Here is a 72,089-nt window from a genome sequence, read left to right on the forward strand (position 1 = left end):
GCATAGCTGAGCACTTTAAATTTAACAGGATGCATAACACAGTCGGCTGAATACTACGAACTTATCCATACCTCTCTCTCTTTGCAAGACTGGTAGGGACGGTTCACCTGAACCCTAGCTTCCCCCCAGGAGCAACTGACCATCGTTGCTGCGTCTCTGTGTTGAATTCAATACTTCACACTCTCGGGCTTGATGACATTAGGCAATAAAATACCCAATTAACTGCTCTTGCTTTATTCCCATGTTGACTGTGAAATCATATAATTATAATTTAACTTGCCTATAGGGAAGGAAAATGCTGATCAGTAAATAGAAGTATTCAGTCCTCTTGATAGCTATATGTTTTATTTAATAATAATTAGGTCTCACTTGGTTGTCTTGTAAATTAGTCTGGTGCCTGGTTAGTCTGACTGTATCCCCTGGAGACTGACTGACTGATTCAGGGTGTGCAACCACATTCCTAAAAATCTGCATATCATGCCCTGCAAATGGGATCCCTGTCAAGTGAAGAGCTCTTAAGGGAAGCCACCTTTTCCTTCCCCTCTCAAATACGTTTTTTGAAATTTGCAGGGATGAGTTAAATTTTGTTTTATTTGGGCCCATAAGAGACACCAGATTCCCAACTACATTTATAACCACCTACATCAAACTGAGCCCACTGTACACATTAAGCGTTAAAAGATTTGCTCACCATGTAGATTTAACCAAGACTTTATGTGTCTTAAATATTATGGGGAGCTATACCACCATTCCACTTCATAGGAAAAATAAAATGTGACTGAGGAGTGAATTGCCCATTGATCTCCATAAAAACACTTTTAGTCTGTTTGGGCATTAAGTGTTCTTAGAAGCTTATTGAACTTTTGAGCTATAACTTGAGCTTTTATACTAACTCTGCACAGCCGTGGTTTCACCCAGAGAGATGAATGTTTTAAATTGCGTGTCCAAGAAAACCGTTAACCTTTTCAGGTCAAGTTGTGTTATTTTCCTTACAACTCTGACTTATATAACTAAAAATAATGCTGTGTATACGGATGAAGGTTGTTAGCTGGGGCTCCCCCTAAAAGATGTGCAGAGTTCTGTTTTCTGGGATGATGGATTGGCGCTGATGGTATCATCCTCTCCACAGAGTTGCCCCAAGCATAGGCCTCTGTGGTTCGCCATGTTTCATTGAGAGGGCTGTGGTTCCTGTCAGCCCGCGTTAGCCAAATAAAAGCAAAAACCCTGAGGCTCATTTAACCACTGTCCCTTCATACAGCCAGCAGCATGTGGTACATAGTACATTTTCTTCTCTAAAGCATTTATTTTGTCTATTTTGCTCCTGGACCCGTGGATGAACTGGATCCAGTGTGTTAAGCAGAACTCTCATGCGTCCCTGAGGATAATTCCATTCTACCCCTCATCTCCACCCCACTTGGTCTCTTGGAAGCAACAGAGCCCATACTTAGAACAATTAGGCATAGGTCAAGTATATATTTTGCAATTGTTCAACAGTTTATTCACCGCATACTAAAAAATTTTAATATCTATTGTTCACTCAAGAACAAAATAATTATCCTGGAAGATTTTGGCCTGAGATGATCTGAATATAAATGGGCTGGTAGAGAAGAATTTTCTATATGAAAATAAAATAACAGTGAAATAATTTTTGCCCTCACACATTTTCCTGTGGTTTTTGCCTATAAGAAATGTTAAGAATTTATCAGGCAGAAAAATTGTAAAAGAGATGTGTCTTGTCACTATTAAGAATGTCAGGGCTTTGCAGCTTTTCCACAGCTATGGATAACATGTTGAGGAAGGAAGAGCCCTTCAGACAATTCTCTCAGAGGGACCAAGAAAAAGCCACATTGCTTGCAAAGGCTGGAGAGAATTCAAGTCAAATTGAACTAAACATAGAAATGTAAGGATCAGAATATTTCTCTCAGCAATGGCACAGATCACATGAACTGTAGAAACACTTCTTGCTCTCTCTATTTTCTGCTCCAGGCCATCTGTCCAATGACAAGCATTAGCTATGGAAGTCAAAAGGAATTTAAGGGTCTGATCTTTGGTAGGTGCATTTGTTGCAGTAGGACTTTAGTAATTGGCAGTAGTATTGAAAACATTTCCTCATTTTAGATTTACCTGCATCAATAGTCATGCTATATATGAGGTATACATACTGATATTCATATATGAACATTAAAATACCTGTAATGTTTTCTAATTAAAAAAAAATCTCAATATGATTAAATGGAAGACAGTTTATCTATCTATCAATCTAAATGTATACATAGAAATTCAGCCTCCTTCTGGAATAAAATAAAATAAATTTTATATCTCTATCGTAGGTAGTTTAATCATAAATTTTGATTAGTTCTTTCACTAGATCCTATATTGAGTGCACAAATAGCAAGAAACAAAAGAAATTTGCTTTGAAATTGTTATAAAAAATATTAATTATTCAGATTATAAGATTTTTCAATATTCAAAATATTTATTAAACAAGTGTTTATTTAACATCAACTATATGCCAGGTAATAGGTTAAGTAAAGAGAACACAACAGACAGAATTAATCTTAGCCTTTGAAACTCACTGTTGCCAGTTACAATAAAGTATTAACTGTTAGAAAACAAGATATTTGGGTAAGACAAGAATCTTTTCTTCTGCAAGATGAATGTCATAAATATTACATGAAACATTTACCTCCGTGTAACTCTTCAGTTGTGGAAACTCACTTCTGGGCGCTGATTTTGTTCAAGTAACTTGCCTTCTGGGAGATCTTGTAGTTTGGTACCAAGTTCAAGACCTCATGGTGTGTCTGATTTGCCCATGTCCAAATGTCTGTCATGACAATGTCTTTCTTTATCTTTTATACCAAATGGATTCAATCTCCTTGGTTGCCATAAAGAAGAGAGAGAATTTTCTACTGGTAGGCAGTCATAATGTTCAACCTTATTCAACTCCCGGAGCCTTGCAGAGGAACTGAACTATTCCATATTCCCATCTCAGAACCACGTCTAACTGAAATAACCAATAGGGAGAGAGAAGAAAACAACTTAAACTCCCCAACACTGAGTTTATTTTTTGATTCATTGATGGTTTCAGAAACTGGTCATTTCAAGGCGAGAGATGACTCGATCTTTCTCAAACTCACATCCTTTGATTTACATAATTTATACATAACATCAACCTACTCCATCTTTGTTCTCTTTGTTTGGCTGAGTCTGTATTTTTATCGCCTACTTCTGTTGATTTTGCTTGTTGCATCTAAAGAATCAGCATCTCCTTTTCTATATGCAAATTTGTCTTATTTATCTACTTTAAATTGTCATGCCAATAATAAAGGAGTGCTTTAGGATCCCAGGCTACCTTGTTCGTTTCATGGCAAGTGTTTCCCAATGATAATGCTGCTGCTTAGTGAATTTTATCTAAATTGGAGTAAACCATAGGCTGCTTCTGCATTGACTATTATGCAAAAGTTCAGATGCTCATTTTCTGTTATATTGTATAGAAAACAGATGGTTTTAAACTGGCACGTCTATTTTTCTACTGTCTTTATAGTTTTGATTCTATTTTTGGTATAAACCTGTTCTTGTATTTTAAAGTGAATTTTACACACATTATTTCATGTTAAACATCTGTGGTTTTATTTATATATTTATTTATTTAATTTTTTCAGTGTTCCAAGATTCATTGTTTATACACCACACAGTGCTCCATGCAATACATGCCCTCCTTCATACCACCACCAGGCTCACCCGTACCCCCACTCACCTTCCCTCTCAAACCCTCAGTTTTTTTCTCAGAATCCACAGTCTCTCATGGTTCGTCTCCCCCTCTGATTTCCCCCAATTCACTTTTCCTTTCCTTCTCCCAATGTCCTCTGTGTTATTCCTTATATTCCACAAGTAAGTGAAGCCATACGATTATTGACGCTCTCTGCTTGACTTATTTCACTCAGCATAATCTCCTCCAGTCCCATCCATGTTGATACAAAAGTTGGGTATTCATCCTTTCTGATGGCTGCATAATATTCCATTCTTGGTGTAATTTTTAAACTGGACATTTTGACAATAAAGTAAACAATTAAATAAAAATCAAATTGACTATAAAGAGACAGTATATAGGGGTGCCTGGGTGGCTCAGTGGGTTAAGCTGCTGCCTTCGGCTCAGGTCATGATCTCAGGGTCCTGGGATTGAGTCCCGCATCGGGCTCTCTGCTCAGCAGGGAGCCTGTTTCCCTCTCTCTCTCTGCCTGCCTCTCCATCTACTTGTGATATCTCTCTGTCAAAGAAATAAAATCTTTAAAAAAAAAAGAAACAATATATAATAGTCAAGTTTATTAAGTTACTGATTTGTTTGATTATTTATTGTCATCTTAGCATGGTTAGAAACTTTGAAGGACTAAGTTTGACAATTTGGTGACAAAGATATCTGTGGAAGGGGTATGTGGATGAGTGAATGTGTAGAAAGTGTGAGACTATATGAATGCTATGTGAATGCCTCCGGTCCTACTGAAACTTACTGGTCAAAGTATTTTGTATAGAAACATTAGATGTTTACAACTTTTAAGATTTCAGAGACTCCTTCAGTGTAGTTTCTATTTAATTGCTTCTAACATGATTTTTTGTTTATTTGGTATGAACCTTTAACTGAATATATATACCTAAATAGTACTAAAAAGTACATTAAAGGTAAGTATATAAATCAATAGATTTCCACAGTGGGAGAGCACCTATGTTACCAGAACTCATATTATTAAATGGAATATTAATTAGAAGCAACCTACTTAATTAGAAGGAACCTACTCTGGCCCTTTCCAGCAATTTCCCCTTCCAAGGGTGACCAGTATCCTGACTATAGATTAGTTTGTCTGCTTTTGAAATGTATATAATATAATGAAATGTATGTAAATAATAATTCATTATATTTTTGTCCATGTCAGACATCCATCAGTCTATATTGTAAGATCTATTCATGTTTGCTGTGTTAAGTTATAGTTCGAGATTCTCACTGCTGTATAGTATTCCGTTTTATCATATACCATGACTTCTTTATACATTCTTCTGTCCATAGAGGTATGGGGTGTCCTGATTATTACAAATAATGTTCCCATGAGTATTCACGTACTTATCTTTTGGTGAATATAGTACATCTTTTTTGTTGTTGTTATTGGGTATATACCTAGGAAAGCTGCTGGCTTAGAGTAGATGTATTGGTAGATACAGAAAAATAGTTTCAAAGTGGTTGCATCAATTTTTACTTGACATCACTATTAAGTACTGTCAAACATTTGTTTGACAGAAAGCTATTATTTCCTTAAATTTTTGCCCTAAACATTTCCCCTGCTACAACCTAGGCCTGACTTTGCCTTTTCTTAATGAATAATGAAGTTTCTTGATGAATAATTTATTCAGTGGTAATTTGGATATCCTCTTTTTTGAAGTGCATGTTCAGATGTTACACATTTTTTAATTGAATTGTCCTTTCCTTATCAAATTTTATGAATTCTTTATATACTCTGAATGTGTCTTTTGTCACATATATGTATAATGAATATTTTCTCCCACTCTTAACTTACCTTTTATTTCCTTAATGATGGCTTTGATGAATAGAGCTGTTCTTAATTTAAATGCAATATAATTTATCATCTCTCCCTCTGTGGGCTACTGTCCAGTCTGAGATATACTATATTTTTTACTAAAAATTTTATGTTTTACTTTTCTAATTTAGACCCCAAATCCATCTTCAAATAACTTTTGTGTACATTTTGGAGTAAAAGCCAAGATTTTTTTTTTTTCTATGTGAACAGTCACATTGTCCTTTATCGCTACTCTGCAGTCACCTTTGTCATAAATTAAATAATCATATACATGAGGACTAGAGTGACCAAGCTCTTCCATTAATCAATTTAACATTATCAAAATCATACTGACTTAACTAATATAGCTTTATTACAGATCTTCCTTTCTAGAATATGATTCGTCCAGCTTTTGTCTTCATCTTCTTTAAAATTCCCTTGACTATTGTAGATTGATTTTGTAATTTTCATTTACATATAACTTAGAATTTGTTAGTCAGTGCCTTCCACTCCTCATGACCCAAACCAAAACCCAAACTAAAAGACAAACAAACAAAAAACTTCAAGAGATTTTAAGGTATTGTATTGAGAGTACTGCCTACTTACAATTGGGAACATTGTTGGAGTGCCTTAATAGGGCACTGTCTTGTCATTTAGGCTACCACATTTTAAAAAGGAAAGCTATTTCCATTTACCATTTATGTAAGACTAGTAAAAATTTTGAATCCTTACAAAAAACAATCTAGAATAACCATAGTACAGTGATTTGTCACCCTTATTACATATACAGGTCAGTAGAGAAAAAAAATGATGTTATATAGTAATTGCCTAGTGTCTGCAGAACCTCCATGCCTTGAGTAAATTGATACTTTCTAGGCTTCTTCTCAAATGCATGACCAACTGATTGCTAGTGGCTTCCTGGGGCCACAGATGACCCCGGGGCCAAAGGATTTAAACATCAGCTAATGATATATACCGTCAGCATGGGAGATACCAGCAGTGAAGGGTGTAGATGGCATACATTTTCCACCCCACACCTAATTTATCATCTTCTGATCTAGACCAGGTTTTCAAAGCCTCTTAACTAAACTGTTTTGTTTTGTTTCCTTTATAGAATTTTTTTTTTCAAAATTTCAGGGTGATGTTGACATGGGAAACGAAGGCAGAAGAAAAATTATTAAATTTCCTTACTACCTACTGCCCACTGACAAGTCCTTGAAACAGGGAGAGTGACATTCTTCACTGTCTGACTCAATGTTAATACTTTGCTAAAGACAATCCTAGCCGGAACCCTACCCCCCACCTGTGAGTCTACTTTGGCTTATAAAAATTCCTTTAGAAATTTCCTTTATCTCCAAACCCCCCAAGATACGTGTTGGCAATAGTCCCCCAAGTATATGGCCCAATGATATACGTCTGAAGGATCTCAGGACTAAGGTTTTAATAGATAATATGAATGACCTTTTCCCAACAATAGCTAGCCCTCTCAAGGTCCTGGAAACCTTGCTTCTAAAATTCCTTAGAGACTTACACTGTCCCTAATCGCCTCCCAGCTTGGAAGTATGTAATGGGCCATTATGCATGACCCCAGTGCAGCTCTTTCTGCCCATGGGTCCTGTCTCTGTGCTTTAATAAAATTACCTTTTTGCACTAAAGACATCTCAAGAATTCTTTGTTGGCTGTCAGCTTCGAACGTTAACGTCTTTCCACATCAATGTTATGATATTGACCTATGTTAATAGAGACATCACTAAAAGTATTGTACATATTTTTACTCATCATAAAATGTTGAAATGTTATTAGTGGAATTATAGTGTTCTTCTTGTGATGACAAATAGGAAAAAAAATATTACATTCAGGTTTCCTACCTGAAAGAATTTAGTTTCTGAATCATCTTGTGTTTCTCTTATGAAGACCATGAATTATGTCATCCTCTTTAAGTTGGGATTAAAAAATTGAAATAAATTTATAAATTATCTATAGTATAAGGATAGGTTTTTTTTTCTCCCAGAACCAATTATTTGTCTTAACTTTATTCCTATCTTTATTTTTCTCATCTCTTTTTTCACCCGATTTTTCTCTCCACTTATTTTCTTTTATGTAATTTACTTTGTATTATTGTAACTTTTCCTATACTATTGCCAGGTTTAAAGTGGCTTTATTTTCCCCCTCTGGCAAATGATTAAGAATAAATGAATGAATAAATGAATGAATGAATCTGTTCATAGAAGATAGGTTACAGAGATTCATGGAAACACTGCATGAGAGAGAAAAGCTGAAGTGAGTTAAAAGGACTTTGTAAGCAAATATATTTAATAGCCTTTGATCATGGAATCTTAACAGAGTTTTAACTTGAAAATGATTTACGTAGAAAGGAGAACATTAAGAGGAGAAGAATGAAGACAGTGAGAAGCCGTGTCCGTGTCCGAGGAGATGATTCACTGAAAGGCAGCAAATGGTAGCTTGGTTATTTTCCAAAGCAAACCAGGAGGAGGCCTCAGGTAGGATAATGAGCTTTGCATGATAACGGAAGCAGTTTTATATATCCCGAGGCCATTTATAGGTTGGCTTCGTTCCTGTAGCACAGAGGTTTAAATTCAGCCAGAGTCCTATAGTAAAAGTTTCCTTGCAAAAGGTCAGGTTACACAGTTCTCAGCCCAGAATGGGAGAGCTCTGGTGATCTGGGCAGTCAGGCCCACCTGCTGTGTACTTGCCTCTGCTGATGCACACAAATCACGAATGGCAGAAAGACAGTATGGTGTGGGACTCGTGGGTGGCTCAGTTAAGTGTCTGACTTCAGCTAAGGTCATGATCCCAAAATCCTGGGATCGAGTTCCACAACCGGCTCCTTGCTCAGCGATGAGCCTGCTTCTCCCTCTGCCAGCTGCTTCCCCTGCGTGGGAGCTCTCTCTCTTTCTCTCTCTCTCTCTGACAAATAAATAAATAAAATCTTTAAAAATAAAAATTAAAAAAAGACAGTATGTACTGATAGTCATAAAAATTCTTACTCAAATTCTGCAATGTAGTTACTCAGGAATTGGGGACTTTCTTTCAGAAGCCAGGAAAATACACACACACACACACACACACACACACACACACACACACACAGGCACACAACTGAGACCATATAGGAAAGATCGCACTAAGAGAAAAATCTGCCTCATGACTTAGGACAGAGAATGATGGATGACGTTGGGCCCGCTCTAAGGACTGTGGACAAATGAACTGAAGATTCGCCTCCTAGTGAAGGGCTCCTCTGAGGCCTGGCTTGAAATTTCTAGCCTTGCCCATTCTGGTCAATGATGAGGGAGCAGAGGCTAGCCGAGGACAAAGCACAGGCTGACAGCCTGGTACCCTCCCCTCCCCCTACTCCTGGGTGGGACGCATGTGATATTCTTCCAGGAAGCCCCCACAGTCTTAATGTTAATGCCTTGCTAGAGGGAAAAACAACCTGAACTTGACAATGGCACAGTGCACTATCCTCTGACTCTTCTTTAACATATGAAAATCCTTTTGAAAACCTCCCTTTTCCTTAGTCCCTGACTCCAGAGTGTATTATCAGCCCCCTTCACAACCCCAGTGCAGTGGGGTCCTTGATCCCTCCCATGCTTTGATAAAACCACCTTTTGCACCAAAGATGTCTCAAGAATTCTTTCTTAACTGTTGGCTCCAGACCTCAACCCACAGAACCTCACCTATATTCCAAAACCACACTAGTTAATAGAAAGGCAGTAGGGATGAAAAGCAATGTGCCTAACTCATAAATATTAGCATCATTGAATAATCACAGTTTTAGTCACTGTTAATTCTGCTGAAATCTTTCTATGGAAATACTGGAAGGTAAAAAAAACAAACAAACGAAATACCCTTTAGATATAAAATGGTTTTCTGCTTTATGCGCCAACCACATTCATAAATGTCTTAAACTATTGAGAAACTTTAATGGATCCTAAATGTATAAGTAATTTTGGGGGAAATGCTGGCTTTTTCAACAAGTAATACATAGAATATTGTTAAGTTCATACCTTAACCTGTGTAACTTAAATTCTCTGAAAACTCAATTTCACATCAGTAGAATAGGAGTGTTGGATAAGATAATCACCAAGATGACTTCAGCCTCTCAAACTGTATAATGCTCTAATTACGTGTGACTCCTGGTGGTTGAGTTTTCTCACATTATCTCACTGACAACCACAGTGCCACACATTCTAGGAAGCTAAAAATGTTTAATGCATTAGTGGGTTTTAGCTTGCATTGCTTAGATTTAAATAAACTTAATGAAATATATATATACATCCAAAGAGTTATTTCCCACGAAATATCTTTAAAATATGTTCTCCTTATTCCAATTGTTCAAAGTGAAGATAAACTTCAATTTCTTTAACAACAATGATCAATAACAAAATCAAACTATTAATTAACACAGGGAAGATGGAACACTACACTAAAATGGCCTTAGCAATTACTTCTGTTTTGCTCAATAATGTTGCCAGCCTTGTGCCTTGTTTTCATATATAACAAATATTCAAGAGATAGCTGAACAAAGATCTCAGAGAGGCATGCAGTTCAACCAAAAGAGCCATGTGTGACTTATGATCCAAAAGGTGTTTAAAAATAAAAAGATGAGGGGTGCCTGGGTGGCTCAGTCAAATGATTTTGCCTTCATGTCAAATCATGACCCCAGCCAGGGTCCTGGGATTGAGCCTCACAATGGGCTCCCTGCTCAGTAGGAACCCTGCTTCTCCCTCTCCCGCTGCTGCTCCCCCTGCTTGTGTTCCTTCTCTCACTGAGTCTCTCTCTGTCAAAAAATAAATAAAATCTTAAATAAATAAATAAAAATAAAAAGATGAAAATAGTAAGGTGTTATACTGTCTAAAGGTTTGTGGTTAAGGAGAGGGGAATTCAACTGACTCAAAGCTTGCAAAAGTATAATCGAATTGCAAAGCTTATGGGTTTATAAATTCTTAAAACATTATCTCTGTTCAACATTGGAATTAGTGGTTGGCAAAAGCATACATAGACAGTTGGCTAGGATAATAAAACATAGAAAGGTTGAGGAAGGAAAAAAGAAAATATGTTTATGTTTCTGCATGGTCAGAACTTTCTGAGCAAATTTATAGGAACCTGGGTTAAGTGACAGGCTTGAGTATAAAAGATGAGTAAATGGACAGTGAGAACTTTGGAGATATTGAGGTGGCTCAGTTGTTAAGCATCTGCCTTTGGCTCCAGTCATGATCCCAGGGTCCTGGGGTTGAGCCCCACAATGGGCTCCCTGCTCAGCGGGAAGCCTGCTTCTCCCTTCCCACTCCCCCTGCTTGTGTTCCCTATCTTGCTGTGTCTCTCTGTCAGAAAAATAAATAAAATATTTAAAAAAAAAAAAAAAGAAAAAAAAAAACTTTGGAAAGACTGAACTTCCTAGGATGTGTTTTTACAGATCAAAATGGATTATAACTGAAGCCATGAAGACACAGAGAGGTTGAAAATCTGGAGACACTCCTTTGCCCCCCAGAGTCACCTGTTTATATTCCAAAAAAGTAGTACTTAGAGATTTCCCTTTCTCTTCCTGAGGAGAATTTATTTACAGTCAGTTGAGTTTCTTCCCCTCTCCTTAAGAGTGAGGCAACATGTATATGAGCTCCCGAGTTCATATTTTTTGGTTCCTTTATTGTGGCACAAGAATCCCTTTTTGTGCAAGTGCAGAGTCCATTGGGCTGTCCTGGTGTGAAAGAATAAAAGAGAAACACTGGGGCATGGAGAACCAATGCTGTTATTGCTCTAAGTAACAGTAACTCTGATCTCTGCTCCAGAAACTTTCTATTCAAGATATAAGTATAGATTTTAAAAATCTATCAGTCCCCAAACAAATGAGAGCTTTTTTATACAGTTTCCTCCAATTTCTTTGTACTCTATCACAAGGAAATCTTTTTGGTTATTACAACTTTTCTCAATTAGTAAGTTTTTTTCTTTTTTTCAAGATTTTATTTATTCATTTGACAGAGACAGAGAGAGCACAAGCAGGGGGAGCAGCAGGGAGAGGGAGAAGAAAGAAGCTTTCTGCTGAGCAGGGAGTCGGGTGCAGGGCTCAGTCCAAAGACCCTGGGATCATGACCTGAGCTCAAGGCAGATGCTTCACCCACTGAGCCTCCCAGGCACGCCAATTAGTAAGTTTATTAATTCATCTATCAATCAATTCCTTTCAATTTCAGCTGTGTCAAATACCTAATCGATTACAAAGACATGCAGAACCAAGCCTTGGCATGAAAAAAAAAAAAAAAAAAGCTGATCAAAACAGCAAAACTAGAAATAACCAAGCAACTAAGCAAACAAATGAAGCCTAATTCCCTTAACCACAAGATGCCCATGGAAGTGTGTTGTAAAAGATTTATGATTCACGCAGTCAAGAATAACAAGAGAACTTCATCAGAGTCTGAGACGGCATCTGTCTAAAATGTACAGGGACATTTACTTAGTGGAAGTCTTTGATGGACATCTTTCCCATTGAGAGAAAAGGGAAACAGTGTTTGTGTGAAAATATCTCCACTTTGAGAACCGGAGGCAACAAATAATAACTAATTACTCAAGGACATATTTTGCTTAACAATTTCCACTCATTATAATCAGGTCTTTTTTTTTTTTCTAGGAAGATCTTTTTCTATCATTTTTTTCTATAAATGTTATTCATATTTAAGCTTTACGTCATCTGGCACACCTTTCTTCATTCAATACAAAGAACTTGCATTTAATATGAATAATTCGGTCAACTCTTAGTAAAACAACAACAAAAGACCTTTAAAATAATAAAGAATTTTTTGGCTAATCATAACTAAAAGAAGATGATTCAGTTTTCTGAGGAGTAAGTTCAATTTATTTTTTCTTCTTGGAAAAATTGTGACATAACACAAAATTTACCACTTTGACCATTTTTAACATTCAGTTCTGAGACATTAAGCATACATGATTGTGCAACCATCATCTTGACCTATCTGCAGAATTTTTCATCTTTCCCAAGTAAAACCTCTTATCTATTAAACAGTAACTCCCTGGCCTGCCCTCTGTCTGCTCCTGATAATCACCATTCTACTTTCTGTCGATATGAATTTGACCCTGCTAGGAACTTCATAGAAGTGAAATCACACAATATTTGTTCTTTTGTGATTAACTTATTTCCCTTAGCCTAATGTCTTCAAGATTTGTTCTTTTTGTAGCATGTGCCAAAATGTCTTCCCTTTGTAAGGTTAGATAACCATTGTACATAGAGACTGCATTGTATGAATCTGTCTCTGAATGTTTGAGTCACTTCCATTCTTTGAGTAGTGTGACTAATACTGCCATAAACATGGGTGTGTCAATATCTATTTGAATTGCTGTTTTCAGGTTTGGGGGGTTCTACCCAGAAGTGAAACTGATGGATCTTATGTTAATTCAATGTTTGTTTTAGGAATCACCATACCATTTGTCACAGTGGTCACACTTTTTACATTCTCATCAGACTTATGCAGACTCACTATGGCTAAGAGGCACTCACATCTCCTCCAGGAGAGCAGAGAGGTGAACATCTGATTAGTCTCTCCTTTGGGGAGACATTCACCGTTGTGTGTCTTTGTGCTACCAATGCAAGGAGGAAACACACAAGGTGGGCAAGAGAGCCCCTGTTCATCATGGGCAGAAGCTCTTCAAAACCTACGTACGGTCTTAGACTTCATGCTCAAAAAGTCCCATAGTCATGAGTATGGGATCAAAATGTCTCCTGGAAAATTACACACATTAAGTGAACTGAAATGGCTCTACCTTTGGGGTCAACTGGTCCTCTGAGGGTACCCTAGACCTACCCACTGTCCAGGCCATTTACAGAGTTGTGGTTGGGACTCCTGGACACCCTGACCAATTCCCATATGTTGGCTTCAGATAGCCCAAACTCTGTCCCTGTGGGTCCAAGTCTACGGTAATAGGAAAGGCCAGAGTAGGATATTTGTAGCCCAAGTAAGAGAACCCAAAGGCTATAAGAAAGCAAAACCTGTTTGTCAGGGAGACCCAGAGACTGAGGACAATCTGTTTGTGCCCCTGCCATATGCCCTGAGTGCCCCACTATGAGACACCGATGTCCCACCTTCCGGATAGCCCATTGCCTTCAATGAGCCTACCTCAGCCTCTCCCAACAACGGCAAGCCCAGAGAGAATTCCGAGCCCGCCCTGATCCTGGAGCCCCAGCCCAAATCCTGTGAGCCAACATCTACACTCATCTCAGACTCCAGTACCCCAGCCGCAGCCCTCCAGATGCCCCTCTGTGAGATGGAAGGGCCACAACAGATAAACGCTGATAGCACCATCCAGGCTGGACACCCTGTTCTCATCTATCAGCCCTTTAGCACCACTCATCTTCTAAATTGGAAAAACCACATGCTGCCATATACAGAGAAGCCTCAGGCTATGACTGACCTCCTGTTCCAGACTCATCAGCCCACTTAGGATGATTGCTGCCAGATTATCCTGATGTACTTTAACACAGAAGAAGCCCAACTAATCCTCACCAAGGCATGACACTGGCTCCAAAGCCAGCTCCCATCTGGAACCCTAAACACAGAATCATGGGAACTGGAAGCAACATCCGACACTCGGCCCAGCTGGGATTTCCATATGGCTAAGGGACTAGCCACCCTAAGTCAATACTGCACAGCTCTTTTGCACAGACTCAGAGCAGGGGCAAAGAAGCCAACCAACATGTCCAAACTGTGACAGTCATCCAGAAACCAGGAGAATCACTGACTGACTTCTACAAGGGGCTATGTGAGGCCTTCCGAGTGTATACCCCCTTTGACCCAGAGGCCCTGGAAATCCAATGAGTGGTCAACTCAGCATTCTTGACTCAATCCTACATTGACATTTGCCTTCTCTGGCATGAATGCTACCCAGCTGATGGAAGTAAATAATCAAAGGCCTAGCCAAAACCTTAAAAATAAAATGGAAGCTCCATATAGCATACAAATCCCAGAGCTCAGGGAAATTAGAAAATAGGATCCAGGCCCTTAAAAAAAACTTAAGCTAAACTCTGCCAGGAAACTCAATTCCCCTGGGTAGAATTGTTACCGCTGGCCCTGCTCAGGGCGTACTGTAACCCAAGGCCTCTGGTTAATCACCCTTTGAGATTCTGTATGGCAGACCATCTCCTGTAACAAGCAGGCTTGGAGGAGACCTCAAACAGACTGGAGAATTAGAAATGTCCTGACACCTCCAAGCCCTAGGAAAAATTCTAAGGCATATCTCCCAAAAGGTTTTAGAAAGGACCCCAACCCCATGAGTAACTGGGCCCACCCCCACCAGCAAAAGATTGGGAGAAGGAACTGTTCCAACCCACTTGGAGGGACTCCCATCTAGTAAAGTTGCAGGTATAACTCCCTGGATCCATGATTTGTGAATAAAGAAGGCAACAGCCAACTCAGAGCCTGATGATTGAAACAGAGCCTGAGACCTGAATGACCTCCTCAAGTTAAAGATCCAGAAGACGAAACAGCAGCCCATAGCCACCAAGAGGGCCTCTGGCCCAACTTGATGCCCCACAGAAACTTGCAGGTCCCTCCCAACCCCCCACTGAGGAGTCCACAACCTTGCTCCAGCCACAAACCTGGAGGCCGACTGGTCAATGCACAGTGGAAGCTTGAGGAACTCAACTGGGGACATTTGGACACTAAAGTCTCAGTGCCACTCTATACCAGTAATAATATAGTAATCGTGACCCTAGAGTTCTCTGTGGGTTTAGCTGAGTCAGCTTCAGTTTTTGGAATTGGACACAGAAAAATTGCTCTAGCCATAGTCTGTAGAGGTATAATGAGTCTGCTGAGTGGAATCCACTGCTTCTTATAACTGTCCCCCCAGCTCTGAAATGAATCCCCTAATGCTAGCTCTGTGGCTGTCAGTTATAGGGCTAAGCTTGGGCTATCTAGATGATGACAAAACTGAGGACAGTCAATCCCACTAGCGATAGGTTATAAGGATGCTAGGAGGCACCATCCACCTGCCATGTATCTGCCAGCATTACCACCAACTGTCTTGGTCAAATATACTCAATACATGTGCTAGAGCCCACCTGACCCTCTGTCAACACGAGGGTCTTGTCAACGTGTCTGATGGCTGGAGGGATCGATGCCCCAACTGCTATGCGGCCTACTCCCTAGGGATTCCCCCACCTCCTTCATGACCTCTCACCACTCCTGTCCAGAAGGCCCCTGCCCAAATATTCACTTCCACTCTCACTCAGCTACAGCTATTTCCAACACAGGACAGGTACATGTACGTGGGTGCTTCTTATGCCCCAGGTAAATATAGTCCCCAGTAATCAAACCTTCCCATTTCCTTTTAGGCCATACATGGATCAAGGGGCCATCCAAGTCATCTCACTATTGGTTGGACTAGGCATAACAACAGCTTGGGCACAGAGATAGGAGGAATTGCTTCATCCTCCTGTTACTACAGGCAGCTACCAGAAAATCTCGCAGAAGATATGGAGCAGGTGGCTAGGTCTGTAATGACTACACAAGATCAGACAGACTCCCTAGCGGCAGTGGTATTGCAAAATCATGGGGGCTTAGACCTGCTCACTGCATGAGGGGGAACTCTGCCTCTTTCTAAATGAGGAATGTTGTTTCTACAAGGAATCAGTCGGGTTAGTCAGAGACATGGTTCAACAATGGTAAGATCGAATTGCACGCAGAAGACAAGAATTAACAAGCTCTTGGGGTAACTTGTTTAATGTCTGGGGATGAACTGCATGGCTCCTTCCCTTAGCCAGCCCTCTCCTCCTGATTCTACTGGCAGCCCGTTCAGTCCATATATTATTAATCTTATCAACAATTTCATCAGTTCTCGATGAAATCAATTAAATTGCAATTGCTGGTAAATCAATACAGACCTCTTCACCAGTGAAAAGCTCAGTGGTAATGGTAGATGTGCATTCTGAAATAGAAAAGGCATTGAAAAGGGAAAATGAAGAGGAAAATTACCCAGCCTAGGCCGGCAGGTCCCAGAAAATAGAAAGTTACTAGCAATACTAAGAGATACCCAGAAGCCTAGCTTGAGCACGAGATAACCAGCCATTCCTGATTCTGCAGACAGGTTCCCCCATACCCAACCCTGCAAGCTTCCCACAATGCCCTAACCTCTGCCCTAACTGCTGTTCCTGCCTAAAGCAACCCGTATCCCCAATTTAAACTCACCTACCAACAAGCAGCACAGCCTTTGTGATCTGACGCCTGCACTGCCCTATAAAAACTCTGTAACCTCCACTAGCTGGGGCCCAGAACTTTGAGTGAAAGCCAGCCTGGGTCCACCAGCATAAAATAAACCCAAGTTCGACTTCACTGAGTGTCGTTCTGTTTCTCACAGTACTGATTTTTTTCCATAACACTAATAGGTAGTAAGGTTATTTTTATTTGCTAGATATCAAGATGTCCTCACTATGTCACGTTTTACTAAGTCATGAGAATGAAGAGTAATTACATCTTACTCTAATTTTTGTGTTAAAGGAATTTGGTGGTAACCACTCTTTTTAATATCTGTGAAAAATAGCCTTCTGATTATTTCTGAATAGTAAATAATTCTTGTTTTATAATATATTATAAATAGCAAGATTTTAAAATGTCCAATTATAATCTGCTTTATAATTATACTTTAGAAATTGAGGGAATGCCTTTTTTTCTTAGCATTTTATAGCATAATTAAGAAAACTGCTAACAAAAAAAAAAAGAAAAGAAAACTGCTAACATGCTGACAGGAGACACAATTAATAAAGATCGATGGCTAACTATGGACTCAATGTATATATTTAATCAGTCTTCAGGCAAAATACATATCTAAGGAAATTAAATAGATATGATATAATTATTGTTAACATAGTCATGGTTTTAATTTCGCATTTCATAATACTCCTTCAAAGCACCAAAGAAAATCCCACCAAAATAGGCATGTTACATAAATCTACTAATTTTTTTCTTTAAACAGGTTATTTACTTTTAGCTCAAGAAACTTAATGAAAAATTTTATTTCAAAAGGCTGTAGAGCAAAGCAATATTTTTATAATCATAACATTTTACTGTATATAGTAATTAACACAAGAAAATAAAAATCTGGTTTGGTTTACACAATGAATGTGTAATCATATTAAAAATAACCAAGTTCAATTTGTATTTGAATGGAAAAAGTTTCTGTTGTTAACTCAATTTTTCCTAAGGAATGTGATTGTTGTCCACAGTTCATAATTTCCAACTATAGTGAATTAAAATTCATTTCTCTGCCTCTTACTCAGATTGGTAAATTCTACCGACTCCTTGTAATTTCCAGTAGATTGATTATCACAGGCTTGTATTTCTGCATCCCAGTAAGAATTTTTTTCCAATGTGTATGCCCAATTTTTCTAGTTCCATCTCCTTTTATGTTTTAATTTCAGCAATATTCTGCTGCTTCCTTACACTCTCTGTCCACCAAAAATTCTGAACTACTAACATGAGAAAATATCCTTTTGTTTTCTTACTTCCTTTGTCCTCTGACCAACGAAATTTTTATTTTTAAAAACTCATCTTATCTATTTGAACTCATGATATATTTTTAATGCTTCACTGATTTGGGGTTATTTTCATTGCTTTAGATCATTTTAGCAGAAAAAAAATTTTTTTTTATTAAAGATTTTATTTATTTGACAGAGAGAGACACGGCAAGAGAGGGAACACAGGCAGGGGGAGTGGGAGAGGGATACCCAGGCTTCCTGCTGAGCAGGGAAGCTGTTGTGGGACTTGAGCCCAGGATCATGACCTGAGCCAAAGGCAGACACTTAATGACTGAGCCACCCAGGCGCCCCTAGAAAAAAAATAATTTAAAAAAAAGAAACTATTTTCTAACTGACTTCCATTTTAATTTCTGTGTGTTTTTAGATACAGAATTCCTCTAGGGAAAAAAAAAAAAAACCCAGATAGTTAAAATGATTAAGATTGTGTTTAGGGGGGCGCCTAGATGGCTCAGTGGGTTAAAGCCTCTGCCTCTGGCTCAGGTCATGATCCCAGGGTCCTGGGATCGAGCCCCACATCGGGCTCTCTGCTCAGCGGGGAGCCTGCTTCCTCCTCTCCCTCTGCCTGCTTCTCTGCCTACTTGTGATCTCTCTCTGTCAAATAAATAAATAAAATCTTTAAAAAAAAAAAAAAGATTGTGTTTAGGTCTGTGATATATTAGAAATATAGCAGTGATGGTCTCTGGAAATATGTTTGGTACTATAAAACTTCCATTTTTTTCCCGAAGTTGTTTATTGGAAGAGGCAATGTACTGAAAAGCAGAACAATTGTGTCACAATTTTGGTTCTTCCATTTTCACATCTGTAATTTCCCCAAGGCAACTAACATATATTGCCTTCAGTTATTCATCATTGAAAAAAAAAAAGTTAGGTAAATAACTTCTATACGTTGAAAAGAAAAAACAAAAAAGAAAGATTAATTTTGAAACATAGGGAGAATTCTTGAACAGCCACTTCCCCTATAAGTATAATGAAATAATTGGGCGCCTGGGTGGCTCAGTTGGTTAAAGTCTCTGCCTTCGGCTCAGGTCATGATCCCAGGATCCTGGGATGGAGTACCACATTGTCATTGGGGGGAGGGGCGTCCCTGTTCAGCACGGAGTCTGTTTCTCCCTCTACCCCTGCCCCCTGCTCGCGTGATCTCTTTCTCACTTTCTCTTTCAAATAAATAAATAAAAATCTTTTTAAAAAAAGTATAATGAAATAATAAGTATATGAAAATGTATTCAGCATCATTAGTCATCAAGAAATGGTAATTTAAACCACATGATACATTATAAAAACAAACAAAACCCCAAAAGAACAACAATAACAAACACTGGCAAAAATGACAGCCACTAAAGTAACCACAATGTTGGTGGGAGTAAAAATTGTCACAAACACTAGTAAAAAACTGTTAGCAGTTTTAGTAAGGCTGAAGATATTTCTACCCTATGATCCAACAATTCCAACTCCCAGGTATAGCAAAGACAGATGAGTGTTTATGTCTAATAATAATAGTGTATGAGAATGTTTATATCAACTCTTGATGTGACAATGAAAAATTTCAAATAGCTAAAATGATCATAAAATGAAGAATGTATAAATAGTATACTGGTTTAAAATACACTATTATACAACAACAAGAAAGAAGGAATTATGCTACATAGAACAGCATGGATAATTACCAAAAATACTGTTGAGTAAAATAAAATTATGAAATTTGAAAACAGAGTAAAATAATCTAAGGTGATAGAATTCAGAATAAGGATTATATCTGGGGAAAGTTAATGACTCATGGGGGAATAGGAAGGATTCTGAGATGTTTGTAATGTTTCTGTCTTAATCTTAGCGACAATTACTCAGTTGTATATATGTATAAACATTCATCACATCTGCACCCTTTTTTTTTTTTAAGATTTTATTTATTTATTTGACAGAGAGAGATCACAAGTAGGCAGAGAGGCAGGCAGAGAGAGAGAGAGAGGGGGAAGCAGGCTCCCCGCTGAGCAGAGAGCCCGATGCGGGACTCGATTCCAGAACCCTGAGATCATGACCTGAGCCGAAGGCAGCGGCTTAACCCACTGAGCCACCCAGGCGCCCCACATCTGCACCCTTAAGTTATATTACTCTTATTGGATTATACTTCAATAAATGAGATAATAACAATAATGATGCAAAAATGTCACTGTGACCTCTCCCAAATTGAATATTCTATAATTCTGTGAATCCCCTAATCACTGTCCTATTCTTTCTATTTTCCTTGTCAATGTCTGCATAGTATTCCTTACTTCATGGACTTCCCCACGAATATAAATAATTCTCATGCCTCATAATTCACGAAAACTCAAATGAAGAATTTGACTCACAGTTTATGTCCTCAAAATTTCCACTGCTCCACTCTCAACTTTATCTTGACTTTTTACTTTTCTTCTCCCAATAAATCTTTATAATTAAGTGTTAAACAGACCGAGGTAGCAATGTCACACATCAATTGTAAACTGTTTTTCTACATTGGCTTGGGAGAAGAGCATTAGATGATATTAACCCTATATTGATGATGTGTTAGTAGTACACTTTTAAGTGACTTATGTTTATCAACTCTGATTCAATTTTTATCAGGTTCTATTGAGGTTTCAGCTTCACCATCTGAAAAAGTATTATTGGGGAATAGTATATTTCTTTAAATTGCAATTTATTTCAAGAAAAAAGAATCAAATCCATGTATTTAATTTCTTAATAAATCAAGAAGTGTCATCTGTGTATTTTCACATTTCACTATTTAAATGATGTTCTTAGAAATCAGTCCTTATTTGTTGGTATGTGTGAATTCTAAAAATAATGAGAATAAAAACCAAAGCTTTAAATTATAGGAAATTAGACACCTCTCAGTGATATAATAGAACACAGAGATTTTTTTTTTTTTTTCCCCAGGAATTTGTCAGGGCACTCATCTCAGATCAATCCTCACACACAAATGTGTGTTTTGAATCCCATGTTATTTGAAGAGAGCACCTTCTCCATAACAATGCGATAGCACATCTAAATTCTAGGGGATTTTATACCTCAGTAAACATCAATACAATGCAAATGATGATTTACTGGTTTTCTTTTATCTGTGATCTTTTATTCATTGCCTCATGTAGAGCAAATGTGAAACGTAGTCTTTGTTCCTCAAATACAGAGAGAGGGTGCAGAATTTTTGGATTAGCGATCCTTCATTTTAAAAAAAAAAAAATGAGAAAGCAGGCTTTCAACATTTTTGCAGTTTATTTTATGATAAGACATTTCCAGCCTTTTAAAAAAAAATTCTAAAAGCAATGATTTGTCCTGAAGAAAATAAATCTGGTTTTGGTTTTTAAGTGTTATGATCAAATATTTTTCTTATTCAAAAAAGGATTTTGATGATATAAAAATTAAAAAGTGTCATTTTATTCCACTCAAATAGGCAGAGCTGACATCCTCAAACCTGCTTGAAATTTTCTCCACTTGAGCTGAGCTGGCCTGAGTGGGGAGGCGGAGCCTATAGACCCGCACGCAGGGGTGCCTTCTATGAGAGGAGATGGCCCTTAAAGGTTCGTAGTGTTTAGTATTTCATTTCCAAACATAACATGTGCTGGGGCTCACATAGTCTCACAGTTCAAGAGCACCTGAATCCTCATCAAAACAAAGCGATTTCTAATGAAGCAAACTCCTCTATAGAAATTCCTGCAGCAGTTCCCAGATCTCAAGGGGTGTAGTAACAAGCTGCCCCTTCCCCCTCTTACCAGGGTCACGTTGCTTTTGGAGGCTGTTGTTTTGTCTCATTCTTTGTTTTCATGTTGAGACCTAACGGCTTACCTGCGCTTTCTGCCGTCAGTCCTTTAGAAGTTCTGCCTTCCTGGGGCACCGAGACCTGTAATGGCGCACCACACAGAAAGGGCACACAGACCCCTCTCCTGACCTTTCCGAGTCTGTGGCCTCAAGGTGATCATCATCCTCATACCTAAACCATTTTTTTTCTTTCAACACCCTTCCTCCCTCCCTCCATCCTTTCTCTTATTTCTCTTTCCTTTTCTTCTTGTTTTCAATCAGAATTTAACCAGGATCTACTATGTAAAACAAACATCATAGTTGTCATTGGGGCTCTACAGGTAAATGCCATAGAGACATTGTCTTCCAAGAACAGTAGTAAACTATCTGGTGTCGGCTAAGTAAATGATCACAATTCGTTAAAACAAGGGTTATAACAGAAAGAAACATGTACATCATGACTGCATTCAATCCTGACAATAATACTCTAGAGATGGGTATTCTGCTGTTCATTTTTCTAATTATAAAGGTAATATATGCCTATTGTAGAAAATTATATACATGTGATGACAATAACAGTTATCATTGTTGTTTTCATTACTGTGAACTTCTGTTATGCATTTGCTTTGTGTCAGGCAATTTACTCAGCAGTGTGCATTTGTTATCAAAGTTAAAATTCACAATAAAACTTTGTTGTATTTCCTATTGTTATCTTCAATTTCAGGTGTAAGATGTGAGGTAAAAAGAGGTTTCACACTTTGAAATTGGTAATTCTTCCTTTGAGTGATGGTCGTTTGATTTAGGAATCTGCACTTCTACAATGTGAATTTCAAACATGAATGTCATTCAAAAGTGTTAATGGACATGTTCTGGTTTTGGCCTTCCTGCAGCCATTTTTCCTTTCCTTTGGCCATGGCACCCTGATATTTGACTCACATGTTCACCCAACCTTGGAGCTTGCTCTGTTTCTTACAACACTAGGTGTGGGCCTTAAAGCAGCCAGTGATGGCTTTCTCCCCTGAACATGTGAATGGTTTGTAGATGACCATGATACCCAAATCCAGCCAATGTGATCTTGGGTGAAAGCTTCTGAGAAGAAAAATTCCTTTCTTTTGCAGAAGCCACCTGAAAAAACATAAGTACTCTTAAGGTGAACAAGGAAGCCCTCTGAAGCTGGTGAAAGTCAGGTCTATGTTGGGAAAATCTAGGTTATGTATTTTAGAGGCAAAACATTAACAAAATTGGTAAACTGTGCTACAGGGTCATTCTTTATCTAAACTATTCAGACGCACATGCTAAAAATGTCCTTTTACTCTCCAGCCTGTTTGGATTGGATTTCTGTTATTTGAAAACATATATTCTAACCTGATACAGGTCAATAAACAAGGTCTGCTTAAATAGCCCATAGTATGGATACATACATACATACAAAACTGTGCTTTGTATTGTCCCTTCCAAATCTTCTCAAACTACAGTCTTATGGACTTGCTTGATCTTGACATGGAACTCGGCCATTTCTCTTCCAAAGTTCATATTGGTAGTGTTAAGAGTTATTAAAATAAAATAGGAACGAGAATCGTCTTTAAGAGACTCGTGTAATGAACTGTGCCATTAAGTTTAAAGACTGGGATGAGATGAGTTCTATCCATTTATATATTTATTCAGTTATATTCACTAAGCACTTTCTGTGTATCTGCCCTGGGGATGGAAATTTGAACACAAAGATATAATCTCCATGCTCACAGAATTTACTGTTTTGTTCTCTTGCAACGCACACATAGTCTTTAATGACACTAAATGCAGTTACTGTGATCAAGCAATTTAGAGGTTAGTGGGAAATAAGTGTAAAACAACGCAACATGAATTTTTCCAGTAACACAGTCAACCTAGAATACCGAGTGACCTGAATGTTCAGGTTTAACAAATGCCCTTCAACTGCATAGACATGAAATGATCGATAATTAGAAAAATGTCACAATGGTTCCATGTTGTTCCTTTAGGAACCTTTGCTACACAGAAGACGTGACATACATTCTACTGTTTTGACATGATGAAGTGTCAAGGGAGTGACATTTCTGAGGTAATGCAAGGCTGAATTATGCTGACTAAAAATACAGGTTTCCACTACCTGAGCTTGAAGGAATATATGTATAACATTTGTGACTATAAACGATAATTAATTTAACAGAATTCGATTCTTTTTGAATAATGTGAGAAAAAAACTTCTAAATTAGAGGGGAAATGCCAACCCAAAGACCAGGTAATATTGTTTTGGAAATTGAACTCATTGCATTTTTTTTTCTCATTTTCATACTATTATTTTTGAATCTTGTTGAAAATAGATTTTTTTTTTAATACTGGATCAATGTTAAATAGACCATTATAAGTCAGATATTTCTAATTAGCCTTGCCTTATTTCAGTGGTCATGGTGACTATTATTGGTTCAATATTATTAACTGTCATTTTGTTTGCTTAAATTTTAGATATATTTCAAAATAAAACGTGCAAAATATTTTTTTCTATTGTATTTTAAGAGAAACAATATTTTCTTATATTTTATTCGATAGAAAACTTGATTTATAAAGAATGTGTTATCAGTATCTACTCATTTATTTATTTATTTATTTGAGAGAGAGAGAGAGAGCATGAGTGGAGGTGGAGGGGCAGAGGGAGAAGAGGGACAAGCTGACTCCTTGCTGCATGGGGAGTCTGACGTAGGGCTCCAACCCGGAACGCTGACAACATTACTTGAGCCGAAGTCAGATGCGTAACTGCCTGAGCCACCCAGACACCCACCCCAATCTATTCATAATTTTTAAAAATTTTATTGTAGAGTTGAAAACCTACAAAATCTATAATTTCCAGTTCTCTGAATTTTTTAGCTTGTGTTTATGAAAAGAGTCGATCATTTCACACTTTTTTTCATAATAGGTTGTGAAGTTATTTAATTAGGCAAGAATCAGTTAAATTTGTCAGTAACTTCTTTAAAAATAATATAAAAAATGGGCTTTTGATTTTTAAAAACTTGTTTAAGTATAATAGCTTCTAATTACTATTTGGAGGAACTTCTTTAAATTACTACTGATGATAATATGGAGTGTTTTCAGCCTAGATAATATATTTAAGTGTTCTACAGACTTAATTGTCTATTCCCATCTCTCCAGATTTGTATGTTGAAGCCCTTATATCCAGTGACTGTTTTTGGAGATAGGGCCTGTAAGAAGAAAATTAAGGGTAAATGAAGTCATAAGGGTGGGGCCTTTAAAAGATTAATGTCCTTAAAATTAAAGAGATGCTAGATAGTTCCTCTCCCCACCATGGGTGGACAGAGCCAGAACTCAACCATTCTGGGACTCTGATCTCAGAACTCCAGAACTATGAGAAAGTAAATTTTTGTTGTTTAAGCCAGTCAGTCTATGGTAATTCGTTATGAAAACCTGAGCTGACTGACAGAAAGGGACATTTAAAATGGGCACCTAAGACTACAGCAGAAGAGAAAAGAAATAATGAGAATAGTTGCAAGAGTCCTTTCTCTTTATTCCTTAATTCCTTTCTTCGGCAAATATTCTTTACATACCTGCTATTAGTGAGAAAATAGCAGTAAATAAGGCTATGATCCTGGCTCAGAAAAGTGTGTATTTTAATAGGAGGGGTAACAGTAGATTTATAAGATCAGGTAGCTTTAAGTGCTACAGAAAAAAAAAATATTATATATATATATATATATATAGAGAGAGAGAGAGAGAGTAATGTATTGGCTTAACATATGACAAGACTGCTATTTTTAAAAAGATTTATCTGCTTATTTTTAGAGAGAGAGAGAGCTGCTGTGGAGTGGGGAGAGGCAGAAGGAGAGGAGAGAGAATCCTCAAACAAATTCCCCACTAAGCTTGGAGTCCAACACGGGACTCAATCTACAAGACAACTATTTTAGATATAATGACATAGCTGTCACAGACCTGAAAGAAATGGGGGTAGATGTTGGAGGAGAATCATACAAATACTCTGAAGAAAGGCATTCTGTGTAAATCAAAAAAGCAAGTGCAAAAATCTTGAGACACAGCGGTAGCGTACATGTATATCCTTACGAATATCAAGGAGTTGCTATGGAGGAACATATGTGATGTGTGTGGATAATGGAAGGAAATAAGGATTGGACAGGACAGACCTCATGTTGGCCCATGTAGGCCATGATAAAAGACTTCGGAATTTATTCCAAAAGTTGTGGTGCAATAGTTTAAATTGGACATATATTTTAATTTGCAACAGTATAGAATTTGCAAAGAAAACTGAAGGACATACAATTGATTTTAAAAATCTGATTTTTATTAATAATAAAGAAATTCACAGAGACAATGAAAAAATAATGACCCGTAATTTCTTGTGTTTTTTTGTTTGTTTGTTTGTTTTTGTTTTGTTTTGTTTTGGCCTTTTAATGTGATGAGACATTTGTGTGCAGTGAATGAGGTCTTCCTCCAATTATCTGATCTAAAAGGCTCTTACCTACAAAAATCTTTTTCTGCTTTAACTTTTCTTCATGGTACTTACTGTTTCTCCACAAAAAGCTGTCCTGGAATCTATATATTTATTTCTTTATTGTTTAGTTTCATCTATTTTACCATTAAAATGTAAGCTTCGTGAGGGAAGGATTTTGTGTCTCTTCTTCAGCATTATATTCCAAATGGCTAGATTAGTGCTTATTAAATGTTGAGTGGCTAAATTAATGAATCTCAGCAGCTGAAATGCAATTTTGGTATGTCGATGACAGAAATTTCATAGATAAAGTGGAAGCTCTAATCTAATGGAATATTTGTCTATTTGCACTGAAAGATTTCAATTCCTAAAGGCCTGATTGGATCTGTTTTATTTATGTACAAAGCACCTAGTCAGTACAGCACTTTAAAATAAAAAAAGGGACCTGATGTAGATAACCTAAAAAAAGAAAAAAAATTAGAGTTCACAGAAACATGCCACAAATCAACTTAATTTTTTTAAGTGGGGGAGGGGCAGAAGGAAGAAGAAGAGATGTGGGTCTTCATCTCACAACCCTGATCATGAGTCAAAATCAAGAGTCCGAAACAACAGATTGAGCCACCCAGGTGCTCTAACACAAAATATTTTTTGAACTCAAAGGAAAAATAATTTTAAGGACAAAAGAAATTGAGAAGATAACTGGTTGAGGAAACATGCTGCTGTATAGATAACGGGAAATTGAATGGAAGGAGTAAAAAGTCAACTAAGAATACAAGATAAAAAGAGTAAATGCGGGGTGCCTGGGTGTAGCAATGACACTTGGTTTTGGCTCAGGTCGTGATATCAGGGTCATGAGATCAAGTCCCATGTCCGGCTCCACACTCAGTGCAGAGTCTACTTGAGGTTCTCTCTCCCTCTCCTGGCCCTCCCACTCCTGCTTGCTCTCCTCTTAAATAAATAGATAAATCTTTAAAAAAAAAAAAGAAGAGTAAATGAAATTGGGGAAATGGGAGAGTCTACCTTTACTTGGTATTATCAAGTCCTCTTTAAGTTATTTTTACTAACATATTTATCAATATAAAATAAAGTTGCATATGATCCCATTAAGTTCTAGTCTACTTTGAGAGAATATCAACAATAATACTTACAGTACTGTTTCTTTGTTGCTATTGTAACTATTTCTATAAATTAATGTTTTTAAACTTTTTTCATATTTAATATAGATCACCTAGCACATTTTCTATATTTTCATATTATTTAATTTTGAGCAAGTTAAAATGAACTGTCATATTTAAAATGTGTCTGCTAGGTAACTATGAATCCCAACTTGAGCAAAATCTTTATTGCTAATTTTGAGAATAAAATTTTTCTTTGTATTATTTGAACTAGCCAAGATTTCAGTGTCACTGGGGAATTAATGCTGGGATGATCTTGGGATTTGCATAGTAATTGGTTTGACACATATGCCATACTGTACAAACCTATGGACACAGATGGTAATAAATATACCAGTCATGTTCCCTGAGATCAGTATAAAAAATGTGATGAAATTGATTTTTTTTTTCATTCTTTGAGGTTTATAAGTAACCATGCTGGCTAATGAGCTAATTTAGATAAGCTTTAAACAAGAATATAATCATATTAATGGTAATTATTGGAAAGCAGCATGAAATGAAGCTTTTTAGTTTCTATTCCAAGTTTTAATTAGCAATTAAATGAGAAGTTACTTGAACTATGATTAACTTTCAATGTGTTTTTAAAGTTTATATATACGTAAAGTAATTTTGGAAGTGTTGTTCTACATAACAATGTCTCTAAAGGAAATATTACTAAATATGCTTTCAGTAATGAATATTCTAAAAAATTTATTTAAACTAAATAGTAGAAATGTAGCATAGTTATGAATACTCTTATATATAAATTACACTTTAATAAGTGGAATCAGAAAAAGTTGTATATGAAAGTAACATCTAAATTAATGTCAGTTCTTAAAGAATTAAATAATTTCTGAGTGACATATTTGCTTTTCCATAACTAGGAAATTGTCTGATGGATGGTGTGCTATAATGATAGTCATTTGTTAATATGGAAAATACTCAGTATTGACAAATAAATCAATAAAAAAATTAAAATACTTTCTCAAACACCTTATTATTTGTGATTTCAGTCATAAATTTATATAACAAAATACTTAAGTCCAATGTTATGATGTTATTGTAGATCATATATGAAATATTAGAAAAGGACAAACAAAATATCTTAACTGTAGAGTTATATCATAGGTTTCAATATTCTTAATAATTGTTAAGATTTGAGTGGAACAAATCTACAATACAGGAAAAGGATATTTAATTGAGAACTATTCTGAAGGTTATTTAAGATCAACTATTTTCAAACAGATTTAATTCATCAGCAAAAATTTTTAAAGTAGCACTGCAGCTTAATAGTTCACAATTTTTTGTATGCCTTATGGATGTTCTTGAGTTCTTTTCATATTTTATTCTAAATGTGTATCTCCTTGCTAGCACTTTCCCTTACCAGCAATCCAGAGATTAGAGTATTGTTCTTGTGAGACAAAGTCTGACTTATTTGTCTTTAAAACCTGTTATTATTAGCTCCTAGTACATAAAGGGTGCTCAATAAATGTTTGCTGAATGCAAACATTTGCATTCAGCAAATGCAGCTTATCTACTATTATCTATAAGGGGAAACTTTTCAAGATAATAACTAGGGGTATTCATAGCTTTAAAAACTCAGATGTTAGAAATTCCACCAGTAATTACACAAATTACATAGAATTTGCAAATATCTTTCAAAATACTATTAACCACAAAGTTTTACCAAATATCCTTCCAAGAACTTCCACATACAATGACTTAATAACATAATGTGATCTTAATAATACATAATACTGGAAAATATTTACATCTCATGGCACCAAGTTAAGTACTAAAATGCTAGCCTAAAGGGGGAAAAAAAAGGATCACTTGCACTCTATGATTCCCTCCATCTTCAACAGAGAAAACAGAATATAATTTAATGCTTTCTTGATGACTTGGGGTCATTATCATGAACCTCAGTTATGTGACATTTTATTCTGTTACAAAGACAATAAGACTACAGATGTTGATGGCATGAATCCTGTTATCAAGTTTTAATAGTCTCATGTAATTAGGTGTAAGATACATCACAAAGCAGCAATTATTTTGTCTTTTTCCATATTTTAGTCACTCTCTTTTGTTGTCATTATTTGCTAAGTCTCCATAATTAGCTAAGGAAGAAGCTCAGGGCCAGAGTTTGAGTGTTTTGATTGAACCACAAGCTATTTGGGGCTGTGGAAGAAGAGGGAAAACAAAACAAGCCAGGAAGCAAGCTGTATTCAAAAAAGAAATCCTGAGGAAAATACATATCGTACTTAAAATTTTCCATAAGCTTGGTTTTATATGTTACACAGTACTTACGATGACCTCTAAAACAGTAGAAATTTCCCCAAACACTGGCAGCTGCACATGGTGCCAGATGTTTTATTTAACAGATTTGAAACTAAAAATCAATTTGGTTGTCATTTATAGTCCTTTTGAGGATTTAACCATAAAATGAATCAATAAAAAGGAGAAGAGTGAGACAAACGAGAATCTCTATTTTACATTAAATGTAAAAGGGAATTTTTCTGTAACATCAATCTATAATTATAATAGAATTTTCTACATAGATAGTCTACAGGTAGGCATACATATTCACAAACTCATAATAAATCTACTTACAGAGATACTTGGTGTGAAAAAAAAAAAACCCATATAATAGAAATGATATAGTCAAACATTTTTTAAAAGGGTTACCAAACATTTTAATGTGAGCCTTTGAAATCATTTGGCTTCTTTTACCTTTAAGTTTTCAAGATGGCGAAACATTTACAAATTGAGAGAATGGCTCATTATTTCTAGAGCAACATTTTTTTTTTTGTAATACCCATAGCCAAGCAAATATTATTTAAGGTGAGCAGAGCACCTAACTTTGCAGTTTGCCTGTTATTTTTCCTGTTACTAATGTTGTTAGCTGATCTAACCCTTTTATAGACTTACCCCTTGGGCATTTATGTCAATGTCATCTCTAGTCCTTCTATATCATTCTTATGTAGTAAATAACTCTATGTTGACCTTTACTCTCGCTGCCTCCCCATGAAAGGGCATCTTGCAATCTATAGACACAACTGAAGGGACTAAGGAAGTTAAGATGTGCTGTCATATACAGGGGAATGTCATCAGGTAGAAGGTGCCCCAAGGAGAATGCTGATCCTCCCTCTTTCTGTGGCCAAGCATCTCAGTGATACTCTGCTCCTAAGTGTTGGCAACTGAGAAGAAATAGGAGCTGTGAGACACGAGAGAGGAAGAGATATTTGTAAACTACTTTTTTCCCTGGGTCTTTCCTCAAAAACATATGCCTCTAGTTCTTAAGTACTTCTTATGTGTTCCTCTATGTTTTCTGTAATCTTTTTTTCATGCTGGAATCCAGAATTGAGCACAGTTTACTGATAAACCTGTAGTTTATGAGGGTGTCTATAAAGGAAGAGAGTTACAGGTTCCTACAAGTTGTTTCTATAATTTCTACAATTGTTTCTATAATTTCTATAATTGTTTCTATAATTATTGCATCTCACTAGTTTTTTTTTCCTTAATATCATGGTTAAATAATTATTTATTTATATATATTTATATTAATTTACATATATTTATATATAAATAAGCATATTTATATATATAAATATGAATATATTTAAAAATAAATAATGGTTAAATAATTAATTTTAATTATAATTCTCACAGTTTGTTGTGATGAGGCTGTGATGCCATGAGGACGAACCACCACACAAATCAAGAAAGGAAAACCTGATAAGTTACCAAGTACATAGGTGCTGGCCTGACCTGGCAGTGGCTTGAATGGACCATCTAAATGGTTGGACTTTCACGTTAATCTGCCAAATTCTCTTACAGGCCTTCGGGTTATAAAAATTTTAATTCCCAGAAGAGATCATGAAACACTGCATCTACTTTCCTCAAATATGTTCTTCCATAGCTTCAGGCACTTACTGATGTCTCTTCCATCTGGAATTCATTTTTCTTCACATTTTGGGAAGAGCCTAAACTGCTTCTTCCTTCAGGACTTACAAGGAAGCACTTCTAGAATCCTGAATTAAATACCTCCCTAGATTTCAGGCTTCTGTAATAAATCTGTTGCTCCTGCTCCATCAGATTTTTCACCAAACCAAAGGGCACTTGCTTTTTTTTTGTGGTCAGTGATGATGGTAGGACTTCTCCCACCTACTGCCTAGATTGGTCCAACATTGTTCATATAGTCATTCTGTGCGCACGCGCGTCTGTGTATGTGTGTATGTGTGTGTGTGTGTGTGTGTGTAAACACTACTTCCTGACCCTTTCCCTGGGATGTGCCATTGTGAGATAATAGAAAATATATATATCGTCTTTGCCCCTGTTCTTGGCATAGGACTCCTAAAACCCTTGTGGATATCTAAGTGATGCAAACACTTTTGTTCTAATATTTGGTCTTAGACCCCAGTTCCTGACAGAGTTCCTAAATTCTTTGGAATTTCTGAGTAATAGTGTCTTTTGTTCTTTTTCTTTCTAATAGTCAAAAATATTTTACTATTATTATTTTAATTTAATTTTTTATTTTATTTTATTTTATTTTTTTCTTTAAGAACATTTTATTTCATCATGAGCAGTGTACTCATTAATTTCTTTCAACCTCCCACCCCTCTCCCCTCTGCTAACCAAACACTTTGTTCTCTATGTTTAAAGGTCTGTTTCTTTGCTTGCCTCTTTTTTTTCCTTTGTTCTTCAGTTCTGTTTCTTAAATTCCACATATAAGAGAGATCATATGGTATTTCTCTTTCTCTGACTGACTTATTCCATTTAGCATTATACTCTCTAGCTCCATTCATGTTGTTGGAAATGACAAGATTTCAATTCTTTTTTGTGGCTAATAATATTTCATCACATGTGTACACCACATCTTCTTTACCCATTCGTCTATTGAATAGCTTGGCTATTGTAGATAATGTTGCAATAAACATAAGGACTCATGCATCCCTTTCAGTTAGTGTTTTTGTATTTTGGTAAAATGCCCAGTAGTGTGACTACTGGTTTGTAGGGTGGATCAAGTTTTCATTTTTTGAGGAATCTTCATTCTGTTTTCCACAGCAGCTGCACCAGCTTGCCCTCCCACCAACAGTGTATGAGGCTTCCTTTCTCTTCACATTCTCCCAACATCTCTTTCTTCTTCTATTTGTTCAGCTACTCATTCTTTTTTTTTTTTTTAAAGATTTTATTTATTTATTTGACAGAGATCACAAGTAGGCAGAGAGGCAGGCAGAGAGAGAGAGGAGGAAGCAGGTTCCCCGCTGAGCAGAGAGCCTGATGCAGGGCTCGATCCCAGGACCTTGAGATCATGACCTGAGCCGAAGACAAAGGCTCATTCTTTAATCATTATGTATCTTCTGTGGTTTTAGCTTTTCTTCCCAAATATAATATGCTAAATATATAAGAAGTACATTTGGACCATATTCCTCCAATATTACAAAACTAGTTAAATCCATATAGAGATTAATATAGATTAAATTCATATAGATTAATATAGAGGTAATATAGATTAAATTAATATTAGAGGTACTCTTCTACTGAAGTTTGTTCTATCACTTGATTTTTTAGTTGTAGTGCTGGTTTCAGGATCTTGCAACAGAAACACGAGGCTCTCTGCAATCTCAGAAAAAACCCTAGTGTTTTTCCCAGTCCTGACTTCCTGACCCCAGTTAGACTTAAGATAACAGTATTACCTGGCAGAGAGAAGTCACCATAAATATAAAAACAATGAAGTTTTCATGAGCTAAATCAATGTTAATAAAGAGTAATTAAGATTATTTTATCACTAAATTTGTAAGTTAATATTGTCTTTTCATTAAAAAAATAATTGATGGAGAAAAAAGATAGTAGTGTTCTAAGGGTTTTTATTTGGAAAAATAAAGTGAATTAATATTGATCAAAAACATAGCCACCATCTTTGGGTCCATCCCATTTTTATTATTGTTGGTGTTAAAATATTACCAGCCTCCAGACCAGACTCTGATAAGGGCTTTTCTAGAGCAAGTGCTGGCTACTGTTCTTGGAGATGAATCTTTGTGGCTCTAATCACAGAAAATGCATCTAAACTGCTCAGAAGTAAATCTCAGAGTGATAAATGCATGGAATTGACTAGAAAATAATGCTTTTCATGTAGTCTTGTGCTGCTTAGAATTATAATATGGATCTTGTTTTCCAGAGAAAATAGCATTATCTTTTCAGTTCAAAATGAGTAATTTGTGGCCTTAAGGCTCATGTGAGACAAGCTTGCATTCCAGCACTGTTCCTTGACTGAGGCCTCATACGCCTACCAGGAGGTTTCCTGGCATTTGCATTAGACCCCTTACACGTTGCAGCTACTCAGGAGCTTAGTGAAAGAAAAGACACTAATTATATGTTGGAAGAATAATGAAGTCATGTAAAAAAAAGGAAAATTCCTCCATAGATCACGATAGCAAAAGAACATAAAATCCCTTTGAGATATTAGTTAACAAATTTAAGCCTTATCCCACTAACAGCCTTGTTTTGCATCATTAACTTTTTGCAACTAAAATTGTTTATCCTTTTTAACTAAAGGTTTCTTTAATCATAATTTAGAACAAGGAATCCTTATATTTCACGGTACAGAAGAGCAGTATGTTGACTAAGACCCTTTGAGAGGAAATTGGAAGATATCTTTGAGTTAGCCTCACCTACTGTATCCGAAAATTCACATATTTATTTTTAATCATTGTGCATCTTGTGACTTGTTTTCTTTTCAAATAAAATATACTGAGTATATTACAAATGCAAAATAATTGTATTCTTCAAATGTTATAAAAATGAGTTACATTTTTATGTAGTATTTTTAGTTGTTGTACATAATGAATTATTTCAGTTGCCTTAACAGATACCTTTAAAAGTATGAAATCACTGTTATCACTTTAGTGGTGTGAGTTGAACAGGGAAAACTATGAAGAAAACCATTGCCATTTAATATGTAATAAGATTTTTAAAGCATTCTAAAAAAGATAGTCAAGGCAATGTGTTTAAAATACACAAACTAAACTCCTAGTTTAGACCCACTGCTTTTCTTAATTAGGTGTTAGACAAAAACAATGCAAAAATCTTTTTCTAGGATTAAAAATATATATATATGCCTGGTATCTCTAACAATAAGCATTGGTTAAGTGATTAGAAAATGATTTTTTTTAAACCTTCAAAATATTAGTACTGTTATCATTCTAACATTATAACTGACCTGTTCCACATCAGCTTTGATAAATCTGTTCTTTAATAAGTCATCCTGCGATATGTGTGCTTTGCTCTGAGGCTGTGGCATCTGTTCAAGTCTCCCTAGCTTCGTTTACAGCTCACAATCTCGCTCTTTTTCTGCCTCTGTCATCCCCAATCAAAGCGATTATTATAGCGTTGCTTCTTCAATTTTCTGTGTCTGGGTTTCCTGCTATCACTCTCCTATAGCAGAAACTAAAGCGGAGAGCAGAAAAGGGCTCAAGATAGATTTTCACCCTATGAAAACCATTTCCTCTTATCAAAAACAGCCTCCTTTTCCCTCTGCCTTTCCCTGAGAGTCTTCATTCCACGACTGAGGTGGATTACAGTCAGACAGTTATTTAAATGCAAAAGGTTTTCTGCAATTTCTTCAGACTCCTAAGGGCAACCCACGATTTCTCTCACCTCAAGATTTTTTTAAGTTAACTCTGTGAATGGTGCTTTGTGAGTTATATAGTCTTTTGTCAACCCCCTCAAGGGGCTAACAGTCTAGGAAAAGTAGAAAATGAATTTTAGTAAAAACCATTTAAACATGATTTAATAAAAATAGAGAAGTAAAAAGAAATTAAGGACAGGTTTTTTGTTGTTGTTGTTGTTTTTTAATTAAGGGGATTTTGTCCACCGACACAAAAGAATTTACTTCAACCATACCACTGGTAAGATGTTTTTGTATTAGTGGAGTATTTTTTGTTTTTTGTTTTTTTTTTCTTTTTTTCCCTCTCAAACTTTAATGCATATAGAATCACCCAGGAATGTTGATAAACTGCTGAGTCTGATTTGGTAGATTTTGCAAAGGTGAGACCTAAGATGCTGTATTCTTACACACACTCTAAGCTGTCAGGTGATGCTGAAATTATTGGTCTAGAATCACACTAAGAAAGATAATAAATCCTTGAAAAAAAGAGGCATAGGTAGGAATTGTATTAAGAAAGGAATCTTTGGGCGGGGTTTAAAAAAGAAGACCAGATTTTTGGAGATTTTGCTGCCTCACGAAGCAGGAAGGAAGCTTTTTAAAAGATACCAACAACAGAAAACAGAAAAGAACAACAGAAGAGAATGAATCCTGCCAAGACAAAATAAACACAAGAGGTAGACACTAACACTAAGTATAAGTCACACAGAACTACCAGAATCTTGGAAGGAAGACAAAATATCCTCATAATCAGTATAGCATAGTAACCCTGCAAAGTTACTTCACTGAAAATGTCTGCATACAAAAACAGGGCCAAACCTAACTTGCAAATACGTGGCAGCAAATTACAGGGGAGTGACATCTGTGAACCAAAAATACGAGGGGATAATGCAAGCGCAGTGTCCCACTACCACATTTACACCGCCGAGTTTCCCACATTTGCATCTGAACTGCAATGGAGAAATCTAGCCCGGGGAAAATCATCCTCATGATTATGGTATCTCTTTCTTAGGTAAGTATCCTGTTTTTTTTTTTTCTTTTTTAATGAAATGTTGTTTTGATTAAAGCGTTCCTTAATCAGAGTTGATGTTTCATGTTATATAAAGGGCATCGATAACAATGCAATTGAGCAATGAAATAGAGAAGCCTCAATATGGTGTCCTTGCTCAGACCTCAATTTGGGGCTTGACCAGATTATTCATTATACTCAATGAAAATTCTGATTCCAAAATAGGCTGATTGTTCTTCTCTCACAGAGGTGTGGTCTGCTTTAATAAGCAGGGCAAAGCAAAAGGAAAATTAAAAAAAGCAATTAATGGTTTCCCCTAGATGTTGAAATAGAGAAATTCTGTTTAAACAAAACAAAACCCTAGGATATGAACATAAAATTGTAGTGGAAATGAATAATCAGTAAATTCTTTTTTACGTTCTATTATCCTTAAGAAACAGATCTTTTGCCCTTTGGAAAATATTTTGCTTTGGAAAAAGTAACTTTTAGGAAATCTATCAGTTGTTTCACCCGTTCTTTTATTCATTCACAGCACAAATATTTGGGTTCCATTGTGCTAACTGTGGGTAAGATTCAGGACCTAGCCTTAAGCAGATTACAGTGTTGTTTACTCAAATGTAAGACATTAAAGAGTATATTAGGATTTACATGTGACTGCCAACTGATGCCTGCTCTGTAATACACTACTTACTGAAATTAGTTTTGAAACTCCTCAGAAACCTTATATGTAAAGCAGAGGAGAATGGAATTATGTTTTACTAAGGCAGGGTCCCGGAATCATATGCTCCCATATTTCCATTAGATATCTGGCGCAAGCTTTTGAATCATTTGAGGAGTATTTAACAAAAAGATGAGAATTTTTCAAAAGGATGAGAAGAATAGGGTAAGGGGAAACAAAAAGAAAATCCATTTCGTTGGGACTGTTCCCTCCCTGGGCCGGGTGTTCTCAGGGAGGAAACAGCTATTCAGACCAAAATGGACGAGTATGCATGGGCCCCTTGGTGGAGGGTCAACAGCAGCCCCAAATGACCCTGTAGTAGGGGTGCCTAGCGATAGATACATTTTTTTTTTTTTTTTTTTCTATTCTTGAAGGCGAAGAATAAGTTTCTGGTTCTCTGGAAGATCTGGTATTATCGTTACTGAACCTTTTTCCTGCCTTCTTCAATTTCTTCGTGTCATAAAGCAACACTCGATTTTAGCCTAAGCATCTCTTCATTCTTTGAGAGTTGACAATTGTGTTTTTATTTTCATGAGCTTAGCTGTTCTGACAAATAATAAAGCTAGCCGTGGCTTGAAGAAGGATGTGGTGGGGATGTGAATACCGAGGCAGGAGGAGCAGTGTTGTATCTGGTAGATTCCGGACTCTGATTAATAACTGATATTCTCTGGGGTTCTTCGATAGTCTCCCTGTTTTGCATTCTCTTCTCCTCCTCCTTGCACTGAGGGTACAGAAAGGAGACCCCAGTGGCTGCATTTCCTCTCCCTTACACTCTGTCACTAGGGACTCAGGAGGGGAATTCAGGCCTTGAGAGCCAGCAGTGTCTCTGTTGCTTCCTCAGGCCAAGGAACTCAAACTCCGCTGTTCACCTGGTAAGCTGCCTCCAGCTTCCCTGTGTTTTTCTTTTGTGGGTTAGTGTTATTTTCCTACAATTTAGTTTTTACTTTTTTTCTTATTTAAACATTATTTCACCTACTTATCTGCATTCCGGAGTTTTTGCTAGTACTCCACTCTGGAAATATTTATTGCTAGAAAACTCTCAAAATTTCCCAGCATCCCGTATTTTCGTTGTGTGTTTGTCAGCATCCCCAAATGCACCTAGAGCTTCCTCAGTCTCTTTCTACCCAACATTTAGCATAATGGCCTAATTACATGCTTGGTACGAAAATAAGAAGATTATTTTAAAAATCTGAATCTTGAAGACATTATGCTTTCCCTAGGTGGATAATATTGGAAAAAGTAATCTTGGAAATGTGAAAAATAATCATAGAAAAATAGCTTCTCCTATGTTTGTGTTTCTGGAGTGTTCGTCGTGTTCACTGTCTTATTACACAGAGGCTAAAAGATAAGGGTTTATTTTACATACCTAAAAGCATTTTTTGACTTTTTTTGTTGTTGTTTCATACCGGCTATTTAACACTCTAATGAGAAACATCATGCTTCTTAACACAATTATTATATGGAACTATTTGTTGAGGTATTTCTTCAGACTGTAGATCTGGATTCTGGAATGATCCATGACCTCCCCACTGGATATATAGGTTTAAGTTCAAGTTGGTCAGGACAGAAGGACTCATTCCGCGCTTCAATGCCTGAAGAATGTATGAAAAATAGAGAGTATATCTCCAGGTTTAGATAATACCCACATGTCTGAAGGTGTCTTAGGGCAGCCCAAGTTTTTCATATTACTGATAAAAACACACAGGTGAAGGAACATCCATTTCATAAGGACATTGTAAATATAAATAGGTTTGTTTTAAAAATACGTTCATGTTACTAACGTTATTGATATTTTTCCTGATAGAGTTGCCAGTCTTATACAGCATCATATACTCCTATATGTACACATGTACACTCTCCGAAATCATTTATCCTTAAATAAAGATCAACATTAATTTTAATTAACTGTTTGCCTACAACAAGGAGGCATCTTATGGACTAGGAAAATGTGTGATTGTACAATAATTTTTATCAATAAATATTGGCTTGGTGCTGCTGCTTTGATGAAATCCCTACGACTTATCCTCAAATGTAGATGCCCAACCTTCATAATTTGAACTGGTATAATACTAATTCTTCCAGATGCACACTCCCACAGTTTTCAGTTGTATTTCTATTCTAACACAATATCATGATATAATTATTTGCTTACATGTTTGACTACATTCAAAACTGTGAGTGAGTTTCTCAATGCAAAGGTGACCTACTTATTGTTGTATGTATAGTAATTAAGAAAAATAACAGACAATCCACAGAAGTTTGTAGAATAAATGTAGAAATGAATGAATGAATGAATGGACTAGACTTGAGCAAGTAAATTGATTTCAGGTATTTAATTCTTTGAAAAGGATTTCAGGCTATATACGGCCTTAAATGTACATATCCTATTTTTTTTTAATCTTTTTTTTTTTTTTTAAAGATTTTATTTATTTATTTGACAGAGAGAGATCACAAGTAGGCAGAGAGGCAGGCAGAGAGAGAGGAAGGGAAGCAGGCCCCCTGCTGAGCAGAGAGCCCGATGCGGGACTCGATCCCAGGACCCTGGGATCATGACCTGAGCCAAAGGCAGAGACTTAACCCACTGAGCCACCCAGGCGCCCCTACATATGCTATTAAATAACAAAAATTCAACCAATACATTTTAAAGATCTAATTGGCTTTATTAATCGATTCTTGAATCAGGCAGCATCCCATCTAGCATATAAAGGGGAGCTTCAAAGAGTTACAAAGAAGGTAAGGTTTTTAAAGGTAGAGAGGCAATGGGAAAAATTATTAGCAAAGAATCCATTGTTTTAGGCAATTGTCCTTCTAACCAGGATGGAAGAAGTCATCAGTAATTTCCTAGTTCTGACCTGGATATTCCCATGTTGACAGGCTAACGGCTCCATTTCTGACAAATTTTAACTGTAGTTAGGTTAAGTATTAAGTCTCAGTTTACTGACCTGGGGCCTTAACCTGAGTAATGCCATTTTGGACCTATGGTTTTCTTTTAAAAATAAAAACATGTGTAAATACATGTATATATGTTCACACACACACACACACACACACATAATCACAATCTGATTTCCTATAATGTGCAGACATTAGGCTTAGTGCTTTATGTACAAGCTTATTGATCCTCACTTTACATATGAGAGAAATGGTCCAGAGATATCAGGAACTTACATCAAGTCACATAGATGAAAAGTGGCTTGCAAACTATGATTGATAGATTTCAAGACTTGTTAATTTTTACTACAGAATGATTCTAAAGTTTGATGTTCTTCACTAATATTATATGCTGATAGATAAAAATCCTCTGTAAAAATAAGTGTATAAAATCTTAACTCCCAAGAGACTTTGAAGTCCAAAAATTAATTAAAGAAGTGTGTCTGTAGTTGAGAATGAGAAGCAACCTTAAAACGATAAATCTTCTGGGGCGCCTGGGTGGCTCAGTGGGTTAAGCCGCTGTCTTCGGCTCAGGTCATGATCTCAGGGTCCTGGGATTGAGTCCCACATCGGGCTCTCTGCTCAGCAAGGAGCCTGCTTCCTCCTCTCTCTCTCTGCCTGCCTCTCTGCCTACTTGTGATCTCTCTCTGTCAAATAAAAAAAAAAAATCTTGAAAAAAAAAAAAACAATAAATCTTCTGGGGCGCCTGGGTGGCTCAGTGGGTTAAGCCTCTGCCTTCGGCTCAGGTCATGATCTCAGGGTCCTGGGATCGAGCCCCTAATCGGGCTCTTTGCTCAGCAGAGAGCCTGCTTCCCCCTCTGCCTCTCTGCCTACTTGTGATCTCTGTCAAATAAATAAATAAAATCTAAAAACAAACAAACAAAAAAACAATAACTCTTCCTAGAAACAATAGAGGAATTATAAAGAGAATTGAGACAACAGAGACATCGTTTATTTTTATGAGGAAAATGCTGAATCAAGGACTTTGTAATAACTATTGAAGAGAAAGAAAACATCTGTAGCTAGGCTTTTTCTTTTCAAGTGGTATGTGACATTTACTTTTGATTAAAGATGAATTGAGTTGTAGTATTGTGTTCTGTCATCAATTATTAGTTGAGCATCTCATATGCACAAGAATCTTCCCTATGTGCTGGAATACAGCAGTAAAGTAAAAACTAAAAGTCTTTGTCCTAAGAGATTTTACATTTTTTCAGTAAAGAAATCCATTAAATAAATATCCATGCAAATATTGTGATGCATATTCTAATATGAAAAATATGTATAGCATTGTAGGACATAAAAGTGGGAGAAATAACAGTGTCTTGTGATCAGGAAAGTCACTTAGTGGAGAAAATATTTAAGCTGATATTGCAGGAGATTCTAGGAGTCACATGTTACCCGATATCTGACTATCAGAGTCTCTGCTTTTAAAAGAGCTTCAATGAAATTGCTTTTTATGTGTCCATGTTTAAAGCAAAAAAGAGAAATTGTCTCCCTGCTCCATACCCATTTTCATGAAAATCCTCTATTTGTCTGTCTTTTCATCTATCTATCAATCTACCTACCTACTCATCAAGAAAGAGAGAGAAAGAAGGAAGGAAGGAAGGGAAGGAGGAAAGGAGTGGGGGAGGGGGGTGGAAAGAATTGTAGAGGAGGCAGATGGACTCAGTAAGAAAGGAAGAAGACAGCAAGGAGGCCAATGGGATAAGCATCACTGAAAAACGAAGTCTTGACTCTTGCCTCATGTCATACGGATATGCAGATGTGTTTTATCTTTTTGTCCATGCTATCATTACAGGTAAACACACACACACACACACACACACACACACTTGTTTCCAAGATCAAAAAGTGTTTTTCTCCCCATTGTCTAATTATAGTCTAACTAAGGTATGGCAGGATTAGAGTCCACAATTCAAGTAAATTTAAATGGTCACACTTTTGATTCATCTCATTTTCATTTCCAGAGAACAGCTTCCTCCATATTTGATTTATATTTACATACAGTTTTGTTAATCACCTCTGTGAAGCTTAATCCTCTTTTCAAATGAAATGGCAGCGTTGGTAGAACTAACAATCTATCAGCTTATGAGAGCCATGCTAAGAGGCAAGCAGAAAGATCCTAGGGAAGGAGACATGAATACAGCCCAGCTCTGCATATCACACAGTTCGGCCTATTTTGTAAGGGCTTCACTGTTAAAGGAAGAGGATTTTTCTCATTTGCAGAAATGAACTGTGCTCTTCAGGCATGCCGTATTCATTCTGGTATGATCAGCAGTGTTCATCACTAATCCATATATTCTGAGGCTGAATGTAAGTTACAGATTTTATTGTTAGAACAGGTTTTTTGTGCTTATATTTGTCTTCACTACGATCTCTTTGTATCTTTAGTTCATTGACAGTTTCGTTGGCCCATCAACAGCGCAAGGGAATTTTCATCACAATCACTTTATTCATTGATAAGAATTTCTAAAGATAGCTCTATTGATCTATCATGTGAGCAAAACCCTTAGGAAACAGAGAAGATGGGATTTCTAAAGTGCTGCAGTTATTTGAAATATAGACAGAGAATGAAGACTTTTATCTTTCTTAAACGTTTTCACCATCTGAACACAAGACTTAAATCTTACATAATGGCATAAAAATTCTTCTCCTCTAAATAATTTATGAAAAAAATCCTCTGGAAGCACAGACTTTGAATGTATATGTGCCATGAGAAGCAGTCCATTATTCATTCTTCTTGCAATTCTACTATAGAGGAAAAAAGGTTATTAAGTTAGAAAAGGAAACAACAATATATGACAAAAAGAGTGAAAAGAAATTAAGTTTGACAATGCTGCTAAACTAGTTTTGGGTTCCTCGTGTCTCATTTTACATAGAGTCAAGTCTGTGTCAGAATCTCATCAGCGCCAGTGGATGGTTTCCTATGGAGTACTGACAAACAACACAGCTCTCCGTCTTTTCTTACTTCTACTCCTCTTGCGTTTATTTTGGAAACTATTATGCAGACACTGTCTTCTTTCTGTTTTCTTCCTCTGAAAGAATATTAAACAGTTACATGTCAAATTAGAAATATATCATAAGTTCAAACCCATCATCAATACTTATCTCATATTTTGAATTTATTTCCTTATAGTGTTTTTCCTGAGAAGCTGTTTCTTACTGCTCCTTAGATGTTTGCTTATTTTTTTTTTTTCATTATGCTCCATCTGCAGTGTCTTTTCCATTTTTAAGGTAAATGTATGCATTTTCTTTTTTCTGGCTCAAGAGTTCCTGAAACAAAATGTGTAATATTGACGGGTAGAATACAGACAAGGATTTCTACTTTCAGTACCAGCCCAGTGCCTATATATATTGCAGGTGTGGTGAAAATTAAGTACATTGTTTAAGTACATACCAGCTCAAAACATTCATTTTTTGCATTCAGTTCTCTGCTTTCAGTAAATAAGAATTAGACCATACTGCTGGACAATGTACGGGATCCGATTTAAGGTTCTTAATGGGTCAAATTCGGCACTTAATTTGAAACCAAATTTGGCTTATTGATTAACATACATCAAAATGGTCCATTGTAAAATGGACCCACATATAACCTTTAGTTCATTCCTACAGCTACTTATGTTGAGTTCAATTAGCCCATCAAGAAATAACTATTGTGTGCCAAGTTTTATAATTAGTTTATCTATTGAGTTTGGTTAGAGGGGAGGACAGAGCAGTTAAAGAGACTGTCATTGAAAAATAGAAAGAAAGATGACAAGAAAATAAAGAGAAGGAAAGAAGAGAAAAGAAAGATGAAAACCACCTGATCCATGCCTTGAAATATGTAAGATCAGTGATCTATGTGTGAGCCAGGTAAGTGCTGGGGCATATGATTAAATGGGTGTATACAGCTTTCCGGTGCTTGCCAGATTGACTATGAAGACTTGAACAAAGTGAGTGATCAACACAGTCCAACAAATAAACTTCAGAGATGCTCTGAAGGGGAAGAATCATGCCAGCACTCAAGAGCACATTTTAGGCAATTCTCTGTGGGGTCACATTGACATGTTCTTCTGATGTTCTTGTCTTGCAGAATCAACCAGGATACCATAAAAAATTATATGTTGATATTTTATCCAATTTTAGAACATATGTATGAATGGTATTGTTTTGGAAATCTAGAGAAAGTAAATGCTCTTATTTTTTCTTTTGAAGTATGAAGTATTTGGCTTGAAATTAGTCATTGACAGAAGTATAATGTTTGAATTAATAAATATAATTGATAAAAACACTTAAAGGACATATTTTTGATGGAATTTCCAAATGTTTTGCTTCAGAGTGGAGTAGTGGGAACGCACCAACTTTGAAGACATTCAAATAGACAGGCAGATATTAACTCATTTAATTTGGGGATCAATTAGATTAGTTAATCTCTTTGATAATAATTTACTCTATCAGCAGAATTCAAATCATAGTTGCTTCTTTGAATTGTTCTGTAAATTGAATAAGGTAACATTTATACTATTTGTGAATCACTGAATGCAAGGCTTGAACCGTGGTAGAAGCTAAAGGAAAGGTGCTCGATTGATGACTATGATGATGATGATGTTGAAGAATAAGATGCCAATACAAAAGCTGATAAATTCTGATGGTGAAGATTCTCAATAAATATTCTATGATTTCTTTAGAAAATATCACATTGACTTAATGCAGGATTCTAAAGTGTGATAAGTAGGAGCCACAGCTGGGGTCAATTTCAGAAGTGTAGTAAGTAGATTTAAAATTCACAAAATGAAATAATAATTTTTTAAAAGGTTGTATTTATTTATTGAGAGAAAGAGAAAGAGAGCAAGCATGCGCAAACAGGGGTAGGGGGTAGAGGGAGCGAATGAAAACTCAAGGTGACTCCCCACTGAGTGCAGAGCTCCAGCCCAAGACCCTGAGATCATAACCTGTGCTGAAATCAAGAGTCAGACATGTAACCAGCTGAGCCCCCAGGGGCCCCACACAATGAAATAATATTGTGGAGGAGAAATTACATATTAACATTTGGATTTCATTGAAAATAAATCCCATTCAAGTGGTGAGTTGAAAGAAAAAGAGAAAGGAGGAGGGATGGAAGATGGAGGGTGGGTCGGGGAGACCAAGTAACTGAAAAAGGAAGACAGAAAATCGGCAAATATATACAGAATAGCCACTAAATTGACTTAAGGAATTTCCCTAAACAATGTTTTGCTTTTGGTTTAGTACATTTTTAGTGAAGAAATTTGTCCTGTGGAATCTTAAAATATCAGTGATCACTTGATTAAGTAGAAGAAATAATACAGAAATGTATAGTGATACTTTGGTAATATATAATTGAACTATCTTAAAAAGTCTTGGTGACATTTAATGATTATCAAAATACACTTAAATTACTTGACATGAACTCTCAATATTGCCTTCAAAAGAAGAAGATCATTTTTTTCTCATCTTCTAAGCTTTATGATTCTTTGAAGAAATGTTAGCTTTAATATATAAAGTAATCTTTAAGGCAGGTTTGTTGTATTGTAAAAGTAAGCTTCCCTGAAGGAAATGCCAGAGATCGTATGCCACGATATTGAAGAGCTTATTTCCTGAAAGTCTGTCAAGAATTTCTAAGAAATGTGTGCCCTTTTCTTAACTAAACCAAGAGTGCTTGTTCTAATGTAGAAAATAAGCCAGTCCTGTATTTTGCACTGTGGAAATAAGATAGTAAGGATTTTTTAAAAACTGTTTTTATAATCTAAGTAATATTTAAAGTACAATTTTTTATTGACTTAATTCTTCTGTAAAAAGTCTTGAACTATAAAAACATCAGGGGACGTCTGAGTGGCTCAGTCATTAAATATCCAACTATTGATTTTGGTTCAGGTCATGATCTCAGGGTACTGATATCAAGCCCCACATTGTGCTCTGTGGTGACCATGGAACCTGCTTAAGATTCTCTCTCTCCGCCATCAAAAAATGAAATCTTGCCATTTTGGAATGACGTGGATGGAACTAGATGGTATTATGCTAAGCAAAATAAGTCAATTAGAGAAAGACAATTATTGTATGACCTCTCTGATATTGGAGAAGCAGAGTGGGGTCATGCGGGTAGGAAGGGGAAAAATGAAACAAGATGGGACCACTGAGGGGGAGAGAAACGATAAGGGACTCTTGATCTCAGGATACAAACTGAGGGTTGCTGGGGTCGGAGAGGTGGGGGTGGGGGAAGGGATAGGGTGGCTGCGTTATGGACGTTGGGGAGGGTATGTTCTATGGTGAGTGCTGTGAATTGTGTAAGACTGATGATTCACAGACTTGTACCCTTGAAGCAATTATTACATTATATGTTAATAAAAAAACCATTAGCATATTTTTATACTTTATAAGGAAAAGACATTCTTCAGCTTTATGTTTTAGTGATGTGAACATTGGTTATATGGCATTTCCCTCTCTCTCTCTCATGCATACATGACCTGTTATCTGGGCCTATATGATACTACTATGTGATATTAGTATAGTGTAAATATTATACAATTTAATACATAAATATTAATAAGTATTTATTGTATACATACAATTTAACACATAAATTTTACACATATGCATACACATAAATTTATGTAACACATAAATTTAACACATATGCAATTTAATACATTAAATATACATTTAATACATATATTAAAATATATGTATGTGTGTGTGTTTTTTACATTTTTCTTTGCCATGGTAATCTCAAAATCTTTGGTATCTACTAAATTGCATTTCCTACTTCTCATAAAAATATTCATTGGCAGTTCTGTTATTTTTTAAAATGATAAATTGTTTCAAAATTATTTAAATGGTATTGAAAGGATATTGTTTTAGATGTGAAGTAATGAAATTTGATTTGGGTGATCTTTTTAAAAAAATATTGTTTTCCTTTAAAAATCCTTTTTGGGTCATAACTTGATATTACAAATTGGGAAATGACATCCTTAATTATTAAGAAAATTACCAGAAAGGAACAATGTTATCTATATTGAAAAGCCTTAAAAATAATTTAATGCACAGTGTTTTTCAGAATACATTTTCTTCAATAAGCCTTTGAAATATTTAATGAACTTGAAAAGTATTTATAAATGTTGAATACTGCAACCTGTTGGGGTGAGCTTAGTCTTTGGGTTTTTTTGATGTCTGAGTTCCCTTTTATAATATGAATATGAATGTGTTATAATTGTTGGTTTTGTTGCCACAATTGAATTGATTTTTTCTTTTTTTTTTTTTTTTTTGTATTTGTATTTCACATCTATAATGCTGCTGATAAAATAGAATTTTGATAATATTACTAACACTATTTGAGGCTTCACTGTTTCCAAGATATTGTCTTAGGAATAGAAAAGATTGAAAAAGATACCAGGCTTAAGACATTATAGGGTGTTTGCTTTCAATAGAATGCTTAAGATGTAACAATTGAACTGTTGTTCTATGGGAACTCAGCAACTAATCAATTTTTCCTCAACATTTTGTTATATATTCTACTTCATAAATCTGAGACCATTTTGCTTTTTTACCATTTCTATAGTATTCAATACTAATTGGTTTATGGTCAATATTCTTGTCTTTTATTGGCTCTTTGTAATGCTGGTGTGAATGCTGGATTAATATAAAAATAATTGAAGACAAGGGCCACCTGGGGGTGCTCAGTCAGTTAAGCATCTGACTCTTAGATTCAGCTCAGATCATGATCTCAAGGTTGTGAGATCAAGTCCTTCATCAGGCTCTGTGTTCAGTGTGGATTCTCCTTCAGATTCTTTTTCTCTACCCCTCCACACTTGCATGCATGCTCTCTCTCTCTAATAAAATCTAACACATTTAAAAAATATATTTATTTATTTGAGAGAGGGAGAGAGTGTTTGTGAGCGGGGCAGGGGCAGAAGGAGAGGGAAATGATCTCAAGCAGATTCCCTGCCGAGCATGGAGCCTAATGTGGGGTTCCATCTCACAAGCCTGACATCATGACCTGGACCAGAATCAAGAGTCAGACCCTTAGCCAACTGAGCCACCACGTGAACCTGCATTTACATTGTGTATACCTACTCTATTAAGGGAGATACTTTCATCCATGTGTTTGTCTCAGTTTATTTTCAAATTACACAATTAAACATTTTAACAGGAGTGGTACTATTTTGATAACAATATAACTTTTTTTTTCACTTTTTAAAAATTAACGTATAATGTATTATTTGTCCAAAGGGTACAGGTCTGTGAATCATTAGTCTTACAGAATTCACAGCACTCACCATAGCACATATCCTCCCCAATGTCCATCACCCAGCTAGCTCATCCCTCACACCCCCTTCCCTTCCAGCAACCCTCAGTTTGTTTCCTGAGATTAAGAGTCTCTTATGGTGTGTCTCCCTCTCTGGTTTCTCCTTGTTTCATTTTCCCCTCCCTTATGAAATCTTGCCGTTTACAATGATGTGGATGGAACTAGAGGGTAGTATACTAAGTGAAATAAGTCAATCAGAGAAAGACAATTATCATATGATCACACTCATAGGAGGAATTTGAGAAACAAGACAGAAGATCATAGGGAAAGGAAGGAAAAACACTACAATTCATGCTAAATGAAAACAGTGGAACAAATGGGTAAAAATCAAAACACAGTAAATAAGCTATATGATAAATTATTATTTTAAAAACCTCAAGTAAAGAATACCAATCTCAGTATCTGACACGATATTTTCATTCTATTTGTTGTTAATTAATTTTTGGCACTTCTATAAAGTTTTTCCAAGTTTCACTCAGTAAGCATAAATGCATTGCACACAAATATGCAAAGTATCATGCAGACATTAGGTAATATGGTAATGACTAAATTACAACCTTGTTATCGAGGAGTCTACAAGATAATAGGAGCAATTGTCAACAGACAGCTCACTGAAATACTACATGGCACAAAATAAAGCATACAATGGAGGAATTTTGGAAGAGACAATCAGGTGGAGGAGGCATATAAGATAAGTACTGAAGGACACATACAAATTAATAAGGAGAAAGAACAGTGTTGGGGAGAGGAGACCCAGCAATGAGGAAGAGCAAAACGTCTGCAGCTCCAGAATAAAGGGGAAGAGGACACACTGGAATTAGAAATTGTGTTAAAATTAAATGAATGTTTAAGTGAAGGTCATTCTGTATCATCCTTGGTCATTTATCCTGGAAAGAATGCAGAACATCCTGAGATTGCAAAAAGGAAGTGATAATCAAATTAATATATTCTAGAAAATTTATTACTGTTGAGTAATAAGCATACTGAGCATTTATACATGTCACTATACTAGGTCAGCAGCATTTGAATTCTTTGTAGGAAGTACAGTTTGCTTGTGGGATATTTTGAAATAGAGAAAAATATATTGCCCTGGATTGTAGTGTTTTCTGTCCCTAGTAAAAAAATAAGCTTCCTAAGAATGGGGACCATAACTTTTACTTCACACAGAGTATTTTACATAATAAGATATTCATGACCAGGCTTTGAATTCACAGACAGTTTCACCCTTGTTTGGGTTCTTTAGGATGCGTGCCAGATTCCAGGGAATGCAGTTTTAACAGGAAATAGTTTCTTCTTTGTGGATCTGCTGTTCTTTCCTCTCAGCAACAATCAGTTTCACTGACTTCAATTTGGCCTTAAAAAAAAAAAAAACTAAAAATAACATTAATTATAGACACCTCAGTAAGATAAGAAGATGAATTGACTTTTCTGTTTCTACATACCAGTATCTCAGTGGTAAAATAAAGTATTTTCCCTGCTCTCTTTTAAAGGGGATTATTTTGTAGAAGTCCAATGCTACTAAGAAATTGGTAGTGTTTATTGCTTGTCTCTAATGGAAATTACATTTTATGGGGAATTGAGATTGATTATCCTTATCTTGACAAGTGAAGATTGAGGGCGTAGACTATGGAATAGTGTACAGTCTCAACAGTGAAGAGGAAATGTTTAACACCTTAGTTACTAGGTGTTTAAGACCAGGATAGCAGAAGGGTCTATTTGATGCAATCATTTATAATTTTAAAATTCACAATATTTAAGATCTATAGAGTGAATGATTATGCTTTTACTGATTTTCCTCAAAACAACAAAAGTCTCACTTTATTGATTAAAAGATAGCTATGTGGTCTCAGTTTTACTTATCTATTGAGGATAATAAAAAAAGAATTAGGACAGACACAGCACATGACTAATTACAATTACTGTGAGAAACTTAATCATCGGTTTTCTAACATCACATGTAAGAAAATACTTAGTAACCCATAATAATGTTGATCTCTATAAAATATAGCTCTCAACCCTCACCCTCACACTATGTTCCCAGAAATTAATAATAAAAAAGAATACATTTTCTAATAATATAAAATATTATCTTAGCAATATATTTTTTATAAAATATAAATCTCAGTCCTAATTGTATTATAATTTAGTTATATCTACAAAATCACCTATAGACTTATTGAGCTAACTAGATGCTTTGTATTATGTTCATTGTCTTAACACCAATGACCTAAAAAATGGTTTAAAATAACCAAGACCAGTTATATGGAAAATAAATTCTGGAAACATAATATGTAGCATGGTGACTAGACTTAATCATGCTATACTGTATATTTGAAGTTGCCAAGAGAGTAGATCATAAAAGTTCTCATCACAAGGAAAAAAAAAAAAAACATTATATTTGAGGTGACATATTAACTAAACCTATTGTGGTAATAATATCATAATACATACAAATATATTGATATCAAATCATGACATTGTGCACATTAAACTGATGTAATACATGTCAGTTATAGCTTAATAAAATTGAAAACATTATGTAAGAAATAATGGAGACCTAAGAATTTTACCTTATTCCAAATTTGGAAGCCAAATTTTAAAAAATTACATGAGATTATATAAATACATATAGGATGATTCAGCTGCTGAATCTCGTTATTTAATCTCATTACTTCAATGTCAAGACACCAAGGGATTAAACATCATACTGAACTTCAGAGAATATTAATTGAATATAATTTTGAATGGGCTGAAGTATTGATCTTATGACTTAGAGGCACAGAAAAAGGCAACCTCTCTGAAGATATTGTAATACTGTCACTTGATATTTCACTGCTCAAGTGTGATTTTTTTGAATTCTAAAAAATGTTTGCAGCTAGATCATAAATACCCTCAGAGGAAGAAACCCCATCATTGTACAACCATTTAATATCTTTATTATTATCATTTAGTTATCGCCTTGCACTCCAGCTGCCAACTAGTATCTAACACATAGTGTATTTTGACGCAGGGGAGGGCAGTAAGCTTGAAGCATGAAACTATTGCCCAAAGGAGGTTCCCCTGGTTAAGAACTGTACACCCAAAATGTAGCAAGGAAGAGCTATCCACCCAGGGGAAATGAAAACAGGGGTCAGTGAGGTAGGTCAGGAGCTCTGTAGGAGCAGAGAAGGACAGTGATTACCTGGGCTTATTTCATGATTTTGCCTAAGGCAGGGCTCGACCTCAAGTAGCAGTAAGTATGTTCCCATCATTGTTGCACTAACAGTAATCTATAACATTCAGTTAATTTGCTTCACCTACTGAACAAGATGGGTTCCTTAGTTGTCATTGTAAATATAATACCTGAACACGTAGGGTCATAGAGAAAACTGAACCTGTGGGAAATCGTTTGGCTTAATAACATTTTATCTGGAAGATCAATGTACAAATCTCTTTGAATTTAAATTATTGACCATCTTTATGTTATTAAATATTTATACATTGTCTGAAGGGGAAGATTTACTGATCATTTATACAATTGGAACCAGAGATAATTTCATTATATAATATGATACACATTAGATTTTTAAAAGATTTTTATGTGATATATATATTTCCAAAATAGAAAAAAAAATTTTTGTTACTATTTTACTATGCAATGTAAGTTTGAAATCCAGTTTATTTAGAAGTGTATTACTGAATAATATATTAACTAACTTGAAGTTCTTGATATTAAAAAGGAATAAAAAATGTATTTTGTCTTTCAAAGAACTTTAAAGAAAATTTGTCAAAACACTATAATTTTTTAATTGCAGTCTTTAAACAACTTTTAAGTTGTAATGTTTCTGACATAGTTTTAATAGGTAAGCATACTTTGTAATTGTGGGTTTTATATTTATACATTGTGTTAGGAAATCACAAAACTAGATTTTTGTATGCAATATATGGAATTTTTTAAGGCTAACTTAGCACAAATATTACTTGAGACCTCACATGTCCATTGAAATACCTGATAAACATTTGTTGAATAAAGTGTATCTAATTCCTAGTGGAAAATATTCCATCTTGGTGTTGTTTCACATGAATGATCAATGCTGAATAACAGCATTAATGCACTAAAATTAGAATTACATGACAGAAAGGCAGTCTGTGATTTCACCATGATCGTCAGAGTTTATGGGATTAGGGCATTTTATCCTTCATTTGAGTTACCATCTCAGAGCCTGATGACTCCTACTTTCATTTATGAATCTGAATAAATGTAGCACTGACCCTCTAGCTATTGCATATTTGACTTTATCCATCACCACTGCTAATGATTATTTGGCTCTGAGGATTAAGTATATCCCCTTCAGTATGCCTGTTCCTGTACTTTGTGAATGCATTAGCCCCTTTGACCTTCCCTAACTGATCGGGGGCACAGTTGTAAATTGCAGATTGGGAGCAATTTTTTATTTCTTTGATGTTTTCAAAGTGACTGAATAATTTCATGCTGTGAGTAAAGTAACGGGCAGTAAAGAATATTTCAAGATATGTGAAGTAAAAGTGTGAGACGGATAATTAATCACATTTTTTGGTTAATAATGTATCACGTTTACCCCTGCATTCATTCTGTCCTGAAAAAAAACTGTCCAGTAAAAGATTCTTGGAATTTTAAATAGAAATACCAAATAAGGTTTGTAGTAGAAATCACGTTATAGTATAAATCACTATACATAAATTGTATCAATATAATGGCTAATCCTTTTTCATGTAGAAAGGTATAGTGGAATTAGACAAGCAAAGGCAATATGTAAAATGCTGTATTTATTAGCACCTAGTGAAGAGTAACTGACAGACTTCATGAGACAAATCTAATAGAGATTCCAAGTCGGCTTTTTTGGGTCAATGTGGGAAACATATTTAATTTTTAAACTTCAGTATCTTCTGTATAATGAAAGCAGTGATGCCAGCCGTGGTAATTGTCACAAGACGAAGTGTCATTTGTATTTTTTCTCTTCTTTCATTGGGAAATGAGCATTTACATTGACATTCGAGGAAATACATACTCTTACCTTTGTGCATGGGTTCTGAGAGATTTCAAAAGAACTGCAACACTTGCTTTAGCTGTTGTAATAGATTCCAGAACTGCCATTGTAAAGAAGAGTTGTGAGATGCTGACCTACAAAACTCAAACACTGAGTTTCCTTGGTTCTTTTTATTTTTGCATCCTCCCCCAGATCTTGGGAACTATATTTATTTACCACAGAAATATCCTTAAAAACCTGATTTAAACTCACTCCTTGATTACACAATATAATTATAATATTTCTATATATTATAGAAATATAACTATATTTCTCTGCATTTTATTAGTAATTATGTTAAATCCTCAAATAAAATATCACATATTCGAATATTACAATTTGTTTTTTCCTAACTTGATTGAAGATTGAGATGTTGTTTAGTTTCTTTTACATATTAAGAGAGGGTTTGCTAAGTAAATTAAGAATCAGAGTAGATATTTTTTGTGGGTGAGGGGATACTTGAAACATAAAACATATTTCAAGTATCTTCAAAAGCTTTAGAATCAGTTTGAAAATAATTGTATGTTAATTAGACACAATAGCTATACATAAATGCAATTTAATCTAATCTATTAGCCAACTATGCTGGGCTACATTTTTGGGGATATTAAAATCAATTGGACAGAGTAAGGCTGTGTCTTTGTAAGAATCTTTTTCTTTGTAAGTATCTTCTTCTTCATCTTTTATTTAAACATTTCATTACTGTTGAGAATATGTATTCAAATTGTTTCTATTGGTACATTTCAGAGTATTAAGTTCTACTAGATTGGCAATTTTTTGTTTAATTGAACTGTTTTAGGTCTTGTAAAGATTTTGATATTTCATTATTTTTGTTTTTATTTTTTAATTTTTTATATTTTTTAAAAAAATATTTTATTTATTTATTTGAGAAAAACTGAGAAGGAGAGTGAGCACAAGCAGGAGAAGGGGCAGAGGGAGAGGGAGAAGCAGATTACCCACCAAACAGGGAGCTCAACACCAGCCCAATCCCAAGACCCTGAGGTCACTGTTTGAATTGAAGGTAGACACTCAACTGACTGAGCCACCCAGGTACCCCAAGATTTTGATATTTTTAGAAAATTTATGTTCTGTACCTAAAACAAACAAACCAACCAACCCTGGAAACTCATTTAAGAAGAATACTCATTTCCCTTCATTGATATATTTGTTTCTGTCCTAGTCCCATCGCATTTCAGCACGAGGCTTAAATATTGCTGACAAACTGATTTAGAAGAGCTTTTCCATATATTTTTGCACAATTGTTCCTCATTAGTGGATAACATAAAAATCATCTCAGTGCTTGTCCCCATTTTCTAATAATACTTTTAAAATGTACATTGGTTATGGATTTGTCCTTACATAGGGAAGTATTATCTCTGGGAATGTGATGATGATATCATGTAATTTGAGTCAGAAATTGCTATAAGTTTAAGGGAAAGTGACACTAAAACCATTCCAAATAAAGTATATTTGTGGCACCTCAAATTATTTCTTATTGTCCTGAGATTTTGAATCATTTAAAAATGGTAGTGGTCCACTATTATTAAGGCTAGAAGATGGTTAATTATTTCATGGGAATCAAAACAATATTACATGACTATTTGAATTAAATTGTGCATAAAGAAAGTAAAATCTAATATGCTTCTTGAAAATAAAGCTTGACCTTTAGCTTCAAGGCCAACATTCCCTTTTCTCCCTCACTCTGCTTATACCACCCTTGCTCTTAAATGTGCATTTTTATTTAACTAATAATAATGTATATTTTGTAGTCAAATGTATCCACTTGATTTCTTAAAAATACTCAAGCTTGACTAGATTTTATTCCTTAGTCATAAATTAAGTCATATTTCTTTGTAGATCTTCTACAGTAAGTTTTCTAAGAAACCTATTCAGTATATAAAGTGCTATGCAATCTCAAAATCTATTTCACATCTGCACATATCATTTGTCCTTCATGCACATTACTGATTAGACTTGTGCTAGTTGTACCAGTCCAAAAGAGAATTTGCTTCATTTGTTTGTAGCTGTATCTCATAGTTCACAAACTACCAGAAGTAGAAAATTGAAGCAATAGTTATAAAGATGAGAAGATGTTCTATAGCAAAACATTTATTGAAATTTTATTTTGGGTAGCTTATTATTCTCAGTTGATCCTTAATGGCTTGGTCAGAAAACTAAATCTTATAATCAAAGGAAATTTTCTGCATCAGAGAGTATAAGATGTCAAACCATGCCTTAAAATCTTATCATTCAAATATATTGCCTAAGCATTTGAATTCTTTTTTTTCTCCCTATTTCTCAACCAGCCTTACATAATAAACTTCCATTCAAATTAGACAAGTGGGAAATTATTATTCTACTTGTATCAGCCTCAGTCCTACCTTTAGATAAGTAATTATTCATTATTTCCCTCTTTTCATTCTCCAAGAATGGGGATGCTTGAGTGCAGTAGCGTTCCCAGGCATCAGAGCAGTGAAGCTGGTTATAATCAGCAAACCCAGGAATGGCTTCTTTGGAAACTTATAAACCATCAAAATGGAAGTAGGAAGAAATAGAAAATCTGAACAGACCCATAACCAGCAAGGAAATTGAAACAGCAATTGAAAATCTCCTAACAACCAAAAGTCCAGGGCCAGATGGCTTCTCAGGGGGAATACTACCAAACATTTAAAGAATTAATTCCTATTCTTCTGAAGCTGTTTCAAAAAATAGAATGGGAAGGAAAACTTCCAATCTTGTTCTATGAGGTCAATATTAACTTGATCCCCAAACCAAACCAGATGAAGACCCCACCAAAAAGAAGACTGATAGACTAATATCTCTGATGAACATGGATGCCAAAATTCTACCCAAGATACTAGCCAGTAGGATCCAAGAGTACATTAAAAGGATTATTCACCAGGACCATGTAGGATTTGCTCCTAGGCTGCAACGGTGGGTCATCATCCACATATCAATCAATGTGATACACTACATAAATAAAAGAAAAGATAAGAAGTATATGACCCTCTCAATAGTTGTAGAAAAAGCATTTGACAAAGTACAGCATCTTTCTTGATTAAAATTCTTCACAGTGTAGGGATAGAGGGAACATAATTCAATATTATAAAAGCCATATATGAAAAGCCCATAGCAAATATCATTCTCAATGGGGAAAAACTAAGAGCTTTTTCCTTAAGATCAGGAACATGGCAGGGATGTCCACTCTCACCACTGTTTTTCAACATATACTAGAAGTCTTAGCCTCAGCAATCAGAAAACAAAAAGAAATTAAAAAAAAAACATCCAATTGGCAAAGAAAAAGTCAAACTCTCATTCTTCATAGATAACATGATACTCTATATGGAAAATCCAAAGACTCCACCCCAAAATTGGTAGAACTCATACCAGAATTCAGCAAAGTGGCAGGATATAAAATCAATGCACTGAAATCAGCTGCATTTCTTTACACTAACAGTGAGACAGAAGAAAGAAATTAAGGTATCAATCCTATTTACAATTTCACCCAAAACCACAAGATATGTAGGAATAAACCTAACCAATGAGTCAAAGGATCTGTACTCAGAAAACTATAGAACACACATGAGAGAAATTGAGAAAGACACAAAGCAATGGAAAAATGTTCCATGCTCATGGATTAGAAGAACAAATATTTTTAAAATGTTTATGCCACCTATGCCATCCCTATCAAAATACCATCAACTTTTTCACAGAGAACAGTATAGTTTCCTCAAAAAATTGAAAACAAAGCTACCCTATTATCCAGCAATTGCACCACTGTATATTTACCCCAAAGATACAAATGTAGTGGTCTCAAGGGACACCTACACCCCAATGTTTATAGCAGCAATGTCCCCAGTAGCCAAACTTTGGAAAAAGCCCAGATGTTCACTGAAGATAAATGGATAAAGAAGAGGTGATGTGTGTTTATGTATATGTATGTATGTATATATACATATATATATATATATATATAATGGAATACTACTCAACCTTCAAGAATAATGATATCTTGCCATTTGCAATGACATAAATGGAACTAGAGAGTATTATGCTAAGCAAAATAAGACAACCAGAGAAGGACAATTATATGATCTTACTCACATGCAGAATTTAAGAAACAAAACAGGGGATCGTGGGGAAAAGAGGGGAAAAAAAAAACCCAAGATGAAATCAGAGAGGAAGACAAACCATAAGAGACTCTTAATCATAGGAAACAATCTGAGGGTTGCTGGTGGGGAGGTGGGTGAGGGTATAGGGTCACTGGGTGAAAAAAAAAGCAAATCACTAGTATAAATATGTGTCTTTTAAAGAAAAGAAGATAATTTGATACTAGCACAAAAACAGACACATAGATCAATGAAACAGAATTGAAAACCAGAAATGAACCCACAACTATATCAACTAATCCTTGACAAAGTAGGAAAGAATATCCAATGGGAAAAATACAGTCTGTTCAACAAATCAGGTTGGGAAAACTGCACAGCAATAAGCAAAAAAAAATGAAACTGGACCACTTTCTTACACCATACACAAAAATATGTTTAAAATGAATGAAAGATCTAAATGTGAGATAGGAAACCATCAAAATCTTAGAGAAGAACACAGGCGGTAATATCTTTGACTTCTGCTCAGCTTCTCACTAGACACATTGCTGGAGGCAAGGGACACAAAAGCAAAAATGAACTATTAGGACTTCAATATAAAAAAAACTTCTGCATAGCGAAGGAAACAATCAAAATTAACAAGCCCCACCTTCAAAATGGGAGATATTTACAAATGGCACATCTGATAAAGGGTTAGCATCAAAAATCCATAAAGAATTTATCAAACTCAACACCTAATAAACAAATAATCCCGTTAAGAAATGGCAGAGAACATGAATAGACACTTTCCCAAAGAAGACATAGATGACTAACAGACACACGAAAAGATGCCTAACATCACTTATCACCAGGGAAATACAAATTAAAACTAAAATGAGCTATCACCCTACACCTGTCAGAATGGCTAAAATTAACAACACAGGAAACAATGACGTTGTGGAAGATGGAAAGAAAGGAAAAGCTTCTAATACTGTTGGTGAGAAAGCAAACTGGTGCAGCCATGCTGGAAAACAGTATGCAGATTCCAAAATACTTAAAAATAGAATTACTCTATGACTCAGCAATTGCACTACCAGGTATTTACCCAAAGGGTAAATTTGAAAAGATATCTACACCCCAGTGTTTATAGTAGCATTATCAAGAGTAGCCAAATTATGGAAAGAGCCCAAATGTCCTTTGACTGATGAATGGATAAAGGAGAGGTGATAACACACACACACACACACACACACACACACACCATGGAATACTACTCACCCATAAAAAGATTGAAATCCTACCATTTGCAAGGACATGGATAGAGCTAGAGTGTGTTATGCTAAGTGGAAAATGGATTAAGTCAGTCAGAGAAAGACAAATATATGATTGCACTCATACATGGAATTTAAGAAACAGATAAACGTGAGGGTGGGAAGGAAAAAGGCAAACCATAAACTGGACTCTTAACTATAGAGAACAAACTGAGGGGTGCTGGAGTGGAGATGGGCAGGGGAATGAGTTAAATGTTTGATGGATATTAAAGAGGGCATCTGTGATGAGCCCTGGGTGTTATAAGTATGTGATGAATCATTAAATTCTTCTCATGGAACTAATATTACACTATATGTTAACTAACCTGAACTTAAATAAAAACTTGAAACAAACAAAAAGCACATGTTGGATTGTTGGATATTGTTTGCTACAAAATAATAGCTAGACTTCTAGGCATATCATACAAAAAATGCTATTTCTAATTTCCATCAGCTTGGTCTAAATCCATCTGTCACCACAACTTCCATCCAGTATCTTTTCCAAGGGCAGCTCACTCTTGAACCAAACATGGCTTTGCATTGTGCGGGTCCATTTATATGCAGATGCATTTTGACCAATACAGTACAGTACTATAGATGTATTTTTTCTTCCTTATAATTTTATTTTTTAAAAAAGATTTTATTTATTTATTTGACAGACAGAGATCACAAGTAGACAGAGTGGCAGGCAGAGAGAGAGGAGGAAGCAGGCTCCCCGCTGAGCAGAAAGCCTGATGCTGGGCTCCATTCTAGGACCCTGGGATCATGACCTGAGCTGAAGGCAGAGGCTTTAACCCACTGAGCCACCCAGGCGCCCCTTCCTTATAATTTTCTTAATAATTTTCTTTTCTCTACCTTATTTTATTGTACAAATACAGTATATAATACATATAACATGCAACCTATATGTTACTTAACTGTTTGTGTTATCGGTAAGAGTTCTGGTCAACAGTAGACTGGTACCTGGGTGTTCACCTCTCAATTTAAGCTCAGGTCACAATTTCATGGGTTGTGGGATCGAGCTCTACATTGGGCTCCTCACTTCGTGTGGAGTCTGCTTGAAATATTTTCCTCCCTCAGCTCCTCCCCCTGCTCATGCTCTCTCTCTGTCTCTCTTGAAAAATTAATAAATAAATCTAAAAAAATTATATGCAGATTTCTAACCACACAAAGGGTAAGTGCTCCTAGCAACTGCAACGTTCAAGGGCTAACTGTACATGCTTTATATTCTATTCACTGGAAATAACGCTGTATTTCATTTTGCTGTATATGTATACACATATATAATTCATTTATATACTTTATGATGTATATAATTTCTTCTTGCTTCTGCTCTGGATTGTTCTTTCACCTTTCTTTTCCTAAAATGTTCAACTACTGTTTTAATTAATGCCTCATGTCCAATCACATTCTATTAAAACTCCTAGCCTGTCTCACTCACTTTAGGCTAAATAATAATTACTCTGAATTTCCAAAATATATTATACCTATAGCACTCCCAACATATTTAACAACTTATTCATGAATTTTCTTGACTCAACTGGAGTCTTAACTGATAATCTGTGCCTTGAGGAGCTTCTAATACAAAGGTAATCAATAAATGGTGAACGTATGAATATGAAAGTGCCCAACCATTCTATTAAAAAACCACCAACATAATTTGACAAATGATAATGATTTTATAAAGAAGAAACAAAATCAGTGAGTTATGAATTTTTAAAAATTTTCTTGAGAAATTGCATAGCACAGCACTTACGCTTTAAATAATTATAATATAATGGGAGTCAAAATTTCATTAAATAATTACTTAGATAAAAATGAGAAGATATCTCTAACAGCCCTAAGCTTTTCAGTGCTGGAGATTGTAAGATGGTAATTAAGTAATTAAAACTATCTTAGGTACATCTAGATGATTATTTATCTTTTGAACATCAAAGTTACAAACTCATATTCCTTTTTCAAATGTTGAACATTTCTAGCCATTTAAAAAATAAATCTTCCATAATCTGTTACCTACATTTAACTGATCCTGTATTGCATTTAACTGATTTTCTCATTTTTATTTTAAATTATACTCAATACAGTTATAATCAGTTGTTTTGATATTAAGAAATATTAAAAACACCAAGTGACCAATATTATTAAACACAAATATATTGCAAAGTTCATATTTTGATTACAAATAGCATTGATTTATATTTTTGTGTGGGCAGGTAGACTGCATTAGCTGTTATAGGAGATAAAATATTTTTATTCCTCACAGGATATAATTCCATCTTCTAAAGTTTTTAATAAGAAGAATGCAATAGCAATGAACATCTTCCTACATGTCTAATTAGTTCTTTAAGATTGAGTCTTTGCAATGAAATTACTGGGTTGAAGGTAAGGAATCTCTGTAAGGGTTTGGAACTACATTATCAAATTAATTTCTAAGAAGGTTATACAAATTTACATCTTTCCAAGAATGCTTTAGGACCCATATATTTCGGCACTGAGCACATGAATTTTTAAATCTTTACTTATTTGGGCATGGCACTCTCAATTATTTTTTTCCATCTTCCTCCACTTTTATCCCAGTCCTAAATCCAACTATTAATCATTCCATCTGCCCTTGATAAACAGCTTTAATAGCCCAATTACTCTTCTAAGAACTTCTGTATATTAGCTCATGGAATCACCATAGCACCTCTTTAGAAAGAGTTATCTATTATAGGTTTTAACATTTTCATGATGCATTTATCCTTTATATATTTTCTTTGTGAAAAAATAACTTCTCTTTTGACTCTTTTTATTGTATTAAAAATACTGCACAAAAATTAGCATCTTTACCACTTTTGAGTATACAGATGAGTACAGGCATATTTCCCTTTACTGTGTTTTGAGGATATTGTGGTTTTTTACAAATTGAAGGTTGTGGTTGCCCTGTATTGAGCAAGTTTATCTGTGACATTTTTCCAGCAACAGCTGTTCAGTTCTTGTCTCTGTGTTACATTTAGTAATCCTTGCAAGTTTTCAAGCTTTTTCATTATTATTATATTTCTTAAGGATCTGTGGTCAGTGATCTTTGATGTGACAATTTTTTTAAAAAGATTTTTTAACTTATTTATTTGACACAGAGAGAGATCACAGGTAGGCAGAGTGGCAGACAGGGAAAGAGAGGAAGCAGGTTCCCCGCTGAGCAGAGAGCCCGATGCGGGGCTCGATCCCAGAACCTTGAGATCCTGACCTGAGCTGAAGGCAGAGGCTTAACCCACTGAGTCACCCAGGCACCCCTGATGTTACAATTTTAATTATTTTGGTGCACCATGAACTTTGCCCATATAATACTGCAATCTTCACCAATAAATGTGTGTCCTGATGGCTCCACCCACCAGCCAATCATTCTCTGTCTCTCTCCCTCTCCTAAGGACTCTCTATTCCCTGAGGCACAACAATATTGAAACTAGGCCAATTAATAACCCTATAATGGCCTTTAAATGTTCAAATGAAGAGCAGAGTTGCCTGTGTCTCCCTTTAAATCACAAGCTAGACATGATTAAGCTTAGTGAGAAAGGCATGCTAAAAGCTGACAGAGGCTGAAAGCTAACCTCTTGCACCAAATAACCAAGTTGTGAATGGAAAGGAAAAGTTTTTGAAGAAAATTAAATGTGTTACTCCAGTGAAGATATAAATGATAGGAAAGTGAAACAGCCTTATTGCTAACATGGGAAACCTTTTAGTGCTCTGGAGAGAAGATCAATCCAGTCACAATAGCTCCTAGACCAATGCCTAATCGAGGGCAAGACCCTAACTCTCTTCAACTGTGAAGGCTAAGAAACCTGAGGAAGCCACAACAGGAAAGTTTGAGGCTGGCAGAGGTTGGTTCATGAGATTGAAGGAAAGAAGCCATTTCCAAAACATAAAAGCGCCAGGTGAAGCAGCAGGTGGTGTTAGAGAAGCTACTACAGCAGTTTATCCAGAGATAATTCTCTCTAGCAGAGATCAATAATGAGGATGGTTACACTAAACAACAGATTTTCAATGATAATGAAATATCCTCATATTGGAAGAAGATGCTACTTAGGATTTTCATAGCTAGAAAGGAGAAATCCATGTCTGGCTTCAAAGCTACAAAAGATAGGTTGAACTTTCTTGTGAGGGGCTAATCATGCAGCTGGTGACTTGAAGCCCATGCTCATTTACCATCTGAAAATCCTAGGGTCCTTAAGAATTATGTGAAATCTATTTGGCCCATGGTCCATGAATGGAATAACGAAATCTGGATGACAACACATTTGTTTACAACAAGGGCTTAATGAATATTTTAATCCTACTGTTGAGATCTGTCACTTGGAAAAAAATAGATTCCATTCAAAATATTATTGCTCATTGACAATGCACTTGGTTACCCAAGAGCTCTGATAAAAGGATAACAGGATGACTCTTGTTTTCATGGCTTCTACCACAACATCCATTCTGTAGCCCATGGGTCAAGCAGTAATTTTGACTTTCAAATCTTATTATTTAAGAAATACATTTCATAAGGCTATATCTGCCACAGATAGTAATTCTTCTGATAGATCTGGGAAAAGTAAACTGAAAACTTGGGGGGAAATATGTATCATTCTAGATGCCATTAAGAACATTTGTGATTCATAGAAATATGTTAAAACATCAACATTAACAGGAATTTGGAAGAAGTTGATTCCAGCCCTCATGGATGACTTTGAGGGTTTCATGACTTCAGTGGAGGAAGTAACTGCAGATGTGGTGGAAATAGCAAGAGAACTAGCATCAGAGGTGGAGCTTGAAGATGGGACTGAATTGCTGTGATCTCATGATAAAATAGGAATGGATGAGGACTTGCTTCTTCCAAATGAGCAAAGAAAGTGGTTTCTTGAGATAGAATCTACTCCTGGTGAAGATGCCACAGAGATTGTCGAAATGACAATAAAGGATTTAGAATTTATAGAACCTTAGTTCATAAAGCAGCAGCAGGATTTGAGAGAAACAGACTGAAATTTTGAAATAAGTTCTACTGTGGGTAAAATGCTATTGAACAGGATCGCATGCTATAGAGAGACTGTTTGTAAAAGCAAGAGTCAACCGATGCATCAAACTTCATTATAGTCCTGTTTTGAAAAATTGCCACAGTCCCCCAGCCTTCAGCACCTGCCACCCGATCAGCTGACTGCTATCAATACAAAAATAAAATATTTTTTTAAAATTTAGGTTAATATATATGTTTAAACATAATGCTTGTACACATATTTTTTATATTCATTAGGAAAGCAAAAAAAATTATTTGACTCAGTTTATTGTGCTATTAACATTATTGCAGTGATCTGGAACCAAACCTGCAATATTTTCCAAGTCTTCCTTTAGTGTCCATATTTTCCCATGGATAAACAAAATGTGTGTTATGTATATATGTGTATATACACACACTATAATATTATTTAGTATTTAAAAGGAAGAAAATCTTGTATGCTACAACAGGTTTAAACATTGAAGATATTAGATTTTATTAATTTTTTTAATTGAAGCATAATTAACATACAGCATTTTGTTAATTTGTGTATAATATAATGTTTTAACTAGTCTATATATTTCTCAGTGCTCACCAAAATAAGGGTACCCTTGATTAATTTATTTGATTTAGTTTACTTTTAGTTATTTAACATTTTTCATTTTTAATGTTTAATAGGAGAAAGGGAAACCTTATTTGATTAATAAAAGTGTTAGAGCCAATTTGATAAGCTGTACATTTATTTTTATGGAGCACATTGCATGTGACATTTATTGAAATATTCTTTGTTAGAAAGTTCAAAATTTGATTTTATGGCATCAGCTGTAGAATCTATAAGTAGAGGCAGCCAGTATCATGTGGTCTTAAAAGCCATATTAATGCCAGGACCCTCCAGGATCACTTGTCGCTCCCTAAATATCAGACAGCTGATCCTGGTCTTCCACCAAATTCTGGCTTCCACCAGCCTATCTTTTAATCATGAATCGAGCCTATTTTTAAACCATGAATTGATATGTTTGACTTCAAGGCGGTAGAGCTGAGTTCCCCAATATTTAACTATGTGTTAGATTTATATACATGTCTAAATGCTAAAATATTTAGAGAGATAAAAATTGAAATAGTGTATTTTTAAAGCTTCTGTTGAAGTAGCTATATTATTTTATACAAAGGTTATTTCACAAATACTTTCCTGAGCAATCTCTAATCAGACCTAGCTCATGGGCTCTGACAGGGAATAACTCACTATACTGTTTTTCTAGGCTAATGATATTGGTATATACATAGGTTGTTTTGGTTTACAAGTCTAAATGAGTTTCCGTTTCCCGATATATAAGAATCTTTCTAAATAACCTAAGAATATGCTCTCTCAGCTATTGTTATTTATACCTTGCTAGTCTAAGAAAAAGAATATTGCCATTTTTATGGATTCATTAAACTAGTGGGGGTTGCTACATTGTTTATACCTTTCCATTGAAATATAGTCTATATAAACATTAATCTTAAAAATGGATAAATTTCTCTATACCTCATTATTTATTCAAACATGATATTGGAAGAAGTTACCCCTCAAAGACCATAACTACAGCCTAATATTTACTTGCAAAGAAGAACAGAACAAAACAACTATCAGAGCACAGTTAAAGCTGTGTTAATTTTCTGGAGCTGTAGGATCTGGAAGTCAGGTACATCTGAAAAGTAAAACAGAAAAAAACCCAGTGCTATTTCTGAGGATTAATATTAGTTTGTTGCATATTATGGCTGAGAAAATAATAGCTTTAAAGATCAAGTAATATATTCAAAATTGAAAAACATTTAGTAATTACATTATTTTGCAATGAAGAAGAAATAAATGACTAGAGGCCAAATGTGACAAATCTAATAATAGTACAATATCCAGAGACTTGGGAAAGTGTATAATTAAAGTAGGTTTTCCATTCAAAGGTTTTATAGATATATTTTATCTATATAATTTGTCTTTTTATTTGTATTAGTTTAACGTGTGACTTAAATTTTAGTTTATTATAAACATGATGGTTTTTCACACTCTTCCTCAGAGAAATTGATTCATGAAAGATTACTGATAAAGCTAAAATCATAATGTTCCTCTTGTGTTAATTCTTAAAAATTTATGTAAAAAAATTTATGTAAAAAATTTATGTAAATCTATTAAAAAATTTATGTAAGAAAAATTATGTAAAAAAATAACAGGAGGTATTTTCATTGAAATAGATAATTCAAGATGTATACATTCTTTGCGAGTTTAAGCCCTTATTTTCATGGTATTAATTTGGCTGGGGTGGGGAAAGAAACTAGATTTATTAGAGTATATTTGTTATGAAAAAAATATTAGGTTCATATTGAGGCACCCCCCCCCAAAAAAAAACCCTCAATTCTTTAACAGGACTTTTCCTGTTACAAATGACACAGAATAACTTACACTAGATTAAGCAAGAAGTAAAATGTATTATTTCAATAAAAGAGTCAAGAGAGCTAGCTTCACTTAATCTCTATACAGTAGCTCAAGCAATGTCTGCCTTCCTTGGTCAGGTTTATGTCACATCTGATGGGACCCAGCTAAGGGCTCTTCAGTGTGTTATCTGAGTGACGACAGCAGTTTCACACTCAATATTCTCCCATGTAATCCATTAGCTGGAGGCAAGATCTGAGCCTATCTGCAACACCTGTGGTATAGTTGCATCTCCTGAAAACTCCAATCAAAAATCTTCCCTGTTTCTCTACCACGAGAGAGTTGTAATATGTTGATGGGCCTAAGACAATCATGGTATGTTCTTGGAACCGAATATAGAAAAATTTTCACAGTAAGAGCGTGGGGTAAGATGGAGAGGAGCAAATTACCCAACAAAATCAACACCAGGTTTGTGTGGGTGAGAGCAGAGGAAAAAGGAGAGCCAGGGAGTACATATCCATGACAAGCAATAGTCTTAATAGTAGTGGGACTGGTAGATTTGAGCAAATGCAAGTAATGGAATCAAAATGCAACTATAATTTTGTCTCTCCCTGCCTCTCAGTTGGGAATCATCTTTCTTCTATCACTAAATGACAACTCTGAGAAGCCTTGTAATTTTTCTGTCACTTGGAGGTAATAAAGAATCCCAGGGCTATTTTATTCAAAAAAATGAATCTTGCTTTCAAAAGGAGAATTTTGGATCCAATGTATTTAGCAGTCCAGTCTTTATTCAAGAACAAGTTTTGGGACCCCTGGCTGGCTCAGTGGGTTAAGCCACTGCCTTCGGCTCAGGTCATGGTCTCAGGATGTTACAAATGACACATCTCCTAGTACCTCCCTTTCTTTCTGTGAGAAAGTGAAAAGCATTAGCACTCCCTCAAGAAATTTCTGCACAGATCCTTGTGACACTTTTTAGACTCTCACTGAGTGAGGGGTTCCAAGTAACAAGAACTTTGGCACCCCTCCTCTACCCCATCCTCTGTCATAATTTGCAACTTAATTTGATTCAAAACTAATTTCAGAATTTTAGGATCAGTTATTGATGGCATCACATTTAAAATTTTTCAGTTTGAATATATCGTAATAGCAACACCAACTATAATATCAACACAATAAAATTAAGTACCATTATCTACACGATTTCTTAAATTTTGGTTTCCACAACAATCTGTCTGATGCAAGACCCATGAAGAAAGATCAGAATGGTAGCCAATAATAGCAACTATCTATTGACTTCCTCCTATGTGATCATCTTATTTGAAGTACTTTACATGTGCTAATATATTCAATCTTTTTTAGTAGCTTATGATATACATATCAATAATATTTTAATTTTACAAATGAGGAAATAGAAGGTACAGCATGGTTAAATAAGCTTGCTCAGAATTCCAGACATAACATATGGCCGATGCAGGATTTAAAGTCAGGCATATGACTCTAGACTTCCAATTAACCACCCATACTCCCTCCTTCTAAAGATTACCAAATATGTCTATTTCTCAGAGTACTTCATGGTGCACAGAAAGTCATGTTGCAAAGGAGTCACCTTTCTATAACAGAGAACCTAGAAGTTAAGTAAAAGAGGGAATTAGTCTATGAGCCAATATTAAGATACAGACTTTTTAGCTCAAAGAGAAGATTAAGCCCCTTCATTCTGACTTACATATTTTACTATCTGAGATGGGTGTATGCCCTGCCGTTTCCACTTTTCTAAACAAATTCTCCTCTGAGGGTGAAACCGTTAGAGGGAAGAAGAAATTCCTGGCGAGAATAAGAAAAATGACCCCTCCAGCAGTAGAGCCCCACTGCTGAGTTAAAGGCAAGTGTGCAAATGGAGTCACGTCTCAGTAGCGACACATCGCACCTGCACTTTTCCATGATACAGAGCTTTGCTTGATTAGCGATAAAAAGTAATTTAAAAACTCCCGTCATAGGAAGTTAGACTTTTCAGTAAATAGCAGCCTTATCATTCAGAAGCGTTCAGTGGTTGGAAGTTCTCTTCTCTTGTTACGGGAATAAAACATACATCACGTACCAGGAGCATCTCCTGCTCTCCTCACACACAAGTTGCAATTAGGGTCATATCGTGTCATATTCCACACACGGTGATTGTTTAATGTTGTGCTCGGTGCTGCGCTAAGTATCGTATCATTCATCCTAGATGACTCCCTTGGAAATTGCTTCTAAAAGTTTGTGCCAAAAATGCTCATGAAGTGAACAATTTACTATCCGTTAGCTATTAAGATACTGAAAACTGTCACTTCAGGAAATTGGATACTGTACCCTGTAAAACATGTTGTTCTGAAGCTTTGCTTCAACAATTACTACCTATCATCCATCAGCTTGTGAGCGTGGTGTTTAGTCAGTTGTTAAATTTAATACCGTAATAACATTCAGATGTTAGGAAAAGAGAAATACTGAAATTTCATACAGGTTTTGCATCTAAACAAACTGAAGGTGTTGATATCTATGCTATTGTTTGCCTTTTCTTTGTTTTTTAGTTAGCTCTGGAGAAAGCCCAATTATTTCTGGGGATCTGCAGGTTTGCTCTACACTGTTACTCGTGATAACTTGCATTGATGTTGGTAGACACGGTATTGGCAGCCCCTGCCCAGAAAGTCAGTATTGAGAATTAACATTTCTGTTTCAGGTCTTTTCCAACAATATCTAATTGTTGCTTATTGAATTTCTGTGATAGGAGGTGGACTAAAATTTGCTTATTATTGACCAATTTAAATGGCAAACATGCTTATGAGAAGTGAAATATAAAAACATATATTAAAAAAATACAAAAAAAGAAGTGAAATATATATTTAAATATATGATATATACAATATATATATACAATATATCATATATTTAAATATATATTATGAAAATATATATCATATATTTTACATATATGATAAATATTTATATATTAGCAATAATAATTATAAAGTTGAATAACAACTCAATGCATGTTTAACTTTTTAAAAGCTCGACTTAAGATTCCATTCCATTATAGAGTTATTCCAGATTTTCTCATCCTAAAGTGACTTCTCCCTGTTCTGAAATCACATTCATCCTCTTACTTGACAAGTAATCAAGTAATCAAATACAGCCACTTGACATCTTTTGAAGTAATGGATTGCCATTTAACATATGTGTTAGTATTTCATATTTAAAACCGCACAGTAATGAGCATAGTAAATTTACAGTCTGTTCAAACAGTTCTAGGAAGTCAGAATGAGGGAATATAGTTCTGGCACTGAATTAGTTAAAGTCTCTCTAGCTCAGAGATTTATTTATTTAATCTATCTATTACTATGTTCAGTTAGCCAACATAGAGTACATCATTAGTTTTTGATGTAGTGTTCCACAATTCATTAGTTAAGTATAACACCTAGGGCTCATCACAGCATGTGTCCTCCTTAATTCCCATCACTCCATTACCTTGTGCCCCATCCCCTCCCTTCTGTAACCTTCAGTTTATTTCCTGGAGTCCAGAGCCTTTCTTGGTGTGTCTCCCTCTCTGATTTCTTCCCATTCAGTTTTCCCTCCCTTCCCTGGTGGTCCTCTGTGCTATTTTTTATGTTCCACATATGAGTGAAACCACATGATAATTGTCTTTCTCTGCTTCACTTATTTCACTTAGCATAATCCCTTCCAGTTCCATCCAAGTCAGTGTAAATGGTAAGTGTTCATCCTTTCTGATGGCTGAGTAATATTCCTTTGTATATATGAACCACATCTTCTTTATCCATTCATCTGTTGAAGGACATCTTGGCTTCTTCCACAGTTTGGCTATTTATTTTTTTTAATGTGCTTAAATTTACTTTAGCACCCCCCCACCCAGTGTCTGAGTTGGTTAAGTATCCAACTCTTGATTTCTACTCATGACCATGTTCTCACATTGGATCCCACATTGGGCTCTGTGTTGGTCCTGGAGCCTGCTTAAGATTTTCTCTCTCCCTCTGCCTGGCTGCCCCCTCAATTTTTTTTTAACTTTAAATAAATTTATATATTACCAATAATAATTATGCCTGAACATTAAGTGTTCAGTCCAGTGACTTCTGGAAATTTCATACACTTTTGTAACCACCAGTCACACCTTTCCAACAACTGAGAAAGTTCCTTCATTCTCCTTTCCAGCCAGTTCCTACCACCATCCCAGTATCTGGAGTAATCACTTTCTGATTTCTATTCCTGTGGATTAATTTTGCCTGATTTTGATTTCATATGACTGGAATTACTTATGTATTCTTTTATGCCTGTCTTCTTTTTTTAACATAATATTTTTGAGATTAATCCATGTGGCTGTATGTGTCTCTAATCGATTTGTCATTCTGTTGTTATGAATAAAACAGAATTTGTTTTCAATTCCTGTTCTTTGACATTTGGGTTGTTAAAAATTTTTAGCTATTGTAAATTTATGTCTTAATTTATTTTCAGTAACATGAATATATTCAATAGGTTTTGAGTAAGTCTCCTTTGTTAATTTTTAGAAGTACAAAAAAATTGTATAGTGGCTTTGCAAACTTATTGAAGCAGCTTAGTTTTCTTAGTAGTTTTCTTGATAGGTTCCTTAGGATTTTTGAAGTAAAGAATCACTATATAATTTTAATTTATCCTATTTAATTTTCATATAATTAATTTTTTATTCCTGTGTTATTGCATCTGCAAGTGCCTTTAATGCAATTTTCAATAGCATTAGTAAAAACAAATATCCTCTCCTTGTGGTAATATCGCACCACTAAGTATGATATTAGCTATAGGTGTTTTTTTATAGATACATTCTAATTAAGAAAGTTCTCTTATAAGTTAGCTGAAAGTTTTTATCATAAAAGGGTATGAATTTTGTCAGTAACTTTCACTGCATTACTAAGGTGATTCTTACCCTTAATTCTCTTAATGTGATGAATTTTATTAATTGATTTTCAAAAAATAACCCCATCTTGAATTCTTGGGATAAAACCCAACCCACTTGATCATGACTCATTCTCTTCTCTTCTCTTCTCTTCTCTTCTCTTCTCTTCTCTTCTCTTCTCTTCCTTCCCTTCCCTTCCCTTCCCTTCCTTTTTCTTCTCTCTCATAATATCTGATTTCTTTGTTGTTATTCTGTGATCCTGGGGTTAGGCTGGACTTCATAGTCTCCTTCTGTATTTTCTGAAAAGGTTTTTCCTGAATTGGCATTATTTATTTCTTTAATGTTTGAGGGATTTCACTGGTGAATCCATCTGGACTTTGAATTTTTTTGTGGGAATACTTTTGATTAGGAATTAAATCGATTTTCTCCTGATATTGGCAGTTTGTTTTATTTTTTTCTTGATCATTTTTCTCTAGGCTTATCAATTCTATAAATCTTATTATGGAATGAATTTTTACTTTTTTTCTTTTCTCTATTGTTTTTCTCTGTTCTACACAAATATATCATATCCTATTATTATTATTTTTCTTTTACTAATGTTGCATTTACTTTGCCTTTCTTTCAAGGTGGAAGTTAAGAAAACCGATATTAAATCTTTCTCTATTTTTCATATGTACATTTAAAGCTAGACACTTTCTTTTACGTGCTGATTTAACTACTAACTACGTTACAAACATTTTGAAAGGTTGTGTTGTCATTGTCATTCAATTAAAAATGTTTTCTAATTTCCTTTGTGACCTCTTCTTACACATTGGAAAGTGGGCAACTAATTGTCCTATTTTAGCTAAGAGAAACGTAAAATCTAGCTCTTTATATCTATTGTCTTTTAAATATTTTTTTCCTGGCAAACTGCAACTGAGAAAGAGAAAAAAGTTTATCTATGAGTTTAATTAATGGCCTTTGTTGCTAAGCTACAAGAAAAGCAAAGCACTCAGAGCTTTTGGCATGATTTAAAGTGTCTGTACAATTTCCTCTTATTTAAAATGAGTTTATAGAATATTCTTGATAAAGAGAAGACCATGTTGACAAATTCAGTCTTAGTTTAAAAACAGCTCTGTAACTCTCCCCCATTTTACCACCATGCAAAAATTAATGCAAATACGATATTCTAGTTAGCACAATAGTGAGG

The sequence above is a fragment of the Neovison vison genome, chromosome 6 (genome assembly GCF_020171115.1).
Source record: "Neovison vison isolate M4711 chromosome 6, ASM_NN_V1, whole genome shotgun sequence".
In the NCBI taxonomy this organism is placed as follows: domain Eukaryota; kingdom Metazoa; phylum Chordata; class Mammalia; order Carnivora; family Mustelidae; genus Neogale; species Neogale vison.